Raw genomic sequence first — 72,089 nt, forward strand, 5'->3', positions numbered from 1 at the left:
CTTATGATTGGTCACTTTCATCATGGAAAATCTTGGGAAATCCTAACCCCGCCCACCGTCTGACGCAGCGCGCGTCACTCAGCTCGCTCTGCTCCGGCTATCTCTGTATATTTTAGACAACGAAATATGTGATAAAACACCATACTAACTCTTTTCGTTTTCATTTAAAGAAATCTTAAACATGATAGCCACACAAATGTGGTTCATGCAACGCCTATTGATTATATTCACTGCACATAACGTTTGCCTATTAAAAAAAAAACTAAATATAAAACACAAACCTGCCTCTTTTCGTTTTAAATATAATATAAAAACATTAAACATTTTAATATGGTCCAGGCAATATGTGCATTTGTACTAAACAACAGATTTTGCAGTAAACAACATTACAGTTTTTAAATTTTTAAATACAATTATTACAATTTAAAATGACAAAACTCAACCCAGTCTCTTTTTGTTAAATTTCAGTTTGATCAATATTAGCCATAATAAAAGTATAAGTAAAAGGTATAAGAAGCTATAAGCTACAAATAAAGCAAACAATTCAGTCAAACATACAAAGTCAGCGCTCTTCCCAGATAGCAAACTGACATTGAATCAACGTGGAAACGACGTTTCTCGTGACATCGAAACAACGTTGATCTCCGACGTTGATCCGGCATCACTTTGCTCATCGAATTAACGTTGAATCAACGTCAGACACGCCATTCAAAACTAACGGAAAATCAACGCAATTGGTTTGCTTTCCTAACGTTGAAACGATGTTGATTTCAAGTTGTTGAAATTACGTTATAGAATCAACATAAAATCGATCTAATTGGTTTGCTTACCTAACGTTAAAAGGATGTTGCATTTCAATTGTGTAAATTGCGTTATTATAAACACATTTTCTACTTGTTTTAAAAATCTATCACTTATTTGATAAATTAGTCTGTATAGGTAATCATTTATTAAACACACGTCACATTCAGTTAACATTGCTTTATTATTTATACAAAATATACATTTACAAATACATTTTTAAATCTTCTGTATACAAACCCTAAGAGTAATATAGAAAAAAGCATTTACACTCAAAATACACAGACATTCCACATTCAGGCATTCTTTCTAAGCCTCAACCAAATGCAATTCAATGTACAAAATGTCCTTGACATTTATAATTACATACAGTATTATAGCCTATGATGTATTATTATAGCAAAACCGTTGACAGTGGAGTTTGTAGATATATGTGTTAAATAACAAATAATAATTAAATACCGTGTACAGCAATCGATTAGTACATTGGGTTTAATTTGTCGTTTAATGATCTCATATGTGTTGTTAGTACCGAGAAATTTCACGTGAATAAATACTTAGTACGTGGGTGGCGTACTTCAATGTCCAGTACGTGGTATAACATTTGCTCCATTATATGGTGAGAAATCCTGTAATGTTTTCCTCAAAAACCTTGAAAGAAAGACATGGACATCTTGGATGACATGGGGGTGAGTAAATTGTCAGGAATTTTTTATTTGAAACTGAACTAATCCTTTAATATATTACTAATATGTCTGTTTCGCAAAATCATCGTAAATCATCGTAGATCTACGAGTGCTCTGGAGTAATAGTAAATCATGTAGTGCTTTATATACACTTGTCTTGATTGCTAATACACATCTGATGACGATTATTAGGTTAAACGTTCACGGATACGATTATATCATTTTCAGGACTTCGCAAATGGACAGCGACTCTTAAGTAGCACGTAGTGTTCTCGCGCGTTAATGTTAAGTGCATTTTTGGGATTTCCGTAATCTTGCACGTAGAGAGCTAAGGCCAGAGCAGTCAGACTCAGAAGATTTTGAGAAATGCGATTCGAGTAGGAACCACAAACGGATTTGTAAAATTCGTATTTAATGTATTTTTGTTTTTGTTTTTTTTGCAGTTCACACTTGCTAAATCTTTTCGCATTTCAATCGGACATGCAATATTGTTTGTATTCCAAGCAATCTATATATGCAAAATTTGTCCAAAAAGGTGTAACTTGTGTTGTTGGAGACAAAAAGAGAAAAAAGTTTGCAATTCCAAAAAAAAAAAAAAAAAAAAACTGTCACAGGTGCTCAGTTTTGCTATTATAATACCTTAACATGATAGTAATAAGCCATCTGCAAAAGCAGAGAGGTTGGTGTGGTGTACAGTAGTAGGCTACATCTGTAGTTCCAGGTCAGCATCTGGAGATCTGCATTCAGCTGGAGAATATCAAATAAAATAAAAATAGATAAGCGTCATTGGTTCATTCAGCCCGCGCTCATTTAAGAACGACCAATCAGCGTGTATGTTTTGTCTAGAATAGCCTACCTCAAGTTCGAGTTCCTATGCTTCCTATGACGCTTCCTACGAACTCTCAGTTGTCTTCCACCATCTCGTCTATTCCTACGACCTGCACGGCTGAAATCCAAATCCACTGGTCAAGTGAGTGATGAGCTTTCGAGATATAATCAACCTATAAATCCTGCAAAGTACAAAGACACAGTTTTTCCTCACAAAGAAAAAACGGTCAGGTAAACCACAACGGTTGAAAAGTTGTTGTTTTTTCACACAAAGTAGGCTATTGCTTTTGTCGTTATTTATATTTGCTGCTATGCATGTATAATATGTAGTGGGTTAAAATGAGATTTTTGTTTAAAAAAAATGTGTATGTTTTGTCTAGAATAGCCTACCTCAAGTTCGAGTTCCTATGCTTCCTATGACGCTTCCTACGAACTCTCAGTTGTCTTCCACCATCTCGTCTATTCCTACGACCTGCACGGCTGAAATCCAAATCCACTGGTCAAGTGAGTGATGAGCTTTTGAGATATAATCAACCTATAAATCCTGCAAAGTACAAAGACACAGTTTTTCCTCACAAAGAAAAAACGGTCAGGTAAACCACAATGGTTGAAAAGTTGTTGTTTTTTCACACAAAGTAGGCTATTGCTTTTGTCGTTATTTATATTTGCTGCTATGCATGTATAATAGGTAGTGGGTTAAAATGAGATTTTTGTTTAAAAAAAACTTGCATGCCTAAAGTTGTTGAGCCCCTGAACCATTTAGCATTAATAAGTAAACAAGTATAGATATACATGCATGCATAAATACCTTTAAGTGGAACGAATAACTCTGCTGTATGGTGTCAGTCTCATTGCTGGCAAATACCTAAAAATAGACCTAGAGAAATAAAATGAATAAATAAAATATATTGTTGACCACAATATCTGTTAGCATAATAGTTCAAACAATTATAACTACAAGCAATGTAACATTATATTTGTAGCCTACCTCATTTAGTTGATTATTTACCCTATAGAACTTTTCTCACTGAAACAGCCTGGGGTAATTTAAAAATGTTTAAACCTTAAATATTTCAGTAAAAAGCCAAGAGTGTTATACTGTAATATTACATATAATATTTTTAATATAATTTCAATAAACATATAATATACTTATAATTAATTTAACAACTCAAAGTATACACAATTTATCAGTATTTTAACAATTGAGAAACATGTTGGCCTATACAGATTAGTTATTACATACGGTGACGCATTGCTGCCACATACATATTATTTTTTTCCCCCAATTATGTCGTAATAACGAGATCTTATGTCGTTAAAACGACATCTTTTTCTCGTAATAACGAGATCTTATGTCGTTAAAACGACATCTTTTCTCGTAATAACGAGATCTTATGTCGTTAAAACGACATCTTTTTCTCGTAATAACGAGATCTTATGTCGTTAAAACGACATATTTTTCTCGTAATAACGAGATGTTATGTCGTTAAAACGACATCTTTTTTGCCCTTATAAGGACATGTGTAGTCATGTACAAAATATGCCTTTATCCACATAAAATTGACAGCCTATCGCGCCTTTATCACACGTTCAAAAAGCTTAAGCAAATAGTAGCAGCCCCCAATCATGAAATTAATCAATGAGGCCCTTTTTTGAAAATATATTTTATATAGGCTTTTTTATATTTTATATGTTTTTTTTAATATGATATATTATATAGGCCTAATAAGATTTATTTTTGTTAATAGGCTATATCTTCATCTTCATTACATAGAGATATAATTAAACAAAAAGTAGTCAAAACACATCTAACAGAACATAGCCTAAGTTGTTTATTTTTTACAACATTGTGTTCTTATTTTGTTTAATTAACGAAATGTCAATCTTCGTCTTTATAACAGAAGATAGCCTACAATACAATACAAAAATCTTCAAGATGTATAACGGATTGTCACCTTATAAACAGTACTTTTTTAATGGAATAATACACCCTTATAATAAAGAAAAAGCTTCAGTAATAAAGAATATGTTGTCCTTCCACAGAAACCCTTTATTATAAAGAAAATAGGTGGCTCTTAACGTGTCTTTCTATGGGAGGATGGCATTGCGGTGCACAGCAAATATTCAATGCATTCAATGCAAATATTCAATGGTATTCAATGCAAAACAAAAATGAAAAATACAAGTAGCCAATAAAATAAACAAATTATTGTGGCATTAATTAGCCCATAAACAATATTTATTTTAAAGCCTAAACGAATTTGTTTAAAGAAAAACACCAGCGTTGGGCATTTATCTGTATAGGCTAAGTGTTTCAGCCGCCCTTTTCAAACTGGCGCAATAAAATGCAACAGAATTTGATTAGTTAAACATGAAGAGGATTATCCGTCTGGCATGGCCGCTCGCTCTAACGTTAACCTAGATAAATGTTTGCTGTTATGAAGCGCATATCCAAGTGTTTGTGCGGAGTGTGGAGCGCGCAATATGACATGGATGGAGGCGCCGGTGGCATCACTCGCATTTTCCCATCAACAGTGGAAACAACTTAAAATACTCCATTTCTGGTCATACAGAAAATAATAATACATAAGTCGCAACTACTTTTATTTGGGTAAACTCACAACAACAAGAAAACGGTGTGCTTTTGTAAAATAAAATAAAACGAACAGGGCACGCTTTCATGATCTCTGTGAATTGGAGCGCGCCTCAAAAATGAACTGGAAAACAGTGTATAGACAAGCCTCACAGTCACAAACATGAGAAATATAACTATAAAGTTTATACAAAAAAATGTCCACCAACGAAAAAAAATCCAATCGAAAGCATATACGGTAGGCTATAGACTACCATCTGATTATGTAATCCTGTCCGTATGAAAGGCTCATACATTACAGCGGAGATGTATGGAGATACGTATGCAGGCAGCCTACACTGATTTAGAAAATAATAGTTCATTAATAAACAATTAAAATGCTTCGTTATTTTTTTTTCAGATACATTTATCATATCATTAGCATACTTTTGCCGGCGCTTTGCGGCAAGTTTTATGCATGCGCTTGAGCGCGGAATATAGGCTATAGCGTACATGCACCCAGCATTGAATATAAACGTGCGATTAGTTCTAATTGCTTAAATGAATGACTACTAGTCTAGAAAAATCCTTTAGTCTATGGCAACTCTAATCAATAGCCTACATTTAATATCTGACATTATTTCATTAGTAACTAGTATCCAGCTCTTCACATTTAATTAGTTGAGTTAGCATAATTAATAAACTAATAAAATAATAAAATAAAATTTAAATTTAAATTAAGATACTAACCATATATTTATATATATCATTGCTTATTCCACCACACAAAGGACTGTTTAAGGTGACAATCCATTATACATGTGAAGATTGTAGGCTGTATCTAGAAGATTTTTGTATTGTATTGTATCTTCTGTTATAAAGACGAAGATTGACATTTCGTTAATTAAACAAAATAAGAACACAATGTTGTAAAATTTTCTGTTAGATGTGTTTTGACTACTTTTTGGTTAATTATATCTCTAGGTAATGAATGAAGATATAGCCTATTAACAAAAATAAATCTTATATAATATATATATAAAAAAACTTATAGGCCTATTTAAAATATATTTTCAAAAAAGGGCCTTATTGATTAATTTTGCATGATTGGGGGCTGCTACTATTTGCTTAAGCTTTTTGAACGTGTGATCAATTTTATGTGGATAAATGCATATTTTGTACATGACTACACATGTCCTTATAAGGGCAAAAAAAGGGCAAAAAAAGATGTCGTTTTAACGACATAACATCTCGTTATTACGAGAAAAAGATGTCGTTTTAACGACATAACATCTCGTTATTACGAGAAAAAGATGTCGTTTTAATGACATAACATCTCGTTATTACGAGAAAAAGATGTCGTTTTAACGACATAAGATCTCGTTATTACGAGAAAAGATGTCGTTAAAACGACATAAGATCTCGTTATTACAACATAATTGAGGGGAAAAAATAATATTATGTAAGTGGCAGCAATGCGTCACCGTAATTACAGATATTAGATACACAAATTATTACCTAAACTATATAACAATACTATATACTATATAATAATAACTGTAATTAATTTAGATTGACACAAAAAAATTAACAATTAAATAACAGATGATCTTCTGCCACTGCCACCATCTCTGTCTGGAGCGTAACGCAACCATTTTTTGACTGCCTCAGAAAAGTCTGCCTTGGAAGCCTCTTTACCTTGTGCTGTACTTCTCAATGCACCTGAAACATTATGGAACAAAATTAAACTCGCATTGCAGCATAGGGCTTTGACTTTTGCCTTTTCTTTTTGGTGATCAAAGATGAGTTTTAAGAGATACAATTATTGACTGCAGGGGAGTTTCCTAAATGATTTGGCAAAACTGTTAAACAAAGATAGTGTGAAAAGCTCTTTTAGTAGTTAGTCTATTACTTACGGAACATTATCTTCGAGAGATTTGAGGTCTCGAAGCTCCTCTTTTGTCCACGTCCTGCCCAGTTAAATGATGAAGCCAGATTGTTTGTCAAAATGTGGCTCAACATTTTCCTTACTGTGTCTTCCAGTTTATGACCACCCAGAAGTGACAGCTGGAAAAACTAATAAAAAAGAGATCAGTGTTCACATTAATTCCCATTTCCCAATTTTTTTTGCCATTCTCTGTGAATCTCTCATCAAAGTATTTCCATCCACAGACTCTAGACTGTGTTTGTGTGTGTGTGTGTGTGCGTGCGTGCGTGTGTGTGTTTGTGTGTGTGTGTTTTGTTTTTTTGCAAACATAAATGATTGCTTCCGGTGTCAAATGCTAGTTTGAGTATTTCTATTTCTGTGGATTTCCTGGGATTTTTACAGACAAGTGTCTCTAGCATTTACTCAGATTGGTGCCAAAAAATTAAAACATCCAGTGAAGTTCTATAGGTGAGAGATCAACAGAGAATGGCCTGACTCGTTCAAACTGACAAAGTCTACAGTAACCATATCAGTGTAAATGTTTCTACAGCATTATTTTCAGCATTATGTTTGGTATAGTACAGTCATCTCTAATGGTTTCTGTTTTAATGAAAACTGAATATGGGCAATCGTCTGGAAACAATAATCTTTGTTTTCTTTTTTCCATACTTATCAAGACCTGGATATTAAATCAAATTCCATATTTCCCAAACAGCGTAGGTTAAGTGTAATTGCATTACAAGATTTACCAATCTGTTTTTTTCTGTCTCGTCCAACCTCTCCAAAGCATCAAAATCTTCTAGAGACTGTAAAGGTAAACCTAAGCTGCATCCTATTTCTGGTTGAGGTAGAGGGACTCCCTGTAATTTTTGGATCATTGCCCTCTGCTCTTTCAGCTCTGCCTTAATTTCCAGGAGAGCTTTTAACACATTCCTCTTGAAAGGAGACAACTCTACAAATAAAGTAAATAAATATATTAATACTTTATTTGTATTAAGAGAGAGAAACTCTACTAGTTCATTAATAATCACCATCAGCAGAACAGGTTTACTGTTTAAATTGGAATGGAATTTTTGTTTTTGATTTATTACCGTTGGTATGTTCATTCTGTGTTTGTTGTGCTCTACTTGGATTTTCTGAAGAAAACAACACAACAGTTTTTTTCATACACTTAAAACTCACCTGTAAAACAATTAGTCTTAAAGAGGTTAGCAGTTTGAAGAATCACCTGAAAAGATGTCTGAGACAGTCGGACTGGAGTTGTGGTTCATGTATCTCTCTTTAAAAAAAAAAGTGACATTGCAGGAAAAGTTAGGATGGATGTCAACATTTATAGTGAATAAGTAGCCTACATTTAGCCTGTAAGTCCCACCTAAAAGAATAATGTCTTCCAAAATTAAGAAAGAACATAAAATCAACATAAATCTCCCCCCTAGGAAACTTAATGGTCTAATAAAAAGTTTCAAATAACTGTTTTCAAAATAGAAAAAATAGCTTTGATCATTACCATTGACCAGTTCAGTCAGTGTGCCCCGGTGTGCTCCGTGGTTTGCGTCTTGGTGTCCGCCGTAGTGTGTGCCCAGGTGTCCTCCGTTGTTCGTGTTTTGGTGTGATCCCTGGTGTCCGTCGTAGTGTGTGCCCAGGTGTCCTCCGTTGTTCGTGTTTTGGTGTGATCCCTGGTGTCCGTCGTAGTGTGTGCCCAGGTGTCCTCCGTTGTTCGTGTTTTGGTGTGATCCCTGGTGTCTGTCGTAGTGTGTCCCCAGGAGTCCTACGTTGTGTGTGTTTTGGTGTGATCCCTGGTGTCCGCCGTAGTGTGTGTCCAGGTGTGCTTCGGTGTTCGTGTTTTGGTGTGATCCCTGGTGTCCGCCCTGGTGTACCCTGTGTGGATTTTCTGAGAAAAATGTGCAGTTTATTTATAGACTAAATAAATTTCTAAAAGGATATTACAGGATTTGTGGATCTGGAAGTGCAATTATAACAGCTGTGATACAATGTAAAAGAGGCAAAACATTTTTTTTAAAGAATAACATTGCAACACATACCTAGTGAATAGAGGCTTGAGACAGCTGGACTGGTCTCAAAGATCATGTGACTTTCTGAAATAATTATGATCAAGTTAAATTAACAGCAGGGTTTTGCGTAATACAATTGTGTGCTTTGAATTCATTCAGTCATGTTTGATAATCAATAAAGGCGGACTTTTGTGAACTTTCTCAATTAGTGGATTTCAATGATGTTGCTGTTAAGGACACTTCGAAACGGGTTAAATTAACCGTTCGTTCAAGGATGCCTGAGAAAAGAATACAGTTTTCTCTGGCCCAATATATAGACTATGCTGAGCTGCTCATCATTTACTGTGAGTTTTTTACAGGGGCTCCAGCCCCTGACCAGCATCCAGTGTCGGCTACAGCCCCTGACCAGCATCCAGTGACCGCTACAGCCCCTGACCAGCATCCAGTGACCGCTACAGCCCCTGACCAGCATCCAGTGTCGGCTACAGCCCCTGACCAGCATCCAGTGACCGCTACAGCCCCTGACCAGCATCCAGTGACCGCTACAGCCCCTGACCAGCATCCCGTAAGGCCGCTCCATTTCACAAACCCATATATACTGTATATGTCCATCCAATTTTATGACAGGTTCAGTGCATTTCAAATTAAATTCAATGGGAATTTACTTTTAAAGTTTTTTTTTTTTTTTTTTTAAAGATTTGAATCGCCTTGAAATTCAGGGACATATGATCATGAAGAGTTTTTTCTTAAAATTAACTACAAAAACAGTTTAATTAGACTTCCATAATACCTGGAATGTCAATTACGGGGGCAGCTGGGAGCCGTGATTTTTTTGGTGCATTAACATCCTGGTCAGAATCATTCTCTGTGAAGTTTAGGAAGCGTGGATTAGGCCTGTAAAGGGAAACAGTAAAATTATTTCTCAATAAGACAACACGGTAACGCTTTAGATTACAGCCCGGAAAGTACTGCGTAATTAAAGCGATTTTACAATGTAACTTTCGGTAATTATAGTGGACCTATAAAGTAAGTATATACGCTGTAAATTTGTCTTAATTCCGCAGTACTTTCCGGGCTGTAATCTAAAGCGTTACCGACAACACCTATAAAAGTCTTTGATATTTATTATCATTAAACCTTAAATTACCTTTTCTTTCTTTTTATTCTTTCATTATGGCCCTCTTCGTCAGAAGTTATTTCCGACGTGTGGATATCACAGTCCACATACTTTTTAAGCATCTTCTGTGCTTTTTCTAGTGTTTCTAGTAATATAGATATAAATAATATATACGATTGAGCAAAGCATGTATAGTTATCAGTGCATTGAGATAATAAAATAAATAATATAAAAAAAAAGAAAAACATTCTTACCACACTTTTTAAGCAATCGCACAGGCTCAAATAGTTTCCATCCAGCTTGTACAGGCTCTTGTCTCTTTACTGCCACCTTTAATTTTTCTTGAGTGTATTTTGGCCAGTAGCACTTTTGTCCAAAAAGCCAATTGTCTGGGACAACATCTGTGCTTTTGTCAGGAAATTCTATTAATGTATACTGATTCACTTTATCCATTATTGTCTGGGAAAGATAAGAAATTTGAGAAATGTTGACCCCAGCTGTGATTAGTTCTGGGTTGCTGCGTGTTCAGCTCCCTTACCCATACCAATCACAGTGGAGTAAGTCAGGCATGAATTAATTTATTTGTATGTAATGCAATGTACTTATTTGTATGCAGTGAAAATAACAGAAAGAGTGGGTGTGTTAAATTAAAGTATCTTTTTATTTTAATGAGCAGGAAGAAAATGAGTGATATTCCCTTCTCTCACAATGTCACCTCACCTCAACAAACTTTCAAAGGGTTTACCCGAAAATCTTGTCATGATTTACTCACTTTCATCTTAGAAACACATATTTAGATATTTTTTAATGAAATTTGAGAGATTTTGGTCACTCCAATGACAGTACAGATAACCAAAACTTTCTAGATCAAAAAATGTCATCGTACTATTAAAAACGAATCAGTATGAATCAAGAGGTTTAATCTAAGTCTTCTGAAAAGACTTAAATGCTATATATGATGGACAGATTTAATTTAGCCATAATAGACATTGATTAAAACAGATGTACAGTGCATTGCATACACCCAAGTGCTTGTATTTGTGCGTAACCCACCAATGAGGATTGTTCCAGTGTGTTTGAAGTTACTTTTACAAACACAAATTGAATTGAGAGGTGTAATCTATGTTATGACATTTTTGGATCTAGAAAGATTTGGTTATCTGGACTGTCAATGGAGTGACCCAAATCTCTCAGATTTCGTTAAAAAAATATCTTAATATGTGTTATGAAGATGAACAAAAGTCGTATGGGTTTGGAGCATGAGAGTGAGTAAATGATGATAGAATCCTATAACCCTATAGGATTTATTTCAACTTTTTCAATATTTTATGTTTATTTAAATTTAAAATAATTTCCAAAAGCCTGACACTACATCTGTGCTCACTCTGCTGAACAAACACTATCTGCAATGGAGAAGGGGTATTGCAAAAAACCCATTATCATTTTCAGGAAGAAGTACGTACTTGTGTTTTACACTGGACAAAGGTACTATTTCAGTCTTTTCTTGCAAGACAGAGACTCTATAACATCCAAGTGCAGAGGAGTCGCATGGATAAGTGTAAAATGATTCTGTTTTTTGGAACCTCTGACACACTATATGAACGCTTTCATTCTGTTTGATTATATCCTTAATTATGGCTATGTCTGTGTCGATTTTGATACAGTTGTCTCCTTGTTTGGGTGACAAAACAAAATCTGAGAAATGCACCTTTTTTAGCTCTTTTGAACTTGATGACAGATTAGATTGATGAGATTCTTTTGGAAGCATTTCTGAAAGTCTTTTGACAACCTGCTGTAAAGGACAATCTGGTTTTCTAACCAATCGTTTCAGTTCACCCAGGTAATTTTCATATGGAAATGCCGCTATATTATCAAGAGGGCCGAATGCTTTATACTCGTCTGCAAGATGGATAACCTGGTGGACATTGAAAACTACTTCGTCTGTGCCATACAATCTGATGTAATGTGTTACAAATGACAACAGAGCCTTTTTAGCAAATTCAATCATTGAATCAGAGAGGCCGGGACTAAGCAGCAGAAACATGCCAATAGAAAAGAGAAGAAAGTTGTCATAAATTGCGGATTCAACACATCCTTTTAACACAACGGGACCAGTGTATATCATGAACTGGCGGAACTCTGTGGCCTTCCATCTATCCACATCTGTCAAAGAACGAGGTTTCCTGGCAAACTCTTGAGGCATAAAAGAACGGAGAGCAACAAGTCTGTCAGAAATCTCTGCTATACGCTGTGATGACAACCTTGTTCTAAGCTTTTTCCCTTTCATCCACATTTGAATTAACCTCCTCATTACTCCAAGACAGCAGGTGTGCATGTAGTCTAACGGGAATTGGGTTACCATTTTTACTAGTTCGTGTAAAGGGCTTAAACTACTGTTCAAATGGTGTTCTTCATTTGTCATCATTTCATAATCCATGTCAGTACGCAGTGGAGCATCTGTTTCAGGATATGTCATTTTATTACACCATACTCCAGTCTGGGAACATTTGTCACAACCAAAATAGCCATTGTGAGACTTGACATTTTTGATGAATGCTCGTGCAGGGGCATCGCAAATAAAGGAGGAGACAACAACTTTAAAATGAGTACCATTCTTTACAATGCCTTCTTGCAAAACAAATTTTAATTCGGCAATAAAATCTTTCAAATACTCCCTGAGTGAGCTCGGTTTACTACTGCCACAGAACAAACCAACTACAAATGGAGATCGTGTTTCATCACAGTCAACTGTTGCAAGAATTGGCCAAAATTGTGTTCTGGAGCTTTTAAACAGGGGGATGCCATCAATGTTAAACTGCAAAGCAAGAGTTTTTAAATTTTCAGCAATATTGGAGATCCTACCTAATATGTTTTGCAAGCCATTTACCAGTCCAAAATGGTAATATTCACCATTGCAAATCTTTACTACGGGTACCTTTGTCTGTGTACCAAGAAGAGTCCTTGCATCCTTGGGCAAATCAGGAAATTCTGATCTTAGGATTGCCAATAGTGCTGTTAGAGCTACTAGAGGGATGAAAAAAGATGCTGCCCATGTTTGCAGTTTAGTTTGCAACTGATTAAGTGAATTGTTGCTACTGCTATCAGATTCATTTGATTGGATACTACCAGGATCAGAGAGATTGTCAGAATCACAGAAGAAATCAGCATCTGTGTTTTTTTCCAGATCACATGAGTTCTCATGTGGGGACAAAAGAGAGGAAACTATATTACAAGAAGATGTGAGATCTATACTTTCAGAGTCTTGACATTTGTGACCATGAACAGATTCCTCAGTGTTTTCAGTTTGTGTTTTGTATTCATCTAAAATATCTCTTTCTATCTCTTGTACACTGGCCATAGTCTTTCTCCTTTTAGTCCAGTAAGACATTGTGGTATGTGTGTGTTATTGTCAGTATTATATATTATGTATTTGGTTATATAAAGATTTATATGTACAGGTATATTGTTATTGTTTGATAAAAATGATGATTTTGGAAAATGCTCCTGAAAAACAAAAATAAGAGATAGATAAAAATAATTGTTAATATTGTGTAGTTCAGTGCAATTAATGTCAAACCTTTTTCCTTTGTTTGTCTTTTTTTTAGAGAAAAAACACGCATGTACTGTACCTGATATATATCCAAAAGATTAGATTAAAAATGCTGCCAATCATTTTTTATTAAATTTTTATATTTAATATCTTTATTTATCTCAACTTGTTTTGTTCTGTTTGGGCTAACAGCAATATTATAATAATTATAATTACAAACTATTAGCCGTATTAAGTCTATAGTACTCATTTTGTCCATTAGATGGAGCAAAAGTATAAGAAATCACTTGTAAAACTTTTTTTTAATCGGTCTCCATTATTTTTAATGACAAACAAAAGCCTGAATTAATTTTTAATGTAGGGTACTGACAATACAGTTTAATAAAACATGTTTACGGATAAAGTTGTGTGACGATTATAATTAAATATGTAACTTTTTTATATCCCAATATTGAAGACATAGGTCAAGTTTCCAGACGTTTAGACATAAAATGAAGGGACAAGTGTATTTCCCACAATATACATTATTTTAATTGTATAAAGACACTTATTTAGTGCTGTATGAAGAATACAACAAACCTTTCATTTGCAAAATTGCAAGCAAAATAAGCACATTAAATAATATAAACAAACATAAGCTCGGAAGTGCCCGCAAACTTATTGGTACTGTGACTTGACTTGATCCTTAGCAGGAACTGCATTTTTTGTACACTGGGACTTGAGACTTGATAGTAAGGACTTTTGTTTTGACTTTAACATGCGTTACTTGCTCCCATCTCTGTCGATTTTGTTCCTCATAACCGGTATTATATCGTGGCAAGCCTATTGCAAATATTTGTTTAAAAATCAGTAAATAAAATCAAATAAACATCAATATGATTTATTGCTAATTAATTAAATTAATTAATTTTTGAATAAAAAAAATGAATATGTATATAAAATTGTATAATATAATAATATACTATAATTATAAAAAACAAGTTATTTAAATCCTTAAGACAAATTATTATTGCTGCATGATGTATCTGTTTGAACTAAATACAAATACTAAAAGTATCTGATACTCAGTCAAAAAATATACTCACAAGAAAAAAAGCCAAAGATGCCAAAAGAGTCGTTGGGTTGACAGTAGTTGAGAGTTGGGGTGCTGCTGATGACACATAAACAAAGTTTAAAAAAACAAAAACATTAGTAGTCAGACACTGCATACTGTATGAATTGACATGGATTGTTTATTCATTAATGATCATTGTGAACATTTTAAATCGGAAATAATGCTACAGTAGATTGTTTTCTAAGATATCCGTTTAATTTGTAAAGGCATTACTGGTGACTCTGATGTATGATAATGGAGGAGGGCAGGAGGAACGATGTAAAATCTAATAAATAAAAAAAGATAATCATTGGGTTGGTTTAGGTGAATGCATTTGTATCATGAATCGAAAAAGAGATCAGAAACTGCATGAGCTTGTGAATCAAATTGAATCATGAAATCTATATGAGTCAGGCCAGTATCTGACTTATAACTTAAATATCTGGTAGGCATTCAAAACATACTTACAAAATACAAAGTCGCTGTGTGCTAGGGCTCTTAAAAGAGCCTTTGGGGGTGTTGTAGCTGCTGTTGACACAAGGAAAGGGAAGAGAAAGAAGAAACATGTCTGAATATGAGAGAGAGATATCTGTACGAATTAATGCAATGATTTTTGACTAATCTGGATGACTGCTAGATTTATCACTTACAATAATCAGACTGCAATATATACTGAAAAAAAGAAAATAATAATATTATTAACACGGTGACAATAATAATTTAAATAAAATATTATTATTAATGTATTATTAATAAAATACAATAATAATTATTGTTATTAATAAAACAATATTTATTTAACAATGTTTATATTTATAAATATTATTAGATGTAGTGGTATTAATAATATGACAGACAGACGGATGGCAAATCTGACCTCATCTTTATAAGCCATGCACGTCTCTCGCTCTCATAGGCTTGGCTGCAAGCGCGTGAGCGCTGCGCGTACACCACCAGCGCTCGCAGCCAAGCCACAATAACGCGCTTTCCATACAACGTAAAGATAGTATTATTAATAATTGTATAATTGATTTATTTTACAGTAACGATAACATCACAGACAAAAAAAAAAAAAAAAACTCAAAAAAGTAAATTTCAATATGAGCGGATTTTCTCTATCCCAAATGACGTCACAGACGTAACGGCATTTATAGCGGACGGGAAAACAACCGGAAAACCATTGTTTATGTGAAAAGTAGTGGTACATTTACTGGAAAACACAGTTAATACATTTTGTGACAATTAAAAATGTTTATTAGGTGAAAGCGGCCGTTATTTATCTTACTTACTTATCTGTATACCCTGAGTAGGGGCCTACAGTAGCCTATGTGCTATAATTAGATTTTATTATTTACTTTCTTCAAAGTTTTAAGTGTCATTTACCTTTGTATGGGGTTTGTATGTTTTAAAAGTAATTTACCTACATCGGTTAAGTAAAAAGTACTTTACCTCAGAAATGTAGTTGAATATGGATGTCCACTTGGAATGAAAACCGGGTTCTGCGCGCGGTGGTCACAACCCCTTCTTATATATGCCCGCTGCCAGGTTTCGCGGGCTTGGCACGCTCACAAATGTATATTATTTTTTTAATTTTTTTTTTAATGTACATTTTTATAATGATACCTTGCGTTACCTTGTCAAGAAAGTGATATACCACAATAATTTAATAAATATAATTATATATAAACTTTAGAATATAAATATGTTAACTAAGCTAGATTTACAAAATTAATTAACAATTAAAATGAATCGGTTGTGCAGTCAGTGTTGGGTTACCTGGAAGGGAAACATACATAACATAATACATATTCAACAACCCATAGGTGGCGATCATATGCGAGTTACCAATAAGCATGCATACAAGCGAAGAACCATGCGAGTCACAGACACGAGTTTACTATCAACGCGTGGCATCCTTTATGGTGGCTGGCAGCATTCTGTTTTGATGTACAAATGGTTGAGAGAGGTAAGTAGTATATGGAATAATATGTGGAAATGTATGCTTTTATCATAGTATGATAATTTGTGGGATTGTGAGCGTTTTCCCCAGAGCTGACTAACGCGTTTGCACATTTGTTTTGTTAAAGGAGCTTTATAATTTTGAAAATGCAGTTTTGAAATCTATCTTAAGAATTGAAAGTAAATCAAACATGTAAGAGAAGTACAAGATGCATCCATATATGTTAATTAGGTGTGAATTAAACTGTTTTCCTTAGAAAAATAACCTACAGGAATCCTGCATTTTTTTTTTTTTTAAGGATACTTTTATTTATTTATACATTAACAATATGTGCGGGAAATTTCTACAGGTTTTAGAATGAACAGAAACATGCAAGGACATCAAGCACACTTGTGCACACCTCCATTTTCCCTCATATCAGCATCACCAGAGACAGTGCTAGAAAGGTGTCAAGGTCTGTATGTTTTTTGTTGTTGTTGTTATTATTTTACCATTACCATTATTTTTTACCATAAATATTTTGACCTCATTTGTTTGACAGTTTTTTTTTTCTGCCAGTTTCTGTGTCCTGCCTGTATATGTTGTTTTCTCTCGAAAGCAGCCTAGATTGTTTATGCTTCTAGTTTGCTGATATTTTAATGTTGATATGCCTTCCTCTGCTGTTTGTTGTAGGTAGCTCCCGATGAGAGACCTAGTGTCATGCCTGATCTGGAATCAGCTGCAGGTTTGCCAAACTCCTAATTTTGATGAATTCATAAACTGACACTGTTAGTTTGTTACACAATGTGTTTGCCTTTCCTTAGTAAAGTGTGCGTGTGTGTGTGTGTGTGTCTGTCTCTCTCTCTCTCTCTCTCTCCTTTAGATGAGCTTTCCCCTGACTCGAAAGACAATATAGAGAGCTGAGTGAGAACTACTTCTCCCTGAAAAGAGAGCGGGACCATCATTACATCGACAAGAAGAGTCTCCATTACGCTATATATTCAAAAAAGTCCCTTTGTCTTCCACGGAAAGTAAACTTATGGATTTGCACATGAAGGTGAGTAAATGACGGCAGAATTATCATTTTTGGAAGAACTAGTCCTTTAATATGCATTTCAAGGCTGAGATTATGTGTCTGCAGAGCTAACGTTACTCACACAAAATAACATCTAAAGTGCATGTGACGAAGACAATATCTTTATGAACTTCAGAAAAATATTTATTAGATTTAGGTAAGTATTAACTAACAGACAGACAGACAGTTATATTCAAAACAACTCCAAATCTTACTAACTTTCCATGATAAAGTGCTTTACCATTTAAACAGATCCAACAAATAAAATGAAGAAAAAACATTATCTGTCGAAATCTGTCTGTATAATGTTGGGCACTGAGAGTATAATGGAAATATAATTAACCACAAACCAACATGAGACTTCAAGTCTTTTAAATAAATGATTCTCTCTTCTATCCTTTTCTTTTGGTATAGAATAAAATACCAGTTCAGGGTTCCTCTTTCAGCTGTTGTTGCAGCCAACTGCACAACATATTGCAGGCATTACTGAGACCGTGATGGCGGCGCAAAGCTACAGTGACGTGATGTGAACCGAATGAATAATCAGCACAGTTGGAGGTAGCCTACTAAGGCTTCCCACATAATCCATGATCAAATCTTTGATTTACAGTACAGTATTAATTCACACATCACAGTAACACTGCAAAATTAAAGACAGACAATGAGATCCGACTAAAATCACGTTTTATTGAGTCAGCAGTTATATACAAACAATAAGGAAAGCTTCAATACTTAAGTTTGTTGCAGTAGCTCACCAATCTGGCTTTCTGCCTCTGGTATGCGCGCACACCCTGTAATGTTTGAAAACAGGAAACCCATGTTTCAACAACTACGGATGGGCCCTGGCTATTAATTCGGGTTACAAGTCTGACTCTCTAACCATTAGGCCATGGTGGTACATTGACACACTTTCCATCCACAAACTTTTAAAATAAGGTTGAGATTTCATTCTTCTTCCTTCTCTTTTCCAGAGATTTGGAAGAACACGTCCTTCAACGGTGAGTTGTCCCCATACCTAACCCAACCATCTATTTGAATCGGAAAGTAACTGTTACCCTTAAAACTAAAATCATTTACATTTTTGTAAAATGTAAATACAGGTTGATGTGGAAGATAATATTTAAAAAAAATGAGCACAGCCTACCTCATTTGATTGAATGTTTATGACTTATTTTCAATTTTTAATGATTTTATTTATAAAACATTTAGGCTTAAAAATATTTAGTTTTTATATGTTCAGACAGTGATGGTGAAAGTGATTCAGAAATTGGAACTTTGTCCGAGGAGGAATCAAGTGATCTAAGAAGTGATATGGCAAAATGGGCTGTAAAAAATAAGGCAACACGCACATTGGTTGATGAGCTGCTCTTGGTGTTACATAACAGGGTTGTATTCAACTACCAGTCACAGGAGAAGATTGATGCAAGAACAGAAGATGACTGGTTGTTCACCCTTGATCGCTGCAGGCTTGCAGTGCATACAAACGTTTGTGCTGGACAATATGCATGTTGTCTGCCCTAGGGGTTGTCAGACGATTGCTGAACTTTCTAAAACAGGGACCGAGAGGGTGTAGGCTGTCCTCAAGGCAAATTGAAGAAATATCAGCAAAACTCTTGATCATTCCCACTACTTAGAATTATACTTCATTTGTAATACCTGCTGTAGCAATTTCCCTTCTTTATTTTATTTTTAAACCAGATCATTCAGCCCTGGCCAAGAGTGTCTGTCCATAAAAATAATAATTGGTCGCTTCTTTTTTGGCTAGAATTCCAGAAGAGAGTTCTTCAGCTCCTTGTCAAAATCAAGGATACAATTCACGTTGCCACCTCATCTGCTGGAACAAGTTATGAAGTGAAGCCGGCAAACACTGAAGAAGAGCTCGAAGCTTTAGAGAATCACCTGGAGGACAAGAATGAGGGAGCAGAACTGGTAAGTTTTCTTTATTTTCGCTCATGATCTGCGCTGTGTATGAACACTTATCCACTTTTTCATGAGAAATATTGCCCTATCGTTTTTTCCAAAAATGTTAGAAACTATTTTTGTTTATGCGTGCCTCTCTGAGATCTTTTTTTGGATTAAAAATCGTTTGTTATTTTGTTAGTTTATATAAACCTTAATATTATTTTCTTTGTGATTAAGATTATTATGCCTGATCATTGTGCCCCAAAATAAACTTTAAAGGTTATCTTGCACTGTATTATGTTTGATTGTATGTTTGCATACCATTTGCTAATTCGCCAGAAAAAAAAACGCGCTTTTACCATCTCAGAAGCACTAACATTAGCTATGGCCGTATCATTTTCCAATCTTATGTCCTTTTTCTTAGACGCTAGAAAAACCATAGATCGAGGAGAGAACCACTATAAATCTGGACATGTAGAACAGTGCAGCTTAGATGCTGGTTTACTTGCCGGTATTGTACGGGCCAGCATGAGGGACAAGGTTTATCGAGTCTCGGTAAGTAAAACTAGGGAGAGATAGAGGAGTTATAAATGTTCTATGTATTTAAGATAACTATACAAATAATCTCTGAACAAGCATAACACAGTTAAATTCCAAACATTTAATATAATAGGCATAATATAATTTAATATAATAGTTGTATTATAATAAATATAATATAACATAATATAATATAACATAATATAATTTAATATAATAGTTGTATTATATATGTTGAAATTAAAGAGAATTGTCCAATAGCATCAACAAATGCTTATTATAATATATTAGAATTAAACCATATATGTTCCCTAAATAAACCATATATACTCATTTTGTTAACATTTTCTTTACCAAATGCCAAGCAGGTTATAACTGGTGTGTTTTATGTCATAGATCAAAACGTGAAAATATTAAGAGGCTTTAACCACAGACCTTATTTCAGGCGATTTAGCAAAAACCCATTCAAAAAACCCATAGACTTTTAGGGCGAGGGAACCGGAAGTGCTAAAATGCTAACTCACTTCCGCGTTTTGGCCTACAAAAGTGACGTCATAACTTCGGAACTCTATTGGGGTCTGCGTATCAGGCTAGTGACACATGGTTTCACAACTCTAATGTGCATGGGGCGAATGTACAGGGCTTAAAGTTCTCAGGCACCATTCCTGATTTCAGGCAAAGAGCACTTTTAAATTAATTCAATACATTGTGCACATTTCCTCCTGGACAACTTTTCAGACCTCAAATCTTTTCTTGCTTTAAGCCCTGAATTTCAATGCTAAAGATTTGTAGAGATATTCTTATGCCTCTCGCTGATTGGGTACAAGACAAACACTCAAACTGATCTAATAAGTACAGCTTCACCTTTTGATCAGAGACAACAACAGAGACAGACAAGACGAAGAGGTGTGCACGTCTTATAGGAGCATGGGGCCTATAGAGCGTGCACAGTATGTTTTCATCCGGGTCTTTACAGCAGGAAGTGCCTTTTCCGGCTTCATTCACTTCTGAGGTGTGTGTTATGCTAGTTGTAGCTAATGTACCCTGGAGGACAAGTGCTCTAATGGGCCTTTCACACAGGACGCGGTATGCGCGGGGCTTGCCGCTGGGTTCAGCGTTGCCCTTCAGATACAACGCGATTTGCGCTGCGCTATGACGTAGGCGGAGTTTTAAAAACCTATATGGGGACACATATTAAAAACCTGTTTACACACATTGCCTACCTACAAGTTGCCTGACTGTTAAAACAACTATTTTTAATGTAAATCTGTCTGTCTATGAGACGATCATCCATTTTGATTTCCGTGCTTGTTTGGATCCCCTGTTTCTATTGGCCGCGCTGGTAATCGTCACAGAGCGCAGCGGCAAAAGTTGAACTATTTTGAACTTTGACCGCGGCGTGCGCGTGAGCACGCCAATGATGCGCACCGCTGCGCTTGCGCTTTGATCGACGCAGCAACAAAACATCCTTGCGCGGCGCAAGCCATTGATATGAATGGGTTTTATAGCGCAGCGCCGCGCATACCGCGTCCTGTGTGAAAGGCCCATAAAAAAACGAAGACAACAAAAGGGTTAAATAATTAATCTTGTAAAGTGCTGGCAAAGTTTCATTAACAATTGGCTTGTTCACCTTGGTGACCACTACAAACTCCTCGTCCTCATCATGTGCCTGCTTTGTGGAGGTCTGGACTCTACTGACCACTTTTCTGGTTATATTTTTAATTTCTTGTTGCTCCTTTTCAGAGTAAACATCTGAAGAGGTTTGGAGGCATTGATGCTGCAGACCATGTGAAGTCAATGGCTGCGCAAGTAACATTGTTCCTTTTTTGCATTAGTTTACAGTGATGTTCCCTGGCATATACTGTCATGCACTCCCCCCACACACCCACTTACTCGCTCTCTGCTACATTTTCATAATGAACTCGATTGCAATATAATATTCTAATATAAATCTGTTTTACCATGGCAGAACTATGACAAATAAAATGATGACCATAATGAGCCTCAGAGGAAAAAGTGGGAAGGTTGCCTTCATGAAGACCCGTCTCTACAAGATAATCTGTGGTGAGTTTGCTTTAACCTAGTAGTTTTGTAACAATGTTTTAAAAAATTGAATATAGTAAGCAGAATAATAATCATTTTAGTTGGAGGACTCTACAGAGCATGCTCTAATATATAATACTCCATTCTGGGCTCTAGACTAACCGGCAGCACTGGTTACTACCAACTGCCTTTTGTTGCTCGCCCAAGCACATGAATATCAATGACCTTGCACATTGATAAATACTAATTTATATACTTGAAACATTGGCAAAGCCACAGAAGTTGATATTTGAAAAATATTTTAATTTAAAGGGGTGGTTCAGAATTTTGGACATCGGACCTCATTTACAAATTAGCCTGTGTGTTATTTATCAACGGTTATTATTTATTCTCTCAACAGACATTTACATCGATAGTCTGGCGTTATAATTTATTTTATTTTGGTGTACTGTGGAGTGGGTAAAACTGTTTTTAATGGCAGGCTAGAGGATACTGTTGACCACCAGCGAACTATGCAACTGGAAGGACTGGGTGAAATTTTTTGAAAACTGTCTCCACTGATAAATAACACCCAGGCTAACGTGTGAATGAGGACCGATGTCAAAAATCCTGAACCACCCCTTTAAGAGGTTAACGTTTGCTAATACTGATCTGTTTTTTTCCCCCTCATCAGACACTGTCTTGAGCTCATTTGATACAACTACAACAAAAGTAAACGAATACATGGCCAAATTCTTGAAATATGCACCAGAGGAGTATAGGAGAGGTGGTAGAAAGAAGTAACTAGAAGAGAAGATTTTAACCAGCCGTGTTCAATGTTGCCCAATGGTTGGGCCGTTTTTCTAAAGGTTAAAGTTCGACACGTAAAATTGTTGTGTGAAATGTTGGCACACTTGCAGCCGTGTAATAAAGAATGTTTCTTACGTCAGTGAAATGTCTTTATTGATCTTCTTTATTGATCTTTATTGGGCCGGTTGCATAAAGCTCTAAGACAGTCTTACAACTTAGACATCAATTTATTTTCTTTAAGACTGTTCATATCTTTTTTAAATCATTTACATAAAAATGTAGATTAGCCTAATTTGATAGCAAAAACTAAGACTGACTGCCCTTGATTAACTGCTATTGGGTCATATTTGAACTTAAGACACTGTCTTAACATAATGGCTTTGTTTATGCAACCGGCTCCTGGTCTTGCTTTGACCAATTGGCTTCTTCCTAGCTGACTCTGTGTCCGCAAACTTAGTGTTTATGTATCCATTTTAAGGTGTTTGCTGTTACTGTTGAACACATCAATACTTTAGTGAAAACAGTTTAACAAAATAAACTGTTGAAAAGCAAGACTTTATAGTGATGTTGAAATTTCAACGTTGATTGGATTTGCAAAATCTAAACTAAAATCTATTGATTCAATGTTGACGAATTCACTTATGTTGAGAAACGTGACGTTGGAAAGACGTTGCTATTTCAACGTTGATTAGATTTGCAAAATCTAAACAAAATTCAATGGTTATCCAACACTGGCACCTGACGTTGATTCAACAGTGACTCGACGTTAAAATGTCAGCTGGGATATGTCTCGTCTTTTGCTTTTGAGAGACCTTTCAAAGAGATTGCCTTTCAGACACCATGTGTGGTACTACAATCTTGCAACCAATTCCACTCATTTTACAATTATTAGATGATGGGGGGAAAAGTGAATTGTAAAGTATCAGTGGTTAAATACTGACTAATCACAACATGATTCTGCACATGTGGATAGTAAATCATCGTCAGGTGGTATTGATAATGTGCTTGTAAGTGTTTCCAACGCTATTGCCTAATCTAACTGGATTCAATTTGTCAGTTGTCTAGTAATTTGCTTCAAGAATCAAGACCTGAATGCAGTTTTTGGGGCCTTCCCGGAAAATTCTTACAACTAAACACTAACAACATTGTGCCCTCTGCTGCCTGATAATGCTGGCGTAATTTTTTCTCTGGCTTGTGAAACTAACTGATCAGTTTGGGTAAATATTTTTAACACAATTTAAATCTTTAAATTGTGCAAACACTTGATTTCTCTGGAGGCCTGTAGAAAGTTTGTGCACCTCAAATTTGGCTTGTTTTCGGCTGCTGTGACGAACGGTTTGCATGCTTTATCAATTTATTAATCTCAACTCGTTTACATATCCCTTATGCTGAATTCCTGCAACTCAGTTAATCAAAAATAACCAGTTCTGGGAACGTTGCTGACATGTTTAGAAAAAAGGTGCTATGTTTTAGCAAACAAGACAGTGATTCAGGTAAGATAAAGTTAGATTTGGTGATGTAGGCCTAAACAACCAACTCAGAAACCCCCCAAAAAAAATGAAAGCTGTCACTTGAGATTCCTTGCCTACTGCTCTCAGAAATCGCAGAATTTAAAGTTATAGTAGGCTACTGTGCACACACAGAGACACAAAAGAAATAAATTTCATAACAGAAAATTGTTTTCCTGTTTGATCATTCTGCATACAGCAGACTTAAACCTTGACAACAGATCACATTTATTTCATAAGATGAATTACTGAGATGAGGTAAAAAAAAAAAAAAACACTGGGGGTCCATGTTTCTGGGTTCCGGAAGGGTCTAATGGATTGTCAACCTTAAAATCAGTCCTGTTTGTGTGGTGGAACAAGCAATGGTATATAGAACTATGTTTAACATCTTAATTTCATTAACTAATTATGTTAACTCAGCTAATTTAATGTAGAAGAGATGGACACTATGTAAACTAAGTAGGCCTAAATGTATTGTTTAGAGTTTCCTCTGACTAAAGATTTTCCACTGTTGATATGGAATATGCAAGTGTCAGAAAAAAGAAAAGCTTTACTGCTACAATGGGGTTTAATAGATGCTATATCAGGGTTCACCAATCTCGGTCCTGGAGGGCCGCTGTCCTGCAGAGTTTAGCTCCAGCCAGCTCCAACACACCTGTTTGAAAGTTTCTATGCCTAGTGAGACCTTGATTAGCTGGTTCAGGTGTGTTTAATTGGGGTTGGAGCTAAACTCTGCAGGACAGCGGCCCTCCAGGACCGAGATTGGTGAACCCTGTGCTATATGCTGAGGGAGAAACTGCTAATTTAACATTTTTCTCTTTTCTGACTTTTCTTTTCTAAGGCTATATCCTAGAAAAATCCTGGAAACTCAAAATTAACTCAATAGCATAATATTCTCATTTCAAAATAAATTTAATTTCTCCTACATTTCTTCTTCTCCTTTAATGAAGAAGACGTTGTAGGCTACCCTTTTTGCATTTGCGCCACAGTAAAGTGACATATTACTGATTGACTTTAAAAGATCCTGGATATCATTCATATTGCCAGCATATTGCAGATGTGACTCACACAAACACGAATATCAGCGAGAGCAGTATGTTTACATAATTACAGGTTATTTATTTTTTTATTATTCGTTTTGGTATAGCCTACATTAAATCTCTTAGTACACAAACTAAAATGATCACACTGGTAACACGGTTACATTCTTTCAAAACATGATCTCTTTATTCAGTTGATCGATAACTCACCAAGTACGTTATGATTTCGACCAAATGCGTCGGGGCAGTATATGTTGACGAATCAACCGCATTTCAACGTTGAATCGATGTTTTATTTTCAACGTAATAACGTTCTGATATACCGACCAAATAGTGAACGTTGATTCAACGTTGAAATTTGATCGACGACTGATACTAACCTTTACAACTAAAAATCAACGTTGAATCGACATCGGTCTGCTATCTGGGTTGTCTAACCATAACGATGACCGGGCGCTCGGCACTCATGTACCCCGCCTGGAACAGCCTTTCCTCGGTTATAGTCTTTCTGACGTTCGCCGCTTTCGCTGGGGTCTCTGTAGTGGTTAAACATGAGATATAATTCGTCTTGTGTATATCTAACGGGCGATTTTTGGTCTCGTGAATCTATAATTTATTCCCTGGCCATTGTGGCCAATCGTTTTGGCTGAGGGGAAGTTTCATAACTTTATAAGCTATTACCGTTGTATGGTTTTACTAGAGCGCTGACTTTGTGTGTTTGACTGAATTGTTTGCTTTATTTGTATAGCTTCTTATACCTTTTACTTATACTTTTATAATGGCTAATATTGATAAAACTGAAATTTAACAAAAAGAGACTGGGTTGAGTTTTGTCATTTTAAATTGTAATAATTGTATTTAAAAATTTAAAAACTGTAATGTTGTTTACTGCAAAATCTGTTGTTTAGTACAAATGCACATATTGCCTGGACCATATTAAAATGTTTAATGTTTTTATATTATATTTAAAACGAAAAGAGGCAGGTTTGTGTTTTATATTTTGTTTTGTTTTTAATAGGCAAACGTTATGTGCAGTGAATATAATCAATACGCGTTGCATGAACCACATTTGTGTGGCTATCATGTTTAAGATTTCTTTAAATGAAAACGAAAATAGTTAGTAAGGTGTTTTATCACATATTTCGTTGTCTAAAATATACAGAGATAGCCAGAGTAGCAGAGCGAGCTGAGTGACTCGCGCTGCGTCTGAAGGTGGGCGGGGTTAGGATTTCCCAAGATTTTCCATGATGAAAGTGACCAATCATAAGAGGGTCAGTGCCCTCCTTGGTTTCCGCCCCCAAATTGTCAAAAGTCATGTAGACTCGAGCGAGCAGAAATCAGCTGAGCGAGCAGAAATCCACTGCGCGAGCAAAACAGCACTCCGCGAGCAGAAATCCACTGCGCGCGAGCAGGATTCCACTGTACAAGCAGAGTTAACCTATGAGAGTATGCCAGGCGCTCGCTCGCAGCTACCTGTACACCTCTCGGTTGTTGAATTTGTGCGCGAGTACTTTTATCATGCCAGCTGAAGGTTCATTTTTGCGCGCGTGAAATAACATAATGTGCTCGTGAGCATGTCTTACACGCTCATGACATTTGACTAAAAAATGACGCCATACCAGAACGCGCAGCGCAAACACAGAGCGGAACTTTGAGCAGAGAGCGCAGTGCGCCGACACACACACACACACGAAACGGAGAGCGCGGCGCAAACACGGAACAGAAAAGACCCGCACGTGAAGTTACGAAACAAGCTGCGTGAGAATGAAACCTGATCGCCGAACACGGAGGGGCGGGAGCGGGACGATATATTTTCCATAGACAGTAAAAAAATGGACACAGCGACCCCATAGACTTAAACGGAGAAAAGTTCGTACCGCTCTCTCCTTTCCACAAACGCTTGCTCACTCTCCCGTGGCGTCTGTCGTTGTGTCTGTCGCCGCGTCGCTTCTATTATGAGTGCGCTTTCCGCGCGACCACATTTTAAATATTTGAATGTGAACGGCCCCTTATGACAACGTGTGTAAGTGAATGTCGTGACTCGTGATATTACTGATCATGTGAATATTTTGCAGCGGCGCTGAAAATCCAGCGGCGGCGCCGCGCCGCTACTTAATACATTGTAGGGGAAACACTGGTGTGTGTGTGTGTGTGTGTGTGTGTTGTGTTGTGTTGTGTAGAGGGTTTAGAGGAGGTGCATGGACAAAGCTCTGTTGTCAGAGATACATCAGGTCAGCTGATGTGACAAATTTACCAAACCACTTAGTTTACTATTTTAATACAAGTAGTACATTTTTTAATTTATGAAAGTACACACGTGTTCAGTACTGAAGTGTACGCTCAGTAAACTACTAGTTTAGTAGTTTTACTGCAAGTATACTTGTAAGTTTTCTTTAAGTGAACATAATACTTATAGTTTACTATTTATATATTATTTTTGCACTTACAGTATACTACTATGTTCAAATGTAGATATTATTTTTTATACTTGAAAAATACCTTTAACTGTACTTTCATTTTAAAAAACATCCTTTTTTAATCAACACTTGAATGTCGGTAATTTTCATAAAGAAAGGCAACATTTTTTTAAAAAAAGTTGAGAAAATCACATTTTTGTCAAAGACTACGCCTTGATCTGATTCAGAACAATGATCAAAACACAGATGGAGTAGATCGAGTCTAACACCCCCAGAGCTTCACAGTCGTTTTCTCTTCATGGGTTACGCTTCATTTAATTTGGTAATATTAAGCAGTTTTGATTTACATGCTGTTTAATGTTTGATGATCACTTTATTTTACATTTGAATGAGTAATCTTCTATCACTTGTTTCAGCTTCTTCCTCTCCTGTGTTTTGATCTGGAGATTATGTACTAGAAGATGTGTCATATAGCGCCCCCTACCGTATAACAGTGAAAACATGGATAGCTGGAAAATGGTCAATGGTGGGGAAAAGTAGAATTAGAGTAAATTCCTATACACTGCCAGTGGACTAGCCTACACAAAAATTCAGATACGCAGAATTAGAAACATATCTGTTTTATATCAATATTCTAATCAATATTTTCAAACAATGTAAGTTTCATAAGACTGTATATGAAAAACTATGTAAAAAAAAAAGTATATTTAATAGGCTACTCAATCAAAAGAGTTAACACAACTACAAGCCAAGTATACTTTGAATACTTAATTATACTTTTAGTATATCTCGATCAAAAGATTGAGTTCAAGTACAGGCCAAATATACTTGGACTTTTCCGGGGTTTTTTTTTTTTGTTTTTTTTTTAAGTCAAACTTAAGTTTAATTTTAAGTATATTTCTGAGAAGTAAATAAAGTATATTTTTTAAAAGTATATAAAATGTGGAGTGAAAGTATACTTTATTTTTAGTTTAAAAGAAGTATACTAATAGAACACTTGAATAAACGTATTTTTCGAAAGGGAATGCAAGTAAGACGCTATTTAGAAATTGCTATTATGTAGTCTCTGACCTGCATTAAGGGAGCAAAGTATACTTGACATACTCATTTTAAGTTATTTTCTTAATATATGTCTTCCTCTGTGTCTTTCTCCCTCCCACTAATCCCATGGGATTGTGCACAATGATGTTGTTGTGGAATTCTCTTTTTGTGCACAATCACACAATATAATGGTGTAGGACCATGCAACCTAACTCCAGCTATCTCTCTTTCTCCAACTATGACTAGACAAATTTATAAAACTGGAATATAAACACTTCTACTTTCTTGTGGCTTAGTAGAGGAAGAACTGAAGGGCCTGGCTGCTCAAAAATGAAAATTCTATCATCATTTCCTCAACCTCATGTAGTCTTGTGCCTTTGTAACCTGTATGCATTTGTTTCTTCTCAAAATAATATATTTTGAAAAATGTCTCATTTTGTCCATACAGTGAAAGCCACTGGCTTTCATTGTATATACAAAAGCTGTTGAAACATTATTCAAAACATCTTCTGTGTTCCAGGGAACATGTATCCCTTTAAAGGTTGGGCATTGCTGTACTTGTTACACAGCAATTTATACGATGACCTCTTTCTGCCTCTAAACTGAGACTGAAATGTGCTCCATGTAAACAGAGTATCATTGCACAGCCAGAGGGTTTATACTGAGCACCATACATACACACACACATCTCTATGTGTTAGTCTTATTCCAACATCTGCTAAGTTGCTTGACCTTCTTCCCCAAATTTAGAATGACCCTCACCTGTTAAGAATGTTTCAGGCTAGCTAGTTAATAGTGTTTTTGCTGATAAAAAAAAATATATATATTAAAAAAATTTAGATCAAACAAACATTTTTCTTTAATCTGCACTACTGGATAAAGTTTCTGAGGAAAGCATTCAATATCTCCTTTGCCTCCTTAAATCTCATTGTATTTTCATTAAACTTAACAACTCTGGCCCTCATGATCCACTTTTCTGTAGAGTTTAGATTCAACCCTGATAAAACGCAACTTGTAGCTTTCTAGAAGACCATAATTAGCTTGTTTGTGTGTTTGATTATGGTTGGAGCTGTAAACTCAGCAGGAAGTGGATCCTGAGGGCAAGAAATGCCTACCCCTGTACTAAAGTGGTGCAAATGTGAGGGAGGAACTGTGAAATACAAGCAAAAAAGCACCCGACAAGGGCCAACGCCTTTATTGCACTTTGACTGGCCGAATACTCTGTCAATGTGATAATGCCCACCTATCATGCCAGTAAATAGTCCGAAAATTAGGTCAAACTGGTGAAAATAATAGGACTAACTATAACAACTCACCCACTTGGGCATCATTACTTTTTCATATCTGAATCAAAATAAAATGTAAAAATTATTAAAAATTATCTCTGAGTGAGATCGTTTTTAAAAACCTCTCTGCTTGGTTAAATTTAAGGTGAACTCCTTACAGGGCACCATTATTTTACTTGCATTTTACAGAGCAATTGTTGAATAGTCTTTCAAAATAAGCTATAAAAATATCCAAACAACACTTTGCTCTTGAATTTCTGTGTGCACTAAAGCAGTGGTTCTCAATTCCAGTCCTCGTGACCCACTGCACATTTTGTATGTCTCTCTTATCTGACACACTAATTTCAGTTCATGGAGTCTCTCCTAATGAGCTGATGATCTGGTTCAGGTGTGTTAAATAAGGGAGACATACAAAATGTGCAGAGCAGTGAGTCACGAGGACTGGAATTGAGAACCATTGCACTAAAGCAAGAGAAGGAGCAGCACACGATGTGATTATGATTCAGGCTGTATCACAAGTCAGAGTTCAGATTGGTAGCATTCAAATATTAATCCAATAAACAAAAGCATATGTGATCTCCTTGTGTCAATATCAAACAAAATTGGCCATGCTGCTTGTCACAGGGTAAGCCTGTGACTACGCACGGACTGAATACGCACACACACACGCACATTTCATACATACACCGGCGTCATGTTAACACGGTCTGTTTGCCGGCACTGACAATCATGTATACACGGACTTGTGTAGAATTTGATGTTATTGTATGTTTAAAGGTGTGTTGTGGTGTATTATGTCCTGTTAGGTATTGGTATGTTGGTATTATGTGTACATAATGTGTGTGTTATGTGTGTATCTGCAGATATGAGTTGATGTATGTATTATTGTTATTATTATATGTGATTTATGTGAAACATAATTACCTTTTCAAATGGTATGTCCCGGACCAGGGGAGGAGTTAGGCCTATAAAAGGCTCCAGAAATTTAGTATGGGAATGGGAAGTGCTGTTTGTGTCGTGCGGCTGCACGTACAGGTCAGAGTTTGTCTTGTTAATATAATTTATTTTGATTATGTGTCTGGTGCAGTTTGTATTTTGTTGTATTTTGTCGTATTTAAGTTTTGTTTTGTTTTTGTGTTTTTTTTCCCAATTATTGAGTGACTCATCGTGTGGCAAATAAAATTATACTGAACCTGACCAACGTACGGCTTCCCCTGTCACTTTGGGCCTTCATCTGCTACTGCTATCTTAACACTGCTACTAAAACATACTTGTACCTTTAACATATAGGCTACTAACAACTACCAAAGTAACCCAGGTGATAAAATATAAAGCCGCACGAAGAATCAAAGTTCAACACAAGTAGCTGTTCCTCACGCTGAGTTAAAAAATGAATGTATAGAAGGTGCACAGGGTCATGCACACAAATACAAACACCACCATGGTAGCTGTAAAACCCTAATGTACATAACTGATAAGAAATACTTTTAACTAATAAGAAATACTATTTAAAGGAAGTACAATCAAATGGGAAGTGTCTCTCAGGGAATTCTGTAAATGTCAATTTGTTTTGTTTTTATTTGCCTTAATTGTCACCATCCCACGGTGGGATGTTTGCGATTAAGTTTAGTTTTCATATTTGAAGACTGATTTTCAATGCAAATTACAGAGGAATAGTAATTTATTAATTTGCAATAAGAATATTTTCAGACTCATTAGGCGTGTTCAGACCCAGCCTGGTCTCATTGTTAATATGTAGGTATTAATACGTAATTTTCAAAGATAGAAAACATACTTTTTTGTACGTTTGGATAGATGCTGAAACGTATAATATGGACGTATCTGCAACGTTTAAACGTAACATTATTACGTTTTTACAGCTAAAAAACGTAAACTATTTACGAATTTTTCATATCATAAAGATATCTGTATAATTTCCCTTTTACCATTTTATAGATAAATGTAAGATCCCTTAACCCTACTCCCACACCTAAACATACCCATTTTATAGACAAAAGGATAATGGACAGATATGTGTACGGAAATGGAAGTTTTATTAACAATATAGCATTAAAATATAGTTTGAGCCACTAATCCTACCCCTACCCCTAAACCTAACAATTTCTTAAAACTACGTAGGCTAAAGTTGCAATTATAAAGAAAAACAACAGACAGACACGTAACGTTATAATCACAATCATTTATTTATTGAGAAAATGTCAAAACCGGTACCAAAAGTCGTTCACATGACGATGTGTCGCAGTCCTCTCTGGCAGTATAATAGTTTTGTATGAGGTAACGTTACAGAGCAGAATTTAAGATTAAACCATGAAAATGTTAATCCGGTTTCGGTTCGTTGTTCGCTCTGTGAAGGCGCGCGCGCTTCTCCAGTTCAAATCTAGTACACCAAGGTGGGCGGATCGATCCTGAAGTATCGATACTATCGATACTGACGTGGTATCGAAAAGGATCGATCCTCACATACAAATATCGATCCAAATGTGTGTTTTTTTACCAGTAATTTTTATTAATTTAGCACGCAATTCAGTGCGTAAAATAAGCTTCTAAGTGGAAAAATAAGCGAATGTTAGCGGATAATTGTCTAGGATAGAACTTTTTCTCCTAGTCATCTGGATACAAGACGAAACCAATCAATCAGAGAGAGTGTTCAATGCTGGTGCTTCACTGAACTCACAGGCCCAGTGCGTTTGGGAAACGAAGTCTTGCTTAGATGACAGAGAAACAATCGGGAGTTATTTCGCAATAAACAAACCAAAAGTGTACATAACGTGTTGACGTCAGTAAGATTTTTTTAACCCCTTAACGCCTGAATTTATATAGCTGTATATATAAAAAAAAAATTATGTGTGTTTTTGCCTTTAAGTAGATGGTAAATAATGTTGAGATTATCAATTTCACTTTTGCACAACAAATAAATAGAAATTTTGGTATGTTGCAAATTTGCGACAACAGGCATTTAGGGTAATTTTTTTTACAAAATGGTAAAATTAATACAACACATTTTCCCATCTCAGGTATGTAGATTTTAATCATGGCACAAAGTTGTTAGAACTTATAAACTTTAATTGACAAATTAATGAATCTTGACAACAGTAAGAAACAAAACACTCTCCTACTCCCTAACATTGACCGTAGTTTTTATACATTCCATGTTACACTCTGTTTAACTCTTTCCTTGTTTCTCCAGTGCATACATTATATATTCTTATAGTGTTATATCCTAACATGCTATTTTTTGTGAAGAAAAAAAAAAAAAAAATTTTTTTAGGCTGAAACCATCTAAATACAGCATTATTATAATATGTAGCCATTAGCCCAATCCAGCCGTTATGGACCAATGTCGCAAATTTGCTACAAACAGAAATCTACAAAGTACGTAAAAAATATACGTCATATGAAGTCTATATGAATATCATAGCTATAGAAGCAATCAATAAGCTGGTACATATTTTTATCTTAGCACAACTTAACTCATTTTGGGCAATTTCTCCACATTTGCGCCCTTGATATGCGGATTTTGCAAACCAAAATATTAGCTTCGGTGAACCGGATGTAGTTCCCACTCCGACCGCTCCTACGAGAAACCAGTGCGTGCAAAATGTTCCTAGGTATGTATCGAATGTGCACAAACAGGCATTGGGGGAAAACACACGCTATCTCGCCTGCAGTCTGAATGGAAGGGGTTTGTTGCAAATTCGCGACAGTGGGCGTTAGGGGGTTTTAATGAAATTAATATTTTTATTCAACAAGGATCGATGCATTAAATTGATCAAAAGTGACAGTCAAGGGTTTTACACTGTTAAAAAAAAAATCTACTTCATGCTGTTCTTTCAACTTTGTTCATCAAATAATTCTGCATAAAATGTATCATGGTTTCCACAAAAATATGAAACTGTTTTCAACATTGATAATAATAAGAAATGTTTCCTGAGCAGCAAATCAGCATATTAAAATGAACTAGATTAAAAAGTTCGTTGAGACAAACTTTAAGTTGGCTTGAGAAAGCCGGACCAGAAAGTTTGAAGAAGTTTGAAGTTTAAATTAGTTTAAAGTTTAAAGTAATTTGAAGTTTAAAATAGTTTGAAGTTTAAAGTAGTTTAAAGTTTAAATTAGTTTAAAGTTTAAAGTAGTTTGAAGTTTAATTTAGTTTAAAGTTTAAAGTAGTTTGAAGTTTAATTTAGTTTAAATTAATTAGGTTGTTCTGGGTGGTTGATATGGTGTTGCTAGGCGGTTGCTAGGGTATTCTGGGTGGTTGCTAGGCGGTTGCTAGGGTGTTCTGGGTGGTTGCTATGGTGTTGCTAGGCGGTTGCTAAAGTATTCTGGGTGGTTGCTAGGCGGTTGCTAGGGTGTTCTGGTTGGTTGCTATGGTGTTGCTAGGCGGTTGCTAGGGTGTTCTGGGTGGTTGCTATGGTGTTGCTAGGGTGTTTTGGTGGTTGCTATGGTGTTGCTAGGGTGTTTTGGTGGTTGCTATGGTGTTGCTAGGCGGTTGCTAGGGTATTCTGGTTGGTTGCTATGCTGTTGCTAGGCGGTTGCTAGGGTATTCTGGGTGGTTGCTAGGCGGTTGCTAGGGTGTTCTGGGTGGTTGCTATGCTGTTGCTAGGCGGTTGCTAGGGTATTCTCGGTGGTTGCTAGGCGGTTGCTGGGGTGTTCTGGGTGGTTGCTATGGTGTTGCTAGGCGGTTGCTAAGGTATTCTGGGTGGTTGCTAGGCGGTTGCTAGGTGGTTGCTAGGGTGTTCTGAGTGGTTGCTATGCTGCTGCTAAGGTGTTCTGGGTGGTTGCTAGGCGGTTGCTAGGGTGTTCTGGGTGGTTGCTAGGCGGTTGCTAGGGTGTTCTGGGTGGTTGCTATGGTGTTGCTAGGTGGTTGCTAGGGTATTCTTGGCGGTTGCTAGGCAGTTGCTAGGGTGTTCTGGGCGGTTGCTATGGTGTTGCTAGGTGGTTGGTAGTTGTCACAGATGGTTACTATGGAGTTTTTATAGAGTTCTTAGCATGATCTTGGCATGATTTAGCATTTAACTAATTGCTATTAGCATGTAGCTATTCACTGCTAGCATGTGTAGCATGTTGGAAGTGCTGTTTGCTAGCATGAGTCAAAAGAGCTAAACCTCATCTCTATACTATGTTCTGATACAGAGATATAGGTCTTGCAAAACGGTTGCTAGGGTACTCAAGTTTGGTTGCTATGGAGTTGCTTGGGAGCTGGAAGCTTTAAACTTAATAAGTTTTAAGTGGTTTGAAGTTTAAAGTAGTTTACGAGTTTTGAGTTTACAAGTTTACAAGTTTAAATGAGTTTAGAGTTTAAGTTTAAATGAGTTTTTTGTGTGTGTGTGTGTGTGTGTGTGTGTGTGTGTGTGTGTTCACACACACACACACTCAGATTTTATGAGTTTAGAGTTTATAAGTGTATAAATTGATGAGTTTATAAGTGTAAGAGTTTTTGAGTTTAGAGTTTATAAGTTTTAAATGAGTTTAGAGTTTATAAGTTTAAATGAGTTTAAGAGTTCAGAGTTTATTAATTTATGAGTTAAAGAGTTCATAAGTCTATGAATTCATGAGTTTATAAGTTAATTAGTTTATAAGTGTATAAGTTTAGAGTTCATTAGTTTAAATGAGTCTCAATGGCTCATATAGTATATAGAACGGCAGTTTGGTTTAGTCTTCAAGGTATTTAGATTTGAATTTTCGTCGGTTGGTGAGTTTGAATCTGGATTTGAATTTTTTAGAACTCCCCAATGTAAGTCAATGGGAGTTTTTCCGAGTTTTGATCGGCATTTTTAGGAAAACCGTAAGTCCGATCAGTCTGAAAAGATATAGCAACTAACTTCAGATCAGTTTGAGTGTCTGAGCCGAGTTTGGAGTATGTAGAGTTAAAGCTCTAGGACGAGTTTGAGTCAACAGTTTTTAACAGAAGAATAATAATAACTTGAATGTACATTTCCTGAAGAAAATGTGAAATGGTGCTTGCAGTGGCAAAACTCGCCACTCGGTTGCTAGAGTGTGGTACATGATTGCATACGAGCCAACAAACATGTCTGTACGATGTTCTGGTGCTGAGATATGGCTTATTCGTGTTGTTCAGGTGGTTGCTAGGGTGTTGCTAGGGTGTTCTGGGTGGTTGCTAGGCAGTTGCTAGGGTATTCTGGGTGGTTGCTAGGGTGTTGCTGGGCAGTTGCTAGGGTATTCTGGGTGGTTGCTAGGGAGTTGCTAGGGTGTTCTGGGTGGTTGCTATGGTGTTGCTAGGCAGTTGCTATGGTATTCTGGGTGGATGCTAGGGCGTTTCTAGGCAGTTGCTAGGGTGTTCTGAGTGGTTGCTAAGGTGTTGCTAGGCGGTTGCTAGGGTATTTTGGGTGGTTGCTAGGGCGTTGCTAGGGTGTTCTGAGTGGTTGCTAAGGTGTTGCTAGGCGGTTACTAGGGTATTCTGTGTGGTTGCTAGGGCGTTGCTAGGCAGTTGCTAAGGTGTTCTGTGTGGTTGCTAGGGTGTTGCTAGGCGGTTGCTAGGGTATTTTGGGTGGTTGCTAGGGCGTTGCTAGGCAGTTGCTAGGGTGTTCTGAGTGGTTGCTAAGGTTTTGCTAGGCGGTTACTAGGGTATTCTGTGTGGTTGCTAGGGCGTTGCTAGGCAGTTGCTAAGGTGTTCTGAGTGGTTGCTAAGGTGTTGCTAGGCGGTTGCTAGGGTATTTTGGGTGGTTGCTAGGGCGTTGCTAGGCAGTTGCTAGGGTATTTTGGGTGGTTGCTATGGTGTTGCTAGGCAGTTGCTAGGGTATTCTGGGGGTTGCTATGGAGTTGCTAGGCAGTTGCTAGGGTATTCTGGATGGTTGCTATGGTGTTGCTAGGCGGTTGCTAAGGTGTTCTGGGTGGTTGCTAGGCGGTTGCTAGGGTATTCTTGGTGGTTGCTAGGGTGTTGTTGGTGGTTGCTATGGTGTTGCTAGGCAGTTGCTAAGGTGTTCTGGGTGGTTGCTAGGCGGTTGCTAGGGTATTCTCGGTGGTTGCTAGGTGGTTGCTAGGGTGTTGTGGGTGGTTGATATGGTGTTTCTAGGCAGTTGCTATGGTATTCTGGGTGGATGCTAGGGCGTTGCTAGGCAGTTGCTAGGGTGTTCTAGGTGGTTGCTAGGTGTTCTGGGTGGTTGCTAGGCAGTTGCTAGGGTGTTCTGGGTGGTTGCTCTGGTATTTTTGGTGGTTACTAGAGCGTTTCTAGATGTTGCTAGGGTGTTCAGGGTGGTTGCTAAGGTATGTTTGGTAGTTGCTATGATGTTACTAGGTGGTTGGTAGTTGTCAAAGATGGTTACTATGGAGTTTTTATAGAGTTCTTGAAATCTTTAATAACGAGTGCCTTCAGTATGGCACGAGGCCTTTGGCCGAATATGCACAAGCATGGAGCAATATCACAAGGCTACGAGTGTGATATTGCTTTAAAAAATGTAAAAAAATTTTTTTTTAATTATTTATTGGTTTAGGGTGGTTGCTAGGGAGCTCTTAGTGGTTGCTAGGGTGCTGAAACTGGTTGCTAGGGTGTGGCTATGAAGATTTTAGGCCATTACTTATTGGCTGCTTGATAATATAAATCCTCTGAGGGAGAGAGAGAGGGAGAGACGCAGGGGTGTCAGGCCCTTTGGAGTCTGTGTGTGTGAAAACGGCAGTTGGGATTCAAATATTTTTAGAACTCCCAATGTAAAGTCAATGGGACTTTTTTGGCCGCTTTTTCGTCCGCTGTGCGAACATCGTACACCCGATCGCTTAGAAAAGTCATACCACACCTCTCCTCAATGAGCCGGTCGATTTGATGCCTCACTCAGGGGTCTGAGACAAACGGTGCGGGGCGCATTACGCGCCAAACTTTGTCCAGAATAATAAGAAGAACTAGAATGTACATTTCCTGAAGAAAATGTGAAATGGTGCTTGCAGTGGCAAAACTCTCCACTCGGTTGCTAGGGTGTTGTACATGATTGCATACAAGCCAACAACCATGTCTGTACGATGTTGTGGAGCTGAAATATAGCTTCTATATGTTGCAATATGGTTTATATGTGGCTCTAACCGGTTGCTAGGGTGTTCTGGGTGGTTGCTATGGTGTTGCTATGGTGTTGCTAGGCGGTTGCTAGGGTGTTCTGGGTGGTTGCTATGGTGTCGCTAGGCGGTTGCTAGGGTAATCTGGGTGGTTGCTAGGGTGTTCTGGGAGGTTGCTAGGGCGTTGCTAGGCGGTTGTTAGGGTGTTCTGGATGGTTGCTAGGCAGTTGCTAGGGTGTTCTGGGTGGTTGCTAGGCGGTTGCTAGGGTGTTCTGGGTGGTCGCTATGGTGTCGCTAGGCGGTTGCTAGGGTAATCTGGGTGGTTGCTAGGGTGTTCTGGGAGGTTGCTAGGGCGTTGCTAGGCGGTTGCTAGGGTGTTCTGGATGGTTGCTAGGCAGTGGCTAGGGTGTTCTGGGTGGTTGCTATGGTGTTACTAGGCGGTTGCTAGGTTATTCTGGGTGGTTGCTAGGCGGTTGCGAGGTGGTTGCTAGGGTATTCTTGGTGGTTGCTAGGGCGTTGCTAGGGTGTTCTGGGTGGTTGCTAGGGCGTTGCTAGGTGGTTGCTAAGGTGTTCTGGGTGGTTGCTATGGTGTTGCTAGGCGGTTGCTAGGGTATTCTGGGTGGTTGCTAGGCGGTTGCTAGGGTATTCTTGGTGGTTGCTAGGTGGTTGCTAGGGTGTTCTGGGTGGTTGCTATGGTGTTGCTAGGCAGTTGCTATGGTATTTTGGGTGGATGCTAGGGTGTTCTGGGTGGTTGCTAGGCAGTTGCTAGGTGTTCTGGGGGGTTGCTAGACAGTTGCTAGGGTGTTCTGGGTGGTTGCTAGGGTATTTTTGATGGTTACTAGAGCGTTTCTAGACGTTGCTAGGGTGTTCAGGATGGTTGCTAAGGTATTTTTTGTAGTTGCTATGGTGTTACTAGGTGGTTAGTAGATGGTTACTATAGAGTTTTTATAGAGTTCTTAAAATATTTAATAACAAATGGCTTCAGTACGGCACGAGGCCTGCGGCCTCGTGCCTATAGCCGAATATGCACAAGCATGGAGCAATATCACAAGGCTACGAGTGTGATATTGCTTTAAAAAATGTAAAAACAATTTTTTTTAATTATTTATTGGTTTAAGGTGGTTGCTAGGGAGCTCTTAGTGGTTGCTAGGGTGCTGAAACTGGTTGTTAGAGTGTGGCTATGAAGAATTTAGGCCATTACTTATTGGCTGCTTGATAATATAAATCCTCTGAGGGAGAGAGAGAGGGAGAGATGCAGGGGTGTCAGGCCCTTTGGAGTCTGTGTGTGTGAAAACGGCAGTTGGGATTCAAATATTTTTAGAACTCCCAATGTAAAGTCAATGGGACTTTTTTGGCCGCTTTTTCGCCCGCTGTGCGAACATCGTACACCCGATCGCTTAGAAAAGTCATAGCACACCTCTCCTTAATGAGCCGGTCGATTTGACACCTCACTCAGGGGTCTGAGACAAACGGTGCGGGGCGAGTTTCGCGCCAAACTTTGTCCAGAATAATAATAATAAGAATAACTAGAATGTACATTTCCTGAAGAAAATGTGAAGTGGTGCTTGCAGTGGCAAAACTCGCCACTCGGTTGCTAGGGTGTTGTACATGTTTGCATTCGAGCCAACAACCATGTCTGTACGATGTTGTGGAGCTGAAATATGGCTTCTATATGTTGCAATATGGTTGCTAGGTGGCTCTAAATGGTTGCTAGGGTGTGAATACACAGTTACCATGGTGATATTTACAGGCTGTTTTACAACTGAAACTAATGAGCCAACCCCCATCTCTATACAATATTCTGATGCAGAGATGTAGGTCTTGTAAAATGGTTGCTAGGGTACTCTGTTTGGTTGCTATGGAGATGCTTGTCAGCTGCTAATGATGAAACTACAAAGGCTTCTTGTTAGCATGAATGATATAAACCAACTCCCATCTCTATACGATGTTCTGATGCAGAGATATACGTTTTGCTAAACGGTTGCTAGGGTACTCTATTTGGTTGCTAGCGAGTGGCTTGTCAGCTGCCAATCATGAAACTCCAAAGGCTTCTTGTCACTATGAATGATATAAACCAACTCCCATGCCTCTGCGACATTCAGAATGGAAGATATGCCTCTTTGGATTTTGGTTGCTAGGGTACTCTGTTTGGTTGCTAGGGAGTGGCTTGTCAGCTGTCAATGATGAAATTCCAAAGGCTTCTTGTCATTATGAATTATATAATCCAACTCCCATGCCTCTGTGACATTCAGAATGTAAGATATGCCTCTTTGGATTTTGGTTGCTAGGGTACTCTTTTTGGTTGCTATGGAGTTACTTGGCACCTGCCAATGATGCAATTCCAAAGGCTTCTTGTCACTATGAATGATATAAACCAACTCCCATGCCTCTGTGACATTCAGAATGGAAGATATCCCTCTTTGGATTGTTGTTGCTAAGGTGCTCGACAATGGTTGCTAGGGAGGGGCTAGGAAGTGTTGAGGTGATTTGTGATTGGCCGTTTGCTGCCCTGAGTCAAACTTGTGTTAACCCCATCTCTTTATGATGTTCTGATGCAGAGATATAGGTCTTGCAAAATGGTTGCTAGGGTACTCTGTTTGGTTGCTAGGGAGTGGCTTGGCAGCTGCCAATCATGAAACTCCAAAGGCTGCTTGTCAGTATGTATGATATAAACCAACTCCCATGCCTCTGTGACATTCAGAATAGAAGATATCCCTCTTTGGATTGTTGTTGCTAAGGTGCTCGACAATGGTTGCTAGGGAGGGGCTAGGAAGTGTTGAGGTGATTTATGATTGGCCGTTTGCTGCCCTGAGTCAAACTTGTGTTAACCCCATCTCTTTATGATGTTCTGATGCAGAGATATAGGTCTTGCAAAATGGTTGCTAGGGTACTCTGTTTGGTTGCTAGGGAGTGGCTTGGCAGCTGCCAATCATGAAACTCCAAAGGCTGCTTGTCAGTATGTATGATATAAACCAACTCCCATGCCTCTGTGACATTCAGAATAGAAGATATCTCTCTATGAATTTTGGTTGCTAAGGTGCTCGACAATGGTTGCTAGGGAGGGGCTAGGAAGTGTTGAGGTGATTCATGATTGGCTGTTTGCTGCCCCGAGTCAAATGAGACCACCCCCATGTTTCTATGACAATTCAGTCCTGAGATATCCCTTTGATCTCTTTCAATGGAAGTCTATGGGACTTGTTGCTAAGGTGCTCTAAATGGTTGCTAGGGCGTGGCTTGATAGCTTCACAATGATCCTGAGAGACTGATTGGTCATCTGAGTAAGATGAGCCCTCCCCCTTGTCTCTATGACACTGTGATCCAGAGCTACGTTCATTACAAAATCCCTATGCAATTTACCATAGTAGGAAAAGCATGTGTGTTTCACGGGACATTCCTTCCCCATAGTAAGTCAATGGGACAACTTTGGGACGCTCCTGCCCCCCAGGGGTGCAACTTTTACCCCATTGTGAGGTATGTTCTTACAGAGCCTGTCAGCCTCTTCAAATGTGGCAAATCACACGTTTCTGCAAAATCCTCGCTCAGAGCTATGAGTGCTCAAAGTTCGTCGCAATGTTAAGTCAATGGAACTTTTTGGGGCGCTTTTTCGCCCCTGGGGCGAACACCGCACCCCCGATCGCTTATAAAAGTCATAGCACACCTCTCCTCAATAAGCCGGTCGATTTGACACCTCATTCATGGGTCTGTGACAAACGGTGCGGGGCGAGTTACGCGCCAAACTTTTGTACAGAACAATAAGAAGAAGAAGAAGAATAACTAGAATGTACATTTCCTGAAGAAAATGTGAAGTGGTGCTTGCAGTGGCAAAACTCGCCACTCGGTTGCTAGGGTGTTGTACATGTTTGCATTCGAGCCAACAACCATGTCTGTACGATGTTGTGGAGCTGAAATATGGCTTCTATATGTTGCAATATGGTTGCTAGGTGGCTCTAAATGGTTGCTAGGGTGTGAATACACAGTTACCATGGTGATATTTACAGGCTGTTTTACAACTGAAACTAATGAGCCAACCCCCATCTCTATACAATATTCTGATGCAGAGATGTAGGTCTTGTAAAATGGTTGCTAGGGTACTCTGTTTGGTTGCTATGGAGATGCTTGTCAGCTGCTAATGATGAAACTACAAAGGCTTCTTGTTAGCATGAATGATATAAACCAACTCCCATCTCTATACGATGTTCTGATGCAGAGATATACGTTTTGCTAAACGGTTGCTAGGGTACTCTATTTGGTTGCTAGCGAGTGGCTTGTCAGCTGCCAATCATGAAACTCCAAAGGCTTCTTGTCACTATGAATGATATAAACCAACTCCCATGCCTCTGCGACATTCAGAATGTAAGATATGCCTCTTTGGATTTTGGTTGCTAGGGTACTCTTTTTGGTTGATATGGAGTTACTTGGCACCTGCCAATGATGCAATTCCAAAGGCTTCTTGTCACTATGAATGATATAAACCAACTCCCATGCCTCTGTGACATTCAGAATGGAAGATATCCCTCTTTGGATTGTTGTTGCTAAGGTGCTCGACAATGGTTGCTAGGGAGGGGCTAGGAAGTGTTGAGGTGATTTATGATTGGCCGTTTGCTGCCCTGAGTCAAACTTGTGTTAACCCCATCTCTTTATGATGTTCTGATGCAGAGATATAGGTCTTGCAAAATGGTTGCTAGGGTACTCTGTTTGGTTGCTAGGGAGTGGCTTGGCAGCTGCCAATCATGAAACTCCAAAGGCTGCTTGTCAGTATGTATGATATAAACCAACTCCCATGCCTCTGTGACATTCAGAATAGAAGATATCCCTCTTTGGATGGTTGTTGCTAAGGTGCTCGACAATGGTTGCTAGGGAGGGGCTAGGAAGTGTTGAGGTGATTTATGATTGGCCGTTTGCTGCCCTGAGTCAAACTTGTGTTAACCCCATCTCTTTATGATGTTCTGATGCAGAGATATAGGTCTTGCAAAATGGTTGCTAGGGTACTCTGTTTGGTTGCTAGGGAGTGGCTTGGCAGCTGCCAATCATGAAACTCCAAAGGCTGCTTGTCAGTATGTATGATATAAACCAACTCCCATGCCTCTGTGACATTCAGAATAGAAGATATCTCTCTATGAATTTTGGTTGCTAAGGTGCTCGACAATGGTTGCTAGGGAGGGGCTAGGAAGTGTTGAGGTGATTCATGATTGGCTGTTTGCTGCCCCGAGTCAAATGAGACCACCCCCATGTTTCTATGACAATTCAGTCCTGAGATATCCCTTTGATCTCTTTCAATGGAAGTCTATGGGACTTGTTGCTAAGGTGCTCTAAATGGTTGCTAGGGCGTGGCTTGATAGCTTCACAATGATCCTGAGAGACTGATTGGTCATCTGAGTAAGATGAGCCCTCCCCCTTGTCTCTATGACACTGTGATCCAGAGCTACGTTCATAACAAAATCCCTATGCAATTTACCATAGTAGGAAAAGCATGTGTGTTTCACGGGACATTCCTTCCCCATAGTAAGTCAATGGGACAACTTTGGGACGCTCCTGCCCCCCAGGGGTGCAACTTTTACCCCATTGTGAGGTATGTTCTTACAGAGCCTGTCAGCCTCTTCAAATGTGGCAAATCACACGTTTCTGCAAAATCCTCGCTCAGAGCTATGAGTGCTCAACGTTCGTCGCAATGTTAAGTCAATGGAACTTTTTGGGGCGCTTTTTCGCCCCTGGGGCGAACACCGCACCCCCGATCGCTTATAAAAGTCATAGCACACCTCTCCTCAATAAGCCGGTCGATTTGACACCTCATTCATGGGTCTGTGACAAACGGTGCGGGGCGAGTTACGCGCCAAACTTTTGTCCAGAACAATAAGAAGAAGAAGAAGAATAACTAGAATGTACATTTCCTGAAGAAAATGTGAAGTGGTGCTTGCAGTGGCAAAACTCGCCACTCGGTTGCTAGGGTGTTGTACATGTTTGCATTCGAGCCAACAACCATGTCTGTACGATGTTGTGGAGCTGAAATATGGCTTCTATATGTTGCAATATGGTTGCTAGGTGGCTCTAAATGGTTGCTAGGGTGTGAATACACAGTTACCATGGTGATATTTACAGGCTGTTTTACAACTGAAACTAATGAGCCAACCCCCATCTCTATACAATATTCTGATGCAGAGATGTAGGTCTTGTAAAATGGTTGCTAGGGTACTCTGTTTGGTTGCTATGGAGATGCTTGTCAGCTGCTAATGATGAAACTACAAAGGCTTCTTGTTAGCATGAATGATATAAACCAACTCCCATCTCTATACGATGTTCTGATGCAGAGATATACGTTTTGCTAAACGGTTGCTAGGGTACTCTATTTGGTTGCTAGCGAGTGGCTTGTCAGCTGCCAATCATGAAACTCCAAAGGCTTCTTGTCACTATGAATGATATAAACCAACTCCCATGCCTCTGCGACATTCAGAATGGAAGATATGCCTCTTTGGATTTTGGTTGCTAGGGTACTCTGTTTGGTTGCTAGGGAGTGGCTTGTCAGCTGTCAATGATGAAATTCCAAAGGCTTCTTGTCATTATGAATTATATAATCCAACTCCCATGCCTCTGTGACATTCAGAATGTAAGATATGCCTCTTTGGATTTTGGTTGCTAGGGTACTCTTTTTGGTTGCTATGGAGTTACTTGGCACCTGCCAATGATGCAATTCCAAAGGCTTCTTGTCACTATGAATGATATAAACCAACTCCCATGCCTCTGTGACATTCAGAATGGAAGATATCCCTCTTTGGATTGTTGTTGCTAAGGTGCTCGACAATGGTTGCTAGGGAGGGGCTAGGAAGTGTTGAGGTGATTTATGATTGGCCGTTTGCTGCCCTGAGTCAAACTTGTGTTAACCCCATCTCTTTATGATGTTCTGATGCAGAGATATAGGTCTTGCAAAATGGTTGCTAGGGTACTCTGTTTGGTTGCTAGGGAGTGGCTTGGCAGCTGCCAATCATGAAACTCCAAAGGCTGCTTGTCAGTATGTATGATATAAACCAACTCCCATGCCTCTGTGACATTCAGAATAGAAGATATCCCTCTTTGGATTGTTGTTGCTAAGGTGCTCGACAATGGTTGCTAGGGAGGGGCTAGGAAGTGTTGAGGTGATTTATGATTGGCCGTTTGCTGCCCTGAGTCAAACTTGTGTTAACCCCATCTCTTTATGATGTTCTGATGCAGAGATATAGGTCTTGCAAAATGGTTGCTAGGGTACTCTGTTTGGTTGCTAGGGAGTGGCTTGGCAGCTGCCAATCATGAAACTCCAAAGGCTGCTTGTCAGTATGTATGATATAAACCAACTCCCATGCCTCTGTGACATTCAGAATAGAAGATATCTCTCTATGAATTTTGGTTGCTAAGGTGCTCGACAATGGTTGCTAGGGAGGGGCTAGGAAGTGTTGAGGTGATTCATGATTGGCTGTTTGCTGCCCCGAGTCAAATGAGACCACCCCCATGTTTCTATGACAATTCAGTCCTGAGATATCCCTTTGATCTCTTTCAATGGAAGTCTATGGGACTTGTTGCTAAGGTGCTCTAAATGGTTGCTAGGGCGTGGCTTGATAGCTTCACAATGATCCTGAGAGACTGATTGGTCATCTGAGTAAGATGAGCCCTCCCCCTTGTCTCTATGACACTGTGATCCAGAGCTACGTTCATTACAAAATCCCTATGCAATTTACCATAGTAGGAAAAGCATGTGTGTTTCACGGGACATTCCTTCCCCATAGTAAGTCAATGGGACAACTTTGGGACGCTCCTGCCCCCCAGGGGTGCAACTTTTACCCCATTGTGAGGTATGTTCTTACAGAGCCTGTCAGCCTCTTCAAATGTGGCAAATCACACGTTTCTGCAAAATCCTCGCTCAGAGCTATGAGTGCTCAAAGTTCGTCGCAATGTTAAGTCAATGGAACTTTTTGGGGCGCTTTTTCGCCCCTGGGGCGAACACCGCACCCCCGATCGCTTATAAAAGTCATAGCACACCTCTCCTCAATAAGCCGGTCGATTTGACACCTCATTCATGGGTCTGTGACAAACGGTGCGGGGCGAGTTACGCGCCAAACTTTTGTCCAGAACAATAAGAAGAAGAAGAAGAATAATAAGTATGAGCAATAACAATAGTGATGCCTTGCTTTCAGCAAGCACCACTAATAAGTATGAGCAATAACAATAGTGATGCCTTGCTTTCAGCAAGCACCACTAACTAGAATGTACATTTCCTGAAGAAAATGTGAAGTGGTGCTTGCAGTGGCAAAACTCGCCACTCGGTTGCTAGGGTGTTGTACATGTTTGCATTCGAGCCAACAACCATGTCTGTACGATGTTGTGGAGCTGAAATATGGCTTCTATATGTTGCAATATGGTTGCTAGGTGGCTCTAAATGGTTGCTAGGGTGTGAATACACAGTTACCATGGTGATATTTACAGGCTGTTTTACAACTGAAACTAATGAGCCAACCCCCATCTCTATACAATATTCTGATGCAGAGATGTAGGTCTTGTAAAATGGTTGCTAGGGTACTCTGTTTGGTTGCTATGGAGATGCTTGTCAGCTGCTAATGATGAAACTACAAAGGCTTCTTGTTAGCATGAATGATATAAACCAACTCCCATCTCTATACGATGTTCTGATGCAGAGATATACGTTTTGCTAAACGGTTGCTAGGGTACTCTATTTGGTTGCTAGCGAGTGGCTTGTCAGCTGCCAATCATGAAACTCCAAAGGCTTCTTGTCACTATGAATGATATAAACCAACTCCCATGCCTCTGCGACATTCAGAATGTAAGATATGCCTCTTTGGATTTTGGTTGCTAGGGTACTCTTTTTGGTTGCTATGGAGTTACTTGGCACCTGCCAATGATGCAATTCCAAAGGCTTCTTGTCACTATGAATGATATAAACCAACTCCCATGCCTCTGTGACATTCAGAATGGAAGATATCCCTCTTTGGATTGTTGTTGCTAAGGTGCTCGACAATGGTTGCTAGGGAGGGGCTAGGAAGTGTTGAGGTGATTTATGATTGGCCGTTTGCTGCCCTGAGTCAAACTTGTGTTAACCCCATCTCTTTATGATGTTCTGATGCAGAGATATAGGTCTTGCAAAATGGTTGCTAGGGTACTCTGTTTGGTTGCTAGGGAGTGGCTTGGCAGCTGCCAATCATGAAACTCCAAAGGCTGCTTGTCAGTATGTATGATATAAACCAACTCCCATGCCTCTGTGACATTCAGAATAGAAGATATCCCTCTTTGGATTGTTGTTGCTAAGGTGCTCGACAATGGTTGCTAGGGAGGGGCTAGGAAGTGTTGAGGTGATTTATGATTGGCCGTTTGCTGCCCTGAGTCAAACTTGTGTTAACCCCATCTCTTTATGATGTTCTGATGCAGAGATATAGGTCTTGCAAAATGGTTGCTAGGGTACTCTGTTTGGTTGCTAGGGAGTGGCTTGGCAGCTGCCAATCATGAAACTCCAAAGGCTGCTTGTCAGTATGTATGATATAAACCAACTCCCATGCCTCTGTGACATTCAGAATAGAAGATATCTCTATGAATTTTGGTTGCTAAGGTGCTCGACAATGGTTGCTAGGGAGGGGCTAGGAAGTGTTGAGGTGATTCATGATTGGCTGTTTGCTGCCCCGAGTCAAATGAGACCACCCCCATGTTTCTATGACAATTCAGTCCTGAGATATCCCTTTGATCTCTTTCAATGGAAGTCTATGGGACTTGTTGCTAAGGTGCTCTAAATGGTTGCTAGGGCGTGGCTTGATAGCTTCACAATGATCCTGAGAGACTGATTGGTCATCTGAGTAAGATGAGCCCTCCCCCTTGTCTCTATGACACTGTGATCCAGAGCTACGTTCATTACAAAATCCCTATGCAATTTACCATAGTAGGAAAAGCATGTGTGTTTCACGGGACATTCCTTCCCCATAGTAAGTCAATGGGACAACTTTGGGACGCTCCTGCCCCCCAGGGGTGCAACTTTTACCCCATTGTGAGGTATGTTCTTACAGAGCCTGTCAGCCTCTTCAAATGTGGCAAATCACACGTTTCTGCAAAATCCTCGCTCAGAGCTATGAGTGCTCAACGTTCGTCGCAATGTTAAGTCAATGGAACTTTTTGGGGCGCTTTTTCGCCCCTGGGGCGAACACCGCACCCCCGATCGCTTATAAAAGTCATAGCACACCTCTCCTCAATAAGCCGGTCGATTTGACACCTCATTCATGGGTCTGTGACAAACGGTGCGGGGCGAGTTACGCGCCAAACTTTTGTCCAGAACAATAAGAAGAAGAAGAAGAATAACTAGAATGTACATTTCCTGAAGAAAATGTGAAGTGGTGCTTGCAGTGGCAAAACTCGCCACTCGGTAAGGTGCTAGGGTGTTGTACATGATTGCATACGAGCCAACAACCATGTCTGTACGATGTTGTGGAGCTGAAATATGGCTTCTATATGTTGCAATATGGTTGCTAGGTGGCTCTAAATGGTTGCTAGGATGTGAATACACAGTTACCATGGTGATATTTACACACTGTTTTACAACTGAAACTAATGAGCCAACCCCCATCTCTATACAATATTCTGATGCAGAGATGTAGGTCTTGTAAAATGGTTGCTAGGGTACTCTGTTTGGTTGCTATGGAGTTGCTTGGCAGCTGCTAATGATGAAACTGCAAAGGCTTCTTGTCAGTATGAATGATATAAACCAACTCCCATCTCTATACGATGTTCTGATGCAGAGATATACGTTTTGCTAAACGGTTGCTAGGGTACTCTGTTTGGTTGCTAGGGAGTAGCTTGTCAGCTGCCAATCATGAAACTCCAAAGGCTTCTTGTCACTATGAATGATATAAACCAACTCCCATGCCTCTGCGACATTCAGAATGGAAGATATCCCTCTTTGGATTTTGGTTGCTAGGGTACTCTGTTTGGTTGCTATGGAGTTACTTGGCAGCTGCCAATGATGAAATTCCAAAGGCTTCTTGTCAGTATGAATGATATAAACCAACTCCCATGCCTCTGTGACATTCAGAATGGAAGATATCCCTCTTTGGATTTTGGTTGCTAGGGTACTCTGTTTGGTTGCTAGGGAGTGGCTTGTCAGCTGCCAATCATGAAACTCCAAAGGCTGCTTGTCAGTATGAATGATATAAACCAACTCCCATGCCTCTGCGACATTCAGAATGGAAGATATCCCTCTTTGGATTTTGGTTGCTATGGTACTCTGTTTGGTTGCTAGGGAGTGGCTTGTCAGCTGCCAATCATGAAACTCCAAAGACTTCTTGTCAGTATGAATGATATAAACCAACTCCCATGTCTCTGTAACATTCAGAATGGAAGATATGCCTCTTTGGATTTTGGTTGCTAGGGTACTCTGTTTGGTTGCTATGGAGTTACTTGGCAGCTACCAATGATGAAACTCCAAAGGCTTCTTGTCAGTATGAATGATATAAACCAACTCCCATGCCTCTGTGACATTCAGAATGGAAGATATCCCTCTTTGGATTTTGGTTGCTAAGGTGCTCGACAATGGTTGCTAGGGAGGGGCTTGGAAGTATTGAGGTGATTCATGATTGGCTGTTTGCTGCCCCAAGTCAAATGAGACCACCCCCATGTTTCTATGACAATTCAGTCTGGAGATATCTCTTTGAACTCTTTCAATGGAAGTCTATGGAACTTGTTGCTAAGGGGCTCTAAATGGTTGCTAGGGCGTGGCTTGATAGCTTCACAATGATCCTGAGAGACTGATTGGTCGTCTGAGTAAAATGAGCCCTCCTCCTTGTCTCTATGACACTGTGATCCAGAGCTACGTTCAATACAAAGTCCCTATGCAATTTACCATAGTAGGAAAAGCATGTGTGTTTCACGGGACGTTCCTTCCCCATAGTAAGTCAATGGGGCAACTTTTGGCATCTCCTGCCCCCCAGGGGTGCAACTTTTACCCCGTTGTGAGGTATGTTCTTACAGAGCCTGTCAGCCTCTTCAAATGTGGCAAATCACACGTTTCTGCGAAATCCTCGCTCAGAGCTACGTGTGGTCAAAGTTCGTCGCAATGTTAAGTCAATGGGACTTTTTTGGGCGCTTTTTCGCCCCTGGGGTGAACACCGCACCCCCGATCGCTTATAAAAGTCATAGCACACCTCTCCTCAATGAGCCGGTCGATTTGACACCTCATTCATAGGTCTGAGACAAACGGTGCGGGGCGAGTTACGCGCCAAACTTTTGTCCAGAACAATAAGAAGAAGAAGAAGAAGAATAAGTATGAGCAATAACAATAGTGATGCCTTGCTTTCAGCAAGCACCACTAATAAGTATGAGCAATAACAATAGTGATGCCTTGCTTTCAGCAAGCACCACTAATAAGTATGAGCAATAACAATAGTGATGCCTTGCTTTCAGCAAGCACCACTAATAATAACTAGAATGTACATTTCCTGAAGAAAATGTGAAGTGGTGCTTGCAGTAGCAAAATTCGCCACTGGGCAGATGCTAACACAATTACCATGTTGTGATACCATGATATACCACGTTTTAGCATTATTTACCACGATTTACCATGATTATAAGATGATTTACTACGATTTACCACATTCCAGCATGATTTACTATGATTAACATGTTGTTAGAATGATGCTAGCATGATTAGCATGTTGTTAACATGATTAGCATCTTGGTCGCATGATGCTAGCTTGATTAACATGTTGGTAGCATGATGCTAGCATGATTAGCATGTTGCTAGCATGCTTTTAACAAGATGCTAGCATGATTAGCAATTTGCTAGCATGTTTTTAGCTAGATGCTAACATGATTAGCATGTTGCTAGCAATATGCTAGCTTGATTAGCATGTTGCTAGCATGATGCTAGCTTGATTAACATGTTGGTAGCATAATGCTAGCATGATTAGCATGTTGCTAGCATGCTTTTAACAAGATGCTAGCATGATTAGCAATTTGCTAGCATGTTTTTAGCTAGATGCTAACATGATTAGCATGTTGCTAGCAATATGCTAGCTTGATTAGCATGTTGCTAGCAATATGCTAGCTTGATTAGCATGTTGCTAGCATGATGCTAGTATGATTAGCATGTTGCTAGCATGTTTTTAGCAAGATGCTGTTGCCAGGTGGTTGCTAGGGTGTTCTGGGTGGTTGCTATGGTGTTGCTAGGCAGTTGCTATGGTGTTCTGGGTGGTTGCTAGGTAGTTGCTAGGGTATTCTTGGTGGTTGCTAGGCAGTTGCTAGGGTATTCTAGGTGGTTGCTAGGGCGTTGCTAGGTGGTTGCTAGGGTGTTCTGGGTGGTTGCTATGGTGTTGCTAGACAGTTGCTATCGTATTCTGGGTGGATGCTAGGGCGTTGCTAGGCAGTTGCTAGAGTGTTCTGGGTGGTTACTAGGCAGTTGCTAGGTGTTCTGGGTGGTTGCTAGGCAGTTGCTAGGGTGTTCTGGGTGGTTGCGAGTGCCTTATGTACGGCACTCGGCCTGCGGCCTCGTGCCTATGGCCGAATAGGCACAAGCATGGAGCAATTTCGCAAGGCCACGAGTGTAATATTGCTTTAATTTAAAAAAAAAAGCAGTTGCTAGGGTGTTCTGGGTGGTTGCGAGTGCCTTCAGTACGGCACTCGGCCTGCGGCCTCGTGCCTATGGCCGAATAGGCACCAGCATGGAGTGATTTCGGAAGGCCACGAGTGTAATATTGCTTTAAAAAAAAAAAAAAAAAAAAAACTTTTTTTTTTTTGGTATAGGGTGGTTGCTAGGGAGCTCTTAGTGGTTGCTAGGGTGCTGAAACTGGTTGCTAGGGTGTGGCTATGAAGATTTTAGGCCATTACTTATTGGCTGCTTGATAATATAAATCCTCTGAGGGAGAGAGAGAGGGAGAGACGCAGGGGTGTCAGGCCCTTTGGAGTCTGTGTGTGTGAAAACGGCAGTTGGGATTCAAATATTTTTAGAACTCCCAATGTAAAGTCAATGGGGACTTTTTTGGCCGCTTTTTCGTCCGCTGTGCGAACATCGTACACCCGATCGCTTAGAAAAGTCATAGCACACCTCTCCTCAATGAGCCGGTCGATTTGACACTTCACTCAGGGGTCTGTGACAAACGGTGCGGGGCGCATTACGCGCCAAACTTTGTCCAGAATAATAATAATAATAACTAGAATGTACATTTCCTGAAGAAAATGTGAAGTGGTGCTTGCAGTGGCAAAACTCGCCACTCGGTTGCTAGGGTGTTGTACATGTTTGCATTCGAGCCAACAACCATGTCTGTACGATGTTGTGGAGCTGAAATATGGCTTCTATATGTTGCAATATGGTTGCTAGGTGGCTCTAAATGGTTGCTAGGGTGTGAATACACAGTTACCATGGTGATATTTACAGGCTGTTTTACAACTGAAACTAATGAGCCAACCCCCATCTCTATACAATATTCTGATGCAGAGATGTAGGTCTTGTAAAATGGTTGCTAGGGTACTCTGTTTGGTTGCTATGGAGATGCTTGTCAGCTGCTAATGATGAAACTACAAAGGCTTCTTGTTAGCATGAATGATATAAACCAACTCCCATCTCTATACGATGTTCTGATGCAGAGATATACGTTTTGCTAAACGGTTGCTAGGGTACTCTATTTGGTTGCTAGCGAGTGGCTTGTCAGCTGCCAATCATGAAACTCCAAAGGCTTCTTGTCACTATGAATGATATAAACCAACTCCCATGCCTCTGCGACATTCAGAATGGAAGATATGCCTCTTTGGATTTTGGTTGCTAGGGTACTCTGTTTGGTTGCTAGGGAGTGGCTTGTCAGCTGTCAATGATGAAATTCCAAAGGCTTCTTGTCATTATGAATTATATAATCCAACTCCCATGCCTCTGTGACATTCAGAATGTAAGATATGCCTCTTTGGATTTTGGTTGCTAGGGTACTCTTTTTGGTTGCTATGGAGTTACTTGGCACCTGCCAATGATGCAATTCCAAAGGCTTCTTGTCACTATGAATGATATAAACCAACTCCCATGCCTCTGTGACATTCAGAATGGAAGATATCCCTCTTTGGATTGTTGTTGCTAAGGTGCTCGACAATGGTTGCTAGGGAGGGGCTAGGAAGTGTTGAGGTGATTTATGATTGGCCGTTTGCTGCCCTGAGTCAAACTTGTGTTAACCCCATCTCTTTATGATGTTCTGATGCAGAGATATAGGTCTTGCAAAATGGTTGCTAGGGTACTCTGTTTGGTTGCTAGGGAGTGGCTTGGCAGCTGCCAATCATGAAACTCCAAAGGCTGCTTGTCAGTATGTATGATATAAACCAACTCCCATGCCTCTGTGACATTCAGAATAGAAGATATCCCTCTTTGGATTGTTGTTGCTAAGGTGCTCGACAATGGTTGCTAGGGAGGGGCTAGGAAGTGTTGAGGTGATTTATGATTGGCCGTTTGCTGCCCTGAGTCAAACTTGTGTTAACCCCATCTCTTTATGATGTTCTGATGCAGAGATATAGGTCTTGCAAAATGGTTGCTAGGGTACTCTGTTTGGTTGCTAGGGAGTGGCTTGGCAGCTGCCAATCATGAAACTCCAAAGGCTGCTTGTCAGTATGTATGATATAAACCAACTCCCATGCCTCTGTGACATTCAGAATAGAAGATATCTCTCTATGAATTTTGGTTGCTAAGGTGCTCGACAATGGTTGCTAGGGAGGGGCTAGGAAGTGTTGAGGTGATTCATGATTGGCTGTTTGCTGCCCCGAGTCAAATGAGACCACCCCCATGTTTCTATGACAATTCAGTCCTGAGATATCCCTTTGATCTCTTTCAATGGAAGTCTATGGGACTTGTTGCTAAGGTGCTCTAAATGGTTGCTAGGGCGTGGCTTGATAGCTTCACAATGATCCTGAGAGACTGATTGGTCATCTGAGTAAGATGAGCCCTCCCCCTTGTCTCTATGACACTGTGATCCAGAGCTACGTTCATTACAAAATCCCTATGCAATTTACCATAGTAGGAAAAGCATGTGTGTTTCACGGGACATTCCTTCCCCATAGTAAGTCAATGGGACAACTTTGGGACGCTCCTGCCCCCCAGGGGTGCAACTTTTACCCCATTGTGAGGTATGTTCTTACAGAGCCTGTCAGCCTCTTCAAATGTGGCAAATCACACGTTTCTGCAAAATCCTCGCTCAGAGCTATGAGTGCTCAAAGTTCGTCGCAATGTTAAGTCAATGGAACTTTTTGGGGCGCTTTTTCGCCCCTGGGGCGAACACCGCACCCCCGATCGCTTATAAAAGTCATAGCACACCTCTCCTCAATAAGCCGGTCGATTTGACACCTCATTCATGGGTCTGTGACAAACGGTGCGGGGCGAGTTACGCGCCAAACTTTTGTCCAGAACAATAAGAAGAAGAAGAAGAATAACTAGAATGTACATTTCCTGAAGAAAATGTGAAGTGGTGCTTGCAGTGGCAAAACTCGCCACTCGGTAAGGTGCTAGGGTGTTGTACATGATTGCATACGAGCCAACAACCATGTCTGTACGATGTTGTGGAGCTGAAATATGGCTTCTATATGTTGCAATATGGTTGCTAGGTGGCTCTAAATGGTTGCTAGGATGTGAATACACAGTTACCATGGTGATATTTACACACTGTTTTACAACTGAAACTAATGAGCCAACCCCCATCTCTATACAATATTCTGATGCAGAGATGTAGGTCTTGTAAAATGGTTGCTAGGGTACTCTGTTTGGTTGCTATGGAGTTGCTTGGCAGCTGCTAATGATGAAACTGCAAAGGCTTCTTGTCAGTATGAATGATATAAACCAACTCCCATCTCTATACGATGTTCTGATGCAGAGATATACGTTTTGCTAAACGGTTGCTAGGGTACTCTGTTTGGTTGCTAGGGAGTAGCTTGTCAGCTGCCAATCATGAAACTCCAAAGGCTTCTTGTCACTATGAATGATATAAACCAACTCCCATGCCTCTGCGACATTCAGAATGGAAGATATCCCTCTTTGGATTTTGGTTGCTAGGGTACTCTGTTTGGTTGCTATGGAGTTACTTGGCAGCTGCCAATGATGAAATTCCAAAGGCTTCTTGTCAGTATGAATGATATAAACCAACTCCCATGCCTCTGTGACATTCAGAATGGAAGATATCCCTCTTTGGATTTTGGTTGCTAGGGTACTCTGTTTGGTTGCTAGGGAATGGCTTGTCAGCTGCCAATCATGAAACTCCAAAGGCTGCTTGTCAGTATGAATGATATAAACCAACTCCCATGCCTCTGCGACATTCAGAATGGAAGATATCCCTCTTTGGATTTTGGTTGCTAGGGTACTCTGTTTGGTTGCTAGGGAGTGGCTTGTCAGCTGCCAATCATGAAACTCCAAAGACTTCTTGTCAGTATGAATGATATAAACCAACTCCCATGTCTCTGTAACATTCAGAATGGAAGATATGCCTCTTTGGATTTTGGTTGCTAGGGTACTCTGTTTGGTTGCTATGGAGTTACTTGGCAGCTACCAATGATGAAACTCCAAAGGCTTCTTGTCAGTATGAATGATATAAACCAACTCCCATGCCTCTGTGACATTCAGAATGGAAGATATCCCTCTTTGGATTTTGGTTGCTAAGGTGCTCGACAATGGTTGCTAGGGAGGGGCTTGGAAGTATTGAGGTGATTCATGATTGGCTGTTTGCTGCCCCAAGTCAAATGAGACCACCCCCATGTTTCTATGACAATTCAGTCTGGAGATATCTCTTTGAACTCTTTCAATGGAAGTCTATGGAACTTGTTGCTAAGGGGCTCTAAATGGTTGCTAGGGCGTGGCTTGATAGCTTCACAATGATCCTGAGAGACTGATTGGTCGTCTGAGTAAAATGAGCCCTCCTCCTTGTCTCTATGACACTGTGATCCAGAGCTACGTTCAATACAAAGTCCCTATGCAATTTACCATAGTAGGAAAAGCATGTGTGTTTCACGGGACGTTCCTTCCCCATAGTAAGTCAATGGGGCAACTTTGGGCATCTCCTGCCCCCCAGGGGTGCAACTTTTACCCCGTTGTGAGGTATGTTCTTACAGAGCCTGTCAGCCTCTTCAAATGTGGCAAATCACACGTTTCTGCGAAATCCTCGCTCAGAGCTACGTGTGGTCAAAGTTCGTCGCAATGTTAAGTCAATGGGACTTTTTTGGGCGCTTTTTCGCCCCTGGGGTGAACACCGCACCCCCGATCGCTTATAAAAGTCATAGCACACCTCTCCTCAATGAGCCGGTCGATTTGACACCTCATTCATGGGTCTGAGACAAACGGTGCGGGGCGAGTTACGCGCCAAACTTTTGTCCAGAACAATAAGAAGAAGAAGAAGAATAATAAGTATGAGCAATAACAATAGTGATGCCTTGCTTTCAGCAAGCACCACTAATAAGTATGAGCAATAACAATAGTGATGCCTTGCTTTCAGCAAGCACCACTAATAAGTATGAGCAATAACAATAGTGATGCCTTGCTTTCAGCAAGCACCACTAATAATAACTAGAATGTACATTTCCTGAAGAAAATGTGAAGTGGTGCTTGCAGTAGCAAAATTCGCCACTGGGCAGATGCTAACACAATTACCATGTTGTGATACCATGATATACCACGTTTTAGCATTATTTACCACGATTTACCATGATTATAAGATGATTTACTACGATTTACCACATTCCAGCATGATTTACTATGATTAACATGTTGTTAGAATGATGCTAGCATGATTAGCATGTTGTTAACATGATTAGCATCTTGGTCGCATGATGCTAGCTTGATTAACATGTTGGTAGCATGATGCTAGCATGATTAGCATGTTGCTAGCATGCTTTTAACAAGATGCTAGCATGATTAGCAATTTGCTAGCATGTTTTTAGCTAGATGCTAACATGATTAGCATGTTGCTAGCAATATGCTAGCTTGATTAGCATGTTGCTAGCATGATGCTAGCTTGATTAACATGTTGGTAGCATAATGCTAGCATGATTAGCATGTTGCTAGCATGCTTTTAACAAGATGCTAGCATGATTAGCAATTTTGCTAGCATGTTTTTAGCTAGATGCTAACATGATTAGCATGTTGCTAGCAATATGCTAGCTTGATTAGCATGTTGCTAGCATGATGCTAGCTTGATTAACATGTTGGTAGCATAATGCTAGCATGATTAGCATGTTGCTAGCATGCTTTTAACAAGATGCTAGCATGATTAGCAATTTGCTAGCATGTTTTTAGCTAGATGCTAACATGATTAGCATGTTGCTAGCAATATGCTAGCTTGATTAGCATGTTGCTAGCATGATGCTAGTATGATTAGCATGTTGCTAGCATGTTTTTAGCAAGATGCTGTTGCCAGGTGGTTGCTAGGGTCTTCTGGGTGGTTGCTATGGTGTTGCTAGGCAGTTGCTATGGTGTTCTGGGTGGTTGCTAGGTAGTTGCTAGGGTATTCTTGGTGGTTGCTAGGCAGTTGCTAGGGTATTCTTGGTGGTTGCTAGGGCGTTGCTAGGTGGTTGCTAGGGTGTTCTGGGTGGTTGCTATGGTGTTGCTAGACAGTTGCTATCGTATTCTGGGTGGATGCTAGGGCGTTGCTAGGCAGTTGCTAGAGTGTTCTGGGTGGTTACTAGGCAGTTGCTAGGTGTTCTGGGTGGTTGCTAGGCAGTTGCTAGGGTGTTCTGGGTGGTTGCGAGTGCCTTATGTACGGCACTCGGCCTGCGGCCTCGTGCCTATGGCCGAATAGGCACAAGCATGGAGCAATTTCGCAAGGCCACGAGTGTAATATTGCTTTAATTTAAAAAAAAAAGCAGTTGCTAGGGTGTTCTGGGTGGTTGCGAGTGCCTTCAGTACGGCACTCGGCCTGCGGCCTCGTGCCTATGGCCGAATAGGCACCAGCATGGAGTGATTTCGGAAGGCCACGAGTGTAATATTGCTTTAAAAAAAAAAAAAAAAAAAAAAACTTTTTTTTTTTTGGTATAGGGTGGTTGCTAGGGAGCTCTTAGTGGTTGCTAGGGTGCTGAAACTGGTTGCTAGGGTGTGGCTATGAAGATTTTAGGCCATTACTTATTGGCTGCTTGATAATATAAATCCTCTGAGGGAGAGAGAGAGGGAGAGACGCAGGGGTGTCAGGCCCTTTGGAGTCTGTGTGTGTGAAAACGGCAGTTGGGATTCAAATATTTTTAGAACTCCCAATGTAAAGTCAATGGGGACTTTTTTGGCCGCTTTTTCGTCCGCTGTGCGAACATCGTACACCCGATCGCTTAGAAAAGTCATAGCACACCTCTCCTCAATGAGCCGGTCGATTTGACACTTCACTCAGGGGTCTGTGACAAACGGTGCGGGGCGCATTACGCGCCAAACTTTGTCCAGAATAATAATAATAATAACTAGAATGTACATTTCCTGAAGAAAATGTGAAGTGGTGCTTGCAGTGGCAAAACTCGCCACTCGGTTGCTAGGGTGTTGTACATGTTTGCATTCGAGCCAACAACCATGTCTGTACGATGTTGTGGAGCTGAAATATGGCTTCTATATGTTGCAATATGGTTGCTAGGTGGCTCTAAATGGTTGCTAGGGTGTGAATACACAGTTACCATGGTGATATTTACAGGCTGTTTTACAACTGAAACTAATGAGCCAACCCCCATCTCTATACAATATTCTGATGCAGAGATGTAGGTCTTGTAAAATGGTTGCTAGGGTACTCTGTTTGGTTGCTATGGAGATGCTTGTCAGCTGCTAATGATGAAACTACAAAGGCTTCTTGTTAGCATGAATGATATAAACCAACTCCCATCTCTATACGATGTTCTGATGCAGAGATATACGTTTTGCTAAACGGTTGCTAGGGTACTCTATTTGGTTGCTAGCGAGTGGCTTGTCAGCTGCCAATCATGAAACTCCAAAGGCTTCTTGTCACTATGAATGATATAAACCAACTCCCATGCCTCTGCGACATTCAGAATGGAAGATATGCCTCTTTGGATTTTGGTTGCTAGGGTACTCTGTTTGGTTGCTAGGGAGTGGCTTGTCAGCTGTCAATGATGAAATTCCAAAGGCTTCTTGTCATTATGAATTATATAATCCAACTCCCATGCCTCTGTGACATTCAGAATGTAAGATATGCCTCTTTGGATTTTGGTTGCTAGGGTACTCTTTTTGGTTGCTATGGAGTTACTTGGCACCTGCCAATGATGCAATTCCAAAGGCTTCTTGTCACTATGAATGATATAAACCAACTCCCATGCCTCTGTGACATTCAGAATGGAAGATATCCCTCTTTGGATTGTTGTTGCTAAGGTGCTCGACAATGGTTGCTAGGGAGGGGCTAGGAAGTGTTGAGGTGATTTATGATTGGCCGTTTGCTGCCCTGAGTCAAACTTGTGTTAACCCCATCTCTTTATGATGTTCTGATGCAGAGATATAGGTCTTGCAAAATGGTTGCTAGGGTACTCTGTTTGGTTGCTAGGGAGTGGCTTGGCAGCTGCCAATCATGAAACTCCAAAGGCTGCTTGTCAGTATGTATGATATAAACCAACTCCCATGCCTCTGTGACATTCAGAATAGAAGATATCCCTCTTTGGATTGTTGTTGCTAAGGTGCTCGACAATGGTTGCTAGGGAGGGGCTAGGAAGTGTTGAGGTGATTTATGATTGGCCGTTTGCTGCCCTGAGTCAAACTTGTGTTAACCCCATCTCTTTATGATGTTCTGATGCAGAGATATAGGTCTTGCAAAATGGTTGCTAGGGTACTCTGTTTGGTTGCTAGGGAGTGGCTTGGCAGCTGCCAATCATGAAACTCCAAAGGCTGCTTGTCAGTATGTATGATATAAACCAACTCCCATGCCTCTGTGACATTCAGAATAGAAGATATCTCTCTATGAATTTTGGTTGCTAAGGTGCTCGACAATGGTTGCTAGGGAGGGGCTAGGAAGTGTTGAGGTGATTCATGATTGGCTGTTTGCTGCCCCGAGTCAAATGAGACCACCCCCATGTTTCTATGACAATTCAGTCCTGAGATATCCCTTTGATCTCTTTCAATGGAAGTCTATGGGACTTGTTGCTAAGGTGCTCTAAATGGTTGCTAGGGCGTGGCTTGATAGCTTCACAATGATCCTGAGAGACTGATTGGTCATCTGAGTAAGATGAGCCCTCCCCCTTGTCTCTATGACACTGTGATCCAGAGCTACGTTCATTACAAAATCCCTATGCAATTTACCATAGTAGGAAAAGCATGTGTGTTTCACGGGACATTCCTTCCCCATAGTAAGTCAATGGGACAACTTTGGGACGCTCCTGCCCCCCAGGGGTGCAACTTTTACCCCATTGTGAGGTATGTTCTTACAGAGCCTGTCAGCCTCTTCAAATGTGGCAAATCACACGTTTCTGCAAAATCCTCGCTCAGAGCTATGAGTGCTCAAAGTTCGTCGCAATGTTAAGTCAATGGAACTTTTTGGGGCGCTTTTTCGCCCCTGGGGCGAACACCGCACCCCCGATCGCTTATAAAAGTCATAGCACACCTCTCCTCAATAAGCCGGTCGATTTGACACCTCATTCATGGGTCTGTGACAAACGGTGCGGGGCGAGTTACGCGCCAAACTTTTGTCCAGAACAATAAGAAGAAGAAGAAGAATAATAAGTATGAGCAATAACAATAGTGATGCCTTGCTTTCAGCAAGCACCACTAATAAGTATGAGCAATAACAATAGTGATGCCTTGCTTTCAGCAAGCACCACTAATAAGTATGCAAGAGAACACTAATGATGCCTTGCTTTCAGCAAGCACCATTAATAATAATAATAAGTATGCAAGAGAACACTAATGATGCCTTGCTTTCAGCAAGCACCATTAATAATAATAATAAGTTTAAATAGGATTTCAATATGTTGGCTCTCTCAAGCCAACTTAATAATAATAATAATAATAATAATAAGTTTAAATAGGATTTCAATATGTTGGCTCTCTCAAGCCAACTTAATAAGTTTAAATAGGATTTCAGTAAGTTGGCTCTCTCAAGCCAACTTAATAATATTAAGTTTAAATAGGATTTCAGTAAGTTGGCTCTCTCAAGCCAACTTAATAATAATAATAATAATAATAAGTTTAAATAGGATTTCAGTAAGTTGGCTCTCTCAAGCCAACTTAATAAGTTTAAATAGGATTTCAGTAAGTTGGCTCTCTCAAGCCAACTTAATAATAATAAGTTTAAATAATAATAATAATAATAATAGATTTTATTTATAACACACTTTTCATTCCGAAGAATCTCAAAGTGCTACACAAAAGAACAACAATAATAACTACAGAATACTAAAAACCATAAAACCAATAAAACAATCAGCACATAAAAGCCTTTCTAAATAAAAAAGTCTTCAGTTCTGCCTTGAAAGTGTCCAAGCTCTGTACATCTCTCAGCTCACTCGGGAGGTGGTTCCAAAGCCGCGGTGCAGCTGAACAGAAAGCTCGGTCCCCCATAGTACGAAGTCTGGTGGTCGGGACCTGAAGAAGTAGGTGGCCTGATGATCTGAGAGTGCGGGAGGAGGATTTCAAGGTGATGAGTTCTTGTAGATAAGGTGGTGCATATCCAGTGATACATTTGTGTGTGTACAGCAGAATTTTGAAGTCGATCCGGAATGAAACAGGGAGCCAGTGGAGTGAGTGCAAAATGGGAGTTATGTGATCATATTTTCGGACTCTCATGAGGACTCTGGCAGCGCTATTTTGGATGTATTGTAGCTTCTGCATGTTTCTGGCAGAAATCCCAATGAAGAGTCCGTTGCAATAATCCAACCTGGTGGAAATAAAAGCATGAACAAGTTTCTCTGCATCCGGAAGAGTTAAAAGAGGACATAGTTTGGAGATATTTCGAAGGTGGTGGAAGGAGATTTTGCAAATATATTTAATGTGTTCGTTGAAAGTCAGCTGCGGGTCAAACCTAACCCCTAGGTTTGTAACTGAGGAGGAAAAAGTGATGGCTTGGTCGTCCAAGATGAACTGAGATACGGGAGAAGAGTGGATTTGGTGCGGGGTTCCAACAAGTAGTGCCTCAGTTTTAGCGGAGTTTAGCTGGAGGAAGTTGCTTTTCATCCATTCCTTTATCTCCAGAAGACATGTGTTGAGTCGCGACAAGGTTGTGGAGGGGCTTGGAGCAGTTTTAATATAAAGTTGCAAATCGTCCGCATAACAGTGGATGGATAGTCCATGTCTGCTGATGACAGAACCGAGGGGAAGCAGGTATAGAATAAATAGGATAGGGCCGAGAACGGACACCTGCGGAACACCACATGTAACAGGGAGCAGCCTGGACTCACATTCTCCTAATATAACTCGTTCAGTCCTGCCAGAAAGGTAGGACTGAAACCACTGCAGTGCTGTTCCCGATAGTCCAACTTTATTGTGGAGGCGGTCCCGAAGGATGGTATGATCCACTGTGTCGAATGCTGTTAGGTCGAGTAGAATGAGCAGCGATGGTGAACCTGAATCAGCTGCCATGAGAAGGTCATTTGTCACCCTTAGCAGAGCTGTTTCGGTGCTGTGGGCCGAACGAAAGCCTGATTGAAATACCTCATATAGGTTATTGTGTTCTAGATGGCTGTGAAGCTGAATGGCGACTTCGTTCTCTAGAACCTTTGACAGAAAGGTGAGGTTAGAGATTGGCCTGTAATTTCCCAGGACCTCTGGGTCTAGGGTTGGTTTCTTAAGTATCGGACGAATGACAGCAGCCTTAAGGGCAGGAGGGACAACGCCTGTTTTTAGTGAGAGATTAATAAACTCAGTGATGATTGGGCTGACACTGGGAATGAGTGACTTGAGCAAAACAGTCGGGATGGGATCTAAGATGCAGGCAGACGGCTTCATTTTATTGATGGTTTCCTCAACATGGCTCTGCTGAACCTCGGTAAAGTACGGAAGGATTGTCAATCCACCGGACAGTGGGTTGGAGGATGGTGGAGACAGTGAAGGAGAGCCAGATATTGAAGAGCGGATGTTATTGACTTTAAATCTAAAAAAGTCAATGAAGCTGTTGCATCGCTCCACTGTGGTTTCAGTGGATAAAGATGATTTCGGCTTCAGGAGATTGTTTACTGTAGAAAAAAGCTGTTTAGAATTTACAGTGTTCTTATTGATGAGATTGGAATAAAATTATGAGCGTGCACCCTTCAAGGACTTAAAATAAGCCTTTTAATGGTCGCGGAATGCAAGATTGTGAACAGTTAGACCAGTCTGTTTACAGCGGCGTTCCAGGATACGGCCCTCAGTTTTCATTTGCCGCAGTTCCTGTGTGAACCAGGGGGCAGAGCGTTCAAAGTTGACTTCCCGTGTCCTGACAGGGGCATGGAGGTCAAAAACACTGCTCAATGATGTATTGTAGTGATCCACTAGTCCGTCCACTGTTCTAGAGACTGGGCAGTTTATATTGGATTGAAGGTCTACAGTGAAGGAAGTTGGGTTTATTTGTTTCCAGTTCCGGAAAGATATTTGGCGCTTAGGTCTGATGATGGGCAGTGAGAATGTAAGGGCCATAGAGATCAACTTGTGATCGGACACACCCAGATCTTTTACCTCCAGGCAGTTTATGGGGGCCGCGTCAGTAATGACAAGATCTAAGGTGTGGCCCTTGGTGTGCGTAGGAGCCTTCACATGTTGCTGGAGACCAAGACAATCAATTAGACTCATGAACTCTGTTGCAAGATGACAGGAGGGTTTGTCAATATGGATATTAAAATCACCAAGAATAACAATCCTGGTTGACATGGAACAGAGTGATGTGAGTAGATCATGTATTTCAGGGAGAAATGAGGAGTGTGGTTTGGGGGACGGTATATGAGAAGCACTGTCATGGAGTATGGAGGTTTACATTTGAAGGCTAAGCATTCCATTGAGGTAAGATCAGGCAGTGGCAGAGGAGAGAGTTTCAGTTCATCCCGATGGATGACGGCCAAACCACCCCCACGTCCAGAGCTGCGTGATTTTTCCATATAGACATAACCCTGGGGGCAAGCTTCATTGAGTACTGAATGGTCGCCTGTTTTGTGCCAAGTTTCCACTAAGCACATGAAGTCTAATCCTCTATCCAGAATATGGTCATGGATAAGCAGGGATTTATTGGTAAGGGATTGCGTGTTGAATAATTCCATAGTGGCAGGAGACAGAGCTGATGGTGAAAGTCTCTGCAAGCTCCGCAATACACTGTGGTCCACTCCGTGTTTTATATATCTCCCACCGCTAGAGGCTCTCAGGAGCGGTGTAGGGTTACATACTCCAAGCTCGGCAGTGTTCTGATGACGCCGTTGTAGCGCGACACGCGCAGCTGAAGACCAGATGGAGGGGATCGTCGATGCACCATGCAGGAGGTAAACAAAGTCTTTCCGAGCACTTCTGTGGCAGTACCGGGGTCGGCGCAGAAGTCCAAGCTGTCTTATGGCTGTGATGCAAGGTGGAACAGTGTTCCAGTTGAGACTCAGCAGTTGAGAAATGGAATATTTCAACATCATGCCGGACGCTGGTGGCGTTAGCACAGTGTTTACACCGAAGAGCAACGGCAGCAGGTACGTTGCTAAAGCACCCGGTCAGAAAGCTGTTGCTTTACACAGAGAAAACTTGCAAGGGGCATAAAATAGTCCTAAAAACCACTTTGTTAAAATACGCTAAATTAATATCAGAAGTGGAGAAGCGGCGAACAGACAGCGCCAGCGTCCTCTCCCCTAATTCCCTTCTGTCATTTTCTATTTGAATTAAATAGGATTTCAGTAAGTTGGCTCTCTCAAGCCAACTTAATAATAAGTTTAAGTACAATATCAGTAAGTTGGCTCTCTCAAGCCAACTTAATAATAATAAGTTTAAATAGGATTTCAGTAAGTTGGCTCTCTCAAGCCAACTTAATAATAAGTTTAAGTACAATATCAGTAAGTTGGCTCTCTCAAGCCAACTTAATAATAAGTTTAAATAGGATTTCAGTAAGTTGGCTTTCCCAAGCCAACTTAATTAAACTTATTATTATTATTATTATTATTATAGAACTCCCTTAGTTGTTGCTTTCTTATGAAAGTTATTTTTATTCTTGTTAGTAGTTCATCAGTCCAAGCACATTCTCGACATTTCTCCACAATGGTAACCCCGCAAAACAACAAAATAACAGAAACTCCTTTACATACTAACAAATAAAACATATTAACAAGTATCTCCATTTTCTTATCTTGCTAAAAATGTAATAAAATAACACCTTATTTCAACATTTACTCTCCCTATCTAGCCTCATCCAAAGCATGATAGGAAGTGGAAATTTTTGTAGTCTCAACTCTATCTACTGCAATGTATTACGTCAAATGGATGAACAATTAATTAATTAATGTAATTTATTAATAATTTATTTTCTTAAAGTAAACTGAACAAGCAGCAAAACTAATTTGCCCTTTTTGATCAAAATACTTGATTGAAACATGCTCTTTCAAAATGTAAACAATGAGTTAAGGTAACCAAGGGTAAGGGTGAAACAAAGAGTAACCATTTCAAATCAATTTAACATGAACCAATCATGTTTGAATGAGAAACCTGATGTTGTAATCATAATGAATTGTTTAGATAAAGTGAATAGCATAAAATAAATAAATAAATAAAACAAATCTTTATTTTGAGTGATAGCAACATCAAATTAAAATTTGCATCCACCTGTGATCCTTTAGTCAAATTTGGCCCACATTGAAAATCGTTAAAATTTATAAATTCATTAAAAAGTTGTGTTTTTCTCAATGTTATAGAAAAAAGAACATTGGATGAAGTTGCACATTTATGTCATTTGTAAAATATGAATGCAACTCATCCAACCTATTTTTTTGTGTTTTATGAGAAAATAATAGGAAACTTTTTACTCAAGGAGTGAGAGACTTTAGTCACACTGTATCTGAAATGTGACATGGAATCCCTTTGCAAATTGTGGTATTCAAGCCATGCATTCAATCTTCCACAAACCTACAGAGAGATGAAAAGAGTGAGAAAAAGACAGATACAGAGAACAAGAGGATATGTTACATTGATCTTCTTGCCAGTCCGAGAGAGTTAGCGAATCCCTTGCTTTGGCTAAGCAGGGAACAGTAAAGCAAGTAATGAGGCTGAGACATAGTGAAGAGCCTAGCAGCATGCCAACCTAAATCAACACAAGCATTATGCTCTCTGGCTGTTCATCTTAATTTTTTCCTATACATTATTTTTCACAAAGAAAAATAGCTAAAAACATTTATTACTCTCATTTAGAATATGGAAAGACTTCACTCAAATCAAAAGGATTTCACATGATGCCAGCTTTCCCCTGCTCACTGTGCTGCAAGTCTTGGAAATTCATTTAGGAAATTAGAAAGATTCCAGTAAACAGACAGGCAGATGTCAAACAGAAGGGGTTTTCCAGACACATGTTAATTAATGCGGATGCTGGTCTCTTGAGTGAGGCACAATAATCCACCATACTTGTTTATTACTGCACTGTTAGACCTTACCAGGCTTTTTTTCCCAGTAACACAGAAACACTGTTTTCAGTAATTTACTGTTAATTGTACAGTTCTTTACTGTAATCTACTGTAAAAAACAAAATTAAAATGTACTCAGTTACTAACGTAACCTCGGTTCTCTCTAGAAGAGGGAACGAGTACTGCGTAATATCTTACGCTAGGGGAAAATCTCTTTTCCGCGAGATATTGAAGCCAAAAAATTATCCTTAATTTTGTAATAATGCAAAACGCGTTGCGGCAGCATGCAGACATAGGCGAGACGGCTCGCACTGCCCTGCGGCAACTGCAGCAGCCTATCGAGAGAGGCCCCTCATGACGTCATGTCCATTGAGGGCGCTTCGCGCCCACTACGTCAAGTCCCGCCGAAACGGGTGTGGCTTAGGCTTATAAATATAGCTCGATAGGCTGATCGAATCTGGTTTTTCATCGCCGAAGCGAACCAGAGCGTGATGCATGCACGGCAAGCTACGCAGTACTCGTTCCCTCTTCTAGAGAGAACAGAGGTTACATTAGTAACCGAGTACGTTCTCTTACGAGAGGTCTCTCGTACTGCGTAATATCTTACGCTAGGGGAACACAATGCAAAACGCTGTGCGTGCTGAGATCCAACACCAAAGTCCCAAGGGGAGGTGCCCGGAGATACAGATACAAGATACAGATATCTTGCAAGGCAATCCCGCTAAACCAAGCCCACGACGAGGCCATGCCTCTCGTGGAGTGCGCTCTGACACCTAATGGGCACTGTAGGCCCTTAGAAGTGTAAGCCAGCGCTATAGCATCAACTATCCATCTGGATAGGCTCTGTTTCGACGCGGCTAGTCCCTTAGAACGTCCGCTGAACGAGACAAAGAGCTGCTCCGTCTGTCTGAAAACAGACGAGTGAGACACATAAGCCCTTAAAGCCCTGACAGGGCAAAGGAAGCTCACATCCTCTTCCTCATTAGAGACCGGCAAGGCTGACAGGGAAATCACCTGTGCCCTAAACGGTGTGTTGAGGGATTTAGGAATGTACCCGTGCCTTGGTTTGAGTATGACTTTCAAGTCATTAGGCCCAAACTCCATACACGTCGTGCTCACTGAGAGCGCTTGCAGGTCCCCTATACACTTTACCGAAGCGAGAGCCAGAAGGAACACCGTCTTGAGCGACAGGTGTCTAATATCTATTGATTGGATTGGCTCGAATGGGGCACCTTTCATGGTTTCCAGAACCGTAGAAAGGTCCCACACAGGGACTGAGGGAGGTCTGGGAGGATTTAACCTCTTAGCTCCTCTAAGGAAGCGGGTGACCAGATCATTCCTTCCCAGTGACTGGCCAAGAGCGTGGATGGGGTTCTGCCCTTATCCAGTAGCTCTTGCAGGAAGGAGAGAACCTCCGTCACCCCACAGTCTGGGGGTGATATGCCACGAGCTGTGCACCAGCTAGAGAACACAGACCATTTCGAGGAATAGAGCTGGTAGATGGGGCCCTAGCCTGTATGATCGTGTTTAGCACTCCCTCCGGGAGGTTAGAGGGTACCCGTTGATGGCCCACACATGTAGGGAACACAGCTCTGGGCGAGGATGCCAGATCGAGCCCTTGACTTGAGAGAGGAGGTCCCTCCTCACTGGTATTGGCCATGGGGCAGTGCTCGCCAGCTGCATCAGAGCCGGAATCCAAGCCTGGTTCTTCCATAACGGAGCCACCAGTAGCACTGAGCATCCACTTTTCCTGATCCGCTCTAGTACCTGAGGCAAGAGCATGATGGGGGGAAAAGCATAGAGCGGGCAACGGGGCCAGACGTGGGCCAGAGCATCCCTGCTCTTGGAAAAAAACTCCGGACAGTGAGCGTTTTCTTGAGACGCAAACAGGTCTACCTTCGCTCTGCCGAATGTCTCCCACAGCAGTTGGTCTGCGGGTGTAGGGACCATTCCCCTGCCGGAACATTGTTCCTGGACAGTCTGTCTGGTCCCACGTTCAGGTGGCCTGGCACGTGCGCTGCTCTCAGCGAGCACAGGTTGTGCTGGGCCCAGACCAGGAGGCGCTCAGTCAGCCTGTAAAGGTTTCGGGACCTGATACCTCCTTGGCGATTTATGTAGGCCACCACCGACATGTTGTCCGAACAGACCAAGACGTGGTGACCTCTTATCTGGGGACAAAAGCGCCTCAGCGCGTTGTCGACTGCCATCATCTCCAGGCAGTTGATGTGTAGAAGCTTTTCCCGTTCTGACCACTGGCCGAAGAACGGTCTGCCCTCGAGCAGCGCTCCCCATCCTGAGGTGGAGGCGTCCGTACCTGACCAGTACCAGTCGGTCGCTTTCCAAGGTTTCAGAGCTGAGACGCATTTCTGATCGACCTTGAGGCGAAAAAGACCGGAGGTCCACGCTCAACGCGGTACTCGCGCTTTTAGCCAGAACTGCAGTGGGCGCATGCGAAGCAGACCCATGAGACCCAGCATCCTCTGAAACTTTCTGAGCGGGACTACAGTGCCGCAGCAGAAGGTTTTCGTCATGCGCTGAATATCCAGTCTGGGCTGCGGCGATAGCTGTGCTGTCATAGACAGCGAGTCCAGTTCTGTGCCCAGAAAAGATATTCTCTGACTGGGAGACAGTGAACTCTTCGCCCAATTGACTTTGAGACCCAGATCCTCGAGATGTTCGAGTAATATGGTCCTGTGTTCTATGAGCTCTGAGTATGATCGAGCTAGAACCAGCCAATCGTCCAAGTAATTCAATACTCGCATTCCCTGGAATTTCAGGGGTGCGAGCGCCGCGTCCATGCACATCGTGAATGTACGGGGTGCTAGGGACAGGCCAAACGACAGGACTTTGTATTGATATGCCTGGCCCTCGAAGGCGAATCTCAAAAATCGCCTGTGACGTGACACTATTTGTATTTGAAAATATACATCCTTCAGATCTATTGACATAAACCAGTCCCCTTGGCGAATTTGCGAGAGGATTTTCCTGGTTGTTGGCATTTTGAACCCGCGCTTTGAAAGCACTTTGTTCAGCTGTCTTAGATCCAGAATGGGTCTGAGACCCCCGTCTTTTTTCGGTACCAGAAAATATCTGCTGTACAGACCCCCTTCGCTCTGAGCTTGAGATAAAGGCTCTATGGCCCCTTTGCTCAACAGTTTCGCTATTTCGGCTCGAAGTAGATGTGCTACTTCTATTTTCACCGTAGTTTCGGTTCGCGCTGTGTAAAGGCGGGTACGCCGAGTGAATTATAGCGAGTAGCCTCTTTTTATAATGTTCAGCACCCATTCTGACACCCCGGGGAGCTTTGCTCACGCATCCGCATGAATAGCTAGGGGTTGAATGAGATCTGGGCTCTGGTCACAACATGGTGGCGACCGGAGAGCTCCGGTATGCTGTAACAGAGACTCCGTGCTTGCGGTGCTCGAGGCGGGGGGCGTGCTGATCAGAGCGGGCAGCCTGCACGCGCTCGACTCTCCTATGGCGGCTTGCTGAGGGAGATTGAGCGGAGCGAGCCCCGTGGGGCTTGTCATGTCTGTGAGTGAATGTGGGCGCGGGACAGTGGGCACATTTACTACACTGAAAACACCGTCTGCATGAGCAGACTGAATGTGTGTTGGTTTCGTTTTTACAGAAACTGTGAGACATGTAGTATGTAGTGTTTGTGGGCACTGGGTCGTGGGCACATTCACTACATTTAATGCACAATCGACATGGGCCGATTTTATGTGTGCGAGCCCTGTGTGACGGGCTGTGCTTGTGTGTAGGGATGAACACTGAACTGTGGGTCAGATGAGATCGGGCGTGGAAGATTTGCAGGATGGCCATAGAATGCAGCACAGATATAGCTTGCCCGGCGGTGGTGTAAGCGCGACCGTGCATGGCTGTAGTCGTGCGGCAAGCTTTTGATGGTAGCGCCATCTTAGCACGCCGTCCAGCAGAGGGCGGGCAAAGATGGGCCGCTACAGCTTCTTCCACGGGGGGAAGAGAATGGTATCCTCTGTCTTTAGCACCGTCCACCGCGGAGAATTCTGCTTAGACTTAGCGACTTCTTCGTGAAGCTCAGGAAGAAAGGGCGCTGGTCTTGAGGACGGTGAAGCGCGGTCCCCTTGCAGGAAACATCCATCCAGCCGGTTGTGCGCAGGCTCCTCGGGCGCAGACCACTCGAGGCCGAGGCTCGCCACGGCCTGCGCGAGCAGACGCATGAGCTCTGCCTCAATACTGGCTCTTTTACCAGAAGGCTGGCGAACAGGGAAGGCGAGATCCACAGAGCTCGACCAATCCTCACTGCCCGATGCCAGAAGAGAGCAGCTATCATCCTCCACAAACACAGCTTCCTCGTCATCATCCAAGGCGGAAGCGGCGGCAGACGGCGGCCGCTGTCCGGCAGTAAGAGACTCAGGTGAAGCAGGCGGCAAAGCTGGCGGGCGAACTGGCGAGCTTTTGCTGGTTGGAGGAGGTTCCGGGACCCGCTGAGCAGTGCGCTTTTTACGGTGTGGCACCGCAGCGGGCGGAGGTGCAGTCTCGGCGAAAGATGCCAGGCGAGTCCTCAGAGTCACCATGGGCATTAGCTCGCAGTGAGGGCAGCTGCTGTCGGCAAGCGCGAGAGCTGCATGATCCTCACCCAGGCAGGAAACGCAGATGATATGGCGGTCCCCGTCGCTGTGTGGGGCTCGGCACGAGCCACAGAAGGAACAAGACATCTTAAAAAAGACGCTCGGCTCTTTTAGAAGGGAGTGTGAGTCGCGGGGGCGAACACACACTTAGCAGAGAAAAAGGATATAAACGCCGGATAGCGTAGCAGGAACGGCGACTGAAGGCGGCGAGTGAGGCCAGCGGCTTCAGATGCGAAGGCTCGTCCCACAGAAGGCTTTCTCAGACGGCGCGGCTTCTTCCTCTCGGGATCCAGCGATGCGTGCGCTTCGCTGAAGAGATGAAAAATCAGATTCAATCAGCCTATCGAGCTATATTTATAAGCCTAAGCCACACCTGTTTCGGCGGGACGTGACGTCATGAGGGGCCTCTCTCGATAGGCTGCTGCAGTTGCCGCAGGGCAGCCAATGGGCACGCGAGCTGTCTCGCCTATGTCTGCATGCTGCCGCATCGCATTTTGCATTATTACAAAAGTAAGGATAATTTTTTGGCTTCAATATCTCGCGGAAAAGAGATTTTCCCCTAGCGTAAGATATTACGCAGTACGAGAGTTAACTAATTTCACTTGCAGAAACCGACTGCCGAAACCGACTACCAACCGAATTGACCAACTGTTATTTAAATGTTTTAACTAAACTTTATAATGCACAGATAATGTGAGCAAAGTATTACTGTGTTGCCAGTATATACCTGTTTCATAACTTACAGTTTATTACTGTTCACGAGTTCACACTTACAAATAAGTCAGATAGAATAAATGCGTATTTGGCGTACTGTC

General features: G+C 40.6%; 1 protein-coding gene and 2 long non-coding RNA genes across 4 annotated transcripts; 1 reads left to right on the forward strand and 2 right to left on the reverse strand.

Annotated features, from left to right (window-relative positions):
- Window positions 1–974: 974 nt before the first annotated feature.
- Window positions 975–6,250, reverse strand: LOC307174150. The gene is made up of 4 exons (XR_013823957.1): window positions 3,124–6,250; window positions 2,706–2,859; window positions 2,344–2,497; window positions 975–2,234 (listed from the first exon to the last, which is right to left on the reverse strand). It is a non-coding gene; the product is annotated as an uncharacterized lncRNA (long non-coding RNA).
- A 107-nt stretch (window positions 6,251–6,357) lies between these two features.
- Window positions 6,358–14,293, reverse strand: LOC307174140 (uncharacterized protein). Its single transcript, XM_079897841.1, has 8 exons — window positions 10,201–14,293; window positions 9,977–10,091; window positions 9,620–9,723; window positions 8,860–8,913; window positions 8,325–8,708; window positions 8,046–8,096; window positions 7,567–7,953; window positions 6,358–6,966 (listed from the first exon to the last, which is right to left on the reverse strand). The coding sequence occupies exons 1-7, from the start codon at window positions 10,397–10,399 to the stop codon at window positions 7,865–7,867; spliced, it is 996 nt and encodes a 331-aa protein (XP_079753967.1). The 5' UTR covers window positions 10,400–14,293; the 3' UTR covers window positions 6,358–6,966; window positions 7,567–7,864.
- Window positions 14,294–16,434: 2,141 nt separating this feature from the next.
- Window positions 16,435–23,019, forward strand: LOC307144428. Of its 2 annotated transcripts, XR_013818742.1 has the most exons (10): window positions 16,435–16,555; window positions 16,899–17,003; window positions 17,222–17,273; window positions 17,412–17,585; window positions 18,575–18,601; window positions 19,369–19,532; window positions 19,930–20,060; window positions 21,789–21,854; window positions 22,015–22,109; window positions 22,762–23,015. It is a non-coding gene; the product is annotated as an uncharacterized lncRNA (long non-coding RNA). The 2 variants fall into 2 exon arrangements; XR_013818741.1 differs by lacking the exon at window positions 19,930–20,060 and having other exon boundaries at window positions 22,762–23,019.
- Window positions 23,020–72,089: the final 49,070 nt, after the last annotated feature.

The sequence above is a fragment of the Squalius cephalus genome (assembly GCF_949319135.1).
Source record: "Squalius cephalus genome assembly, chromosome: 2".
In the NCBI taxonomy this organism is placed as follows: Eukaryota; Metazoa; Chordata; class Actinopteri; order Cypriniformes; family Leuciscidae; genus Squalius; species Squalius cephalus.

What these genes read in the sequence shown, in the direction of transcription:
- LOC307174140 (XM_079897841.1), bottom strand. Translation starts at nt 10,399, where the DNA reads ATGGATAAAGTGAATCAGTATACATTAATAGAATTTCCTGACAAAAGC. An exon ending in AGAATAAAAAGAAAGAAAAG is followed by an intron (nt 9,724 to 9,976) that starts GTAATTTAAGGT and finishes TTCCCTTTACAG; the next exon opens with GCCTAATCCACGCTTCCTAA. An exon ending in ACTGACTGAACTGGTCAATG is followed by an intron (nt 8,097 to 8,324) that starts GTAATGATCAAA and finishes TTTTTTTTAAAG; the next exon opens with AGAGATACATGAACCACAAC.